The sequence below is a fragment of the Salvia hispanica genome, chromosome 2 (assembly GCF_029641045.1).
Source record: "Salvia hispanica isolate PSC_SH4W2 chromosome 2, Shi_PSC_v1, whole genome shotgun sequence".
Lineage (NCBI taxonomy): Eukaryota > Viridiplantae > Streptophyta > Magnoliopsida > Lamiales > Lamiaceae > Salvia > Salvia hispanica.
Genome location: NC_142693.1, coordinates 29,548,338 through 29,620,426, shown reverse-complemented (window position 1 = coordinate 29,620,426; position 72,089 = coordinate 29,548,338). Strand labels below are relative to the sequence as shown.

Below are 72,089 nucleotides of genomic sequence, written 5' to 3'. Positions count from 1 at the left end.
ACGGTTAAGAGACGGATAAGAGATAGCGTTGCGGATGGCCTTATACTCCATATAGTTACTTTTTCAAATGTTCATATTGTTCAGCTACTGAATGTTTGTCACGTAAAAGTAACAGTACAAGTAGTTTAGTACTATTTGAAAAATAAAATATACATCTAATCACACAAACAATAAAGAAAAAGTAAACATATTGCAAGATATCTGTTGACATTTTTACAATAGTTATATTTGAAATTTATTAATATGCATGTAATAGTACTCCATATTTTTAATATTATCATTCAAGGTATATGACTAATTGCTAATTAATTAGCAATGCAAAATTAAGATCAAATTTTAACCATTAGATTAGAAGATCTTGTGGTTGATATAATGTCAAGTGTAATATAATTTAAATTTAAATAATTATTAATTAAATTAAAAGGGTATTAATATCAAATCCTATATGTAATAATTATAACTAACTACTTTCTCTCTCCTCAAAATCATCTCAAATCTTTAAATTTACGTAACTCTCTCAATTTAAATTATTTTTTCGCAAAAATATATCAAATTAAAGATAATTTAATAAGGATTCTAACGAGATCTCAATTGCATATGTTCCGACGATGTTCGGGTGATGAAATTTGATAAATTATATTTCAATTTTCGTACATGTTGATAAGCAACTTTTATCAACAAATGCAACAAAAAATCTCAATATATTGTAGGCAAAATTTCAATATTATGCATGCCCAATCTCAATAAAAATGTGTTGATATTTTCTTGTCCTTGTGTTGATATTCTAATGTCATATTGTTGATATTTGTAATACACAATGTTGATATAAAAAAACACTCACAAAAATTATCATATAATAACATAATGACGATATTACCATTTTGTTGATATTTTGTCTACTATTTATTGAGATTTGTGAGCTTTAATCTCATCCACTTATTTTAAAATTCAAGAGTAGAAATTTAATCTTAATTTTGGATTAGGGTGCTATAAGCATTAGAATAGTTATCATTCAATATAGTATATATATGGGATAATACATATTAATTAAAAAGAAAAAATAAAAGTATAGAAAAGACCACACAATATCATTATTATTATTCATCAAAGTAAGAGTTTATTCTATTCTTCGAATAATAAAAGATCAATTGTTTAATTCAATCACTTGCTTTGGGAATAGATAAAATTGTGAATAATATAATGATAAATGTTTTAAATCTATTTAAACAACAAGAGATGATGGTCTATAGGACAATTCGTATTTTTAGCCCATCTCTTCATAACTTCATCTTCTACGTAGTACTTCTTAATTCACCTGCATGTATTTTGTAAGCATATATAAGAATTGCCCCTCTTTCTCCTTCGCCGTGGCCTTGTGGGGTCGGATCGGACTGCAATGGAGTCGGCGAAAGCCACTAAGCCAGATTCCAATGGCTCTCGTGGAGCTATAGTGAGGTCGGTTGACCCTGCTCAATCCATAACTTTGTGGCTATATGATGTAGTGAATATCAAAATAATGATGGAACTTTGGCAACAATTGACGTTTTCTAAACATAATTGATCTAATTTATTTAAATGAAATTAATGCGAATGAAACTTTTATCATTAATTATGCAAATTTTAAATTTTTTTATATAAGTAAGAAACAATGCTGAAACATTATGTAATACACTACAAAAAATTTCTTTCTTTACAAAAATTGAGACACAATTACTAGCGTTTGGAAATTTTTAAAAATAACAATAATTTAAAACGTAAGAGAAAGCATTCCTAGCAATAAAGAGACTTTATGAAGCATTTGATGGTATAATTGGACACACAAATTAGCGTTCTTAATAGTATTAAAAACCGTTCGTATCCGATTTTTTTGTTGTTGTGACATCAGTATAATTAATCTTCGGAAAATTTCACTTTTTAATGTCATTCGAAAATGTTCGTTTGAAAATTTATTAACAAATTAAGGAATTTTATCTGATCATATTTTTTTACAAATTAAGTCACTTGGTAGAGTTAATAATTTTTTTTAAATAGTTTATAAAATTAATAGTCCAAGACATGTACATCTTTATTTATTTATCACTCCGAAAACAAGCCGTGAGAATTTTTTTTATTTTTGAAACGTTAATTTAAAGCTTAATATTCAACAAAAGTGTTTCCAATTATTATGTCTATTATGTAGTAATGTTTATATGCACTGTATATATTTTTTCGAAATGAATGAAAAAAGAGTCACTCAACTTTCTTGGGATAGAAGGATTACTAGGATTATCCCAAAGTTCACGGCTTTTGTGATCATATCCCCATATTTATAGCGTATGGAAAGAGTATTTTTTAATATCGAACGACTGAAATATGCAAAACCATATTTTCCATAATTTTTTTTTTCCAATTTTTTCTAATTATTGAACAGCTGATTTAACAATGATTATTAACTATGATTTCATTTCGTATAATTCTAATCATGAAATGACTGCCAACGCATCAAATTATGAAATAACATAATTTTTATGTGCAAAGTCGCTATAAAGACAAACACTTAATACAATTAATAAAACAAAATAGGAATCTATCTGTCTTTGAATTTATCTTGTGAGTTGAAATTGTTTAGCTCAAAGTTACACTATATCTCTCCTGAGAATGAGATGGCACGAGATCACAGTTATAACTTTATAAGTATAAAAATTAGTCATGTAGTGTAAATTCCAAACTGTGGAATGAAGTCTACTAGTTTTTTAGTACTAACTTATTTTAACTTTTCGTTGCAGAATTTTCCAAATATGTTTAATTATATTCAACGAACATGAAGCCATTCAACGACAATAGCTTCATGGGTGATAGAGTTTGAGTTTTGTGACCTCAAAATCATCATAGCTCTACGTTATTAATTGTATTACAACTCATTAATACTATTCATTTTTATAGCAGTACTATGTAATTGCCTGGACAACTCAATGCTACATAGCGAAATAAATGCAATGTATTATATATGTGGCGATATAAAGTGACAGGTGTCTATAAGTTAGATAGGGAGCCAATATAAAGAGGAATGTGATTGGTTGAATACTTTATATATGTGCATGCATGTATACAATCCTCGAAACAACCAAATTAAAAGTCTTAATTTTGCTCAAATCAAAACTTCATTCACAACTAAAGTAATAGTACTACGTACGAAAAAATACAACAAAAATAGTATAAAGAAAACACAGTGAACGGTCCGATTTCGATTTTTTTTTTTAAATCGAAGAATAATCAAAATTTTATTAATTAATATTGAATTGAAGTTATTGAACATAATTAGAGCTACTCTCTTGTACACTCCCCGAGCTCCAGAATTTGATAGAAATAATTCATGTTGATTAAAACTTAATCATCCTTATTAACCTCTCTATTTAATCATCCTTATTAAGCACAAATTATATAAAAATCAAACCCGGAAAAATTGAAATTGAAAATCGAACCAAATTATCGGAATTGCATGATAAAATCTAAAAATGAGAAAAAATAAATGAAATAGGAGTAGTGTCTTAAGCATAAAATTAAAAAGGAGAATTTACGCAATCCTAAATTTAGAAACAAAATTTAAACTCTGTCAACTGAAATGGATTCCAACTTCTTGTCCATTCTTTGTTTTTCTCAACAGTCGCCTCACAAAAGTGACAAAAAAAAAAGTGACATAACTTTCGGTTTTATTTTCTTATCCATGTCTGTAACTTAGCCGACTTACTTAGTACTTACTTATATAATGAATACAGATCACCTATATAATGTCTCTTTTTGGGGTATGTTTTCATATCTCTTTTACAATATGGGTCATAATTTTGAAACATATTGTCTTCATAGTAGGGTTTAATTAGTAATTTGATAGTACTACTTATTTTCAATTTTTATTAATTTTTTAATTTGTTTAACGGGGTTTTATGTGTATATCTTGTTACTCTTTGATTGTTTAGTGCAATAAATTTTGAAATAACACATTTTACTCACATTGCCGTTACTTTTTCTTTATGTGGTATTTATTAATTTATTAAAAACTATCATAGGAAAAATACTTAAAGAGATAAAAATAAAAATAAAAAACTCAGGGAAACAATTGGAATTGATTATATTGGGCTAAGCCTAAATAATTTACAATCTCTAGAAAACTAAGTAATCTCTGCATGCATACGTACATTATGTTTTGATTCATAAGATCGTAATTATAAATTTGTTACGTACCCATGAAAATTAATTTTTGGACCCACATATTTAAGACTTCAACTAATTCCTAATTTATTCATATTGACAAATTTGTTGGATTTCCATTATTTTAGTATTGTTAGTTGATTTATCTATTCTAAAGAAGAAAAAAAAGATTATACTCCATAAGTCAAAATATATTATGAAACACAAATAAGACAATTAGGTGACATAAATTTATTTTGCTACAAATAAATAAAATTATTTCTACTCACCCCTCTTTTAAAGAAGATATATTTTGTGATTTTAGTTTGAGGTTCATTCACAAATATGACAAAATTAAAGTTAGTTAATTTGACTCACCCCTAGCTATTTTCTACCCCTACAAGACTACATCCAATAGACATCAAGTATATGTCCCTTTGGATGTGAATATTATACGATATTTTTGGCCTTTGTCTACATTGATCCTCGTCACTATATGTCATTTAAGGATTATTGATATTTAGTCATCATCAATAATTTTCTTTTGACTGATTACTTTTTTACCAATACATCACCTCCCAATTAGTACCGTGATTATCAAATCAATAAATTGCAATAAGTCCTCAATCATTACCACCCAAAATACCTATAATTAAAAGTTTAAAACCCTATCCGAACTCTACAAAATAACCAAAGTCACTCTCATTTCCATCACCAAATTCCAAGACAATGGCTTCCTCCTCCTCCTCCTCCTTCGCCATCCTCTTCGTCGTCCTCATCTTGTCCCTAGTCAACGAGGCGGTCGTAGCACGAGACGTCCCAGTGGACTCCAAGATGTTCGTAGATGGCCCCGGCCCCTTCGTGCGCTCCAAGTCATTGAACTACAATCCCATCGTTAGATCCCCAGGAGGGAATGTCGTCTCCATCACTGTCACTCGCAGCTATATCCGTGGTGGAGAAGACGTGTTGGTGGCCCATTTGTCATCATTGGCGCCGCCGTCAGTTGTATTAGAGTCAGAGCCCCACAAAAACCAAGTCCACCTACTTGTTTACCCAGATGTTAATTTTCTACTCCCTCCGCACTACTGCTAGTATAGTTGTATTTTTTTTTTGGTTTGTCGCATCGTAGTTGAGTAATTTTCCATATTTAAATTATCAACATATTTAATCACTCTTACTTTATTCTCTCTCAATTTATTGTCTATGCATTTAACTCATTAAACATCACTTTTTTAAATATTATGTCAAAAAAAGATACACATGAACTAGAGCGCCGAAGAAGTAGTACTACACTATAACTGAATACTCCCTCCGTCCCATAGAAATTGGCCCTTTAGGGTTGACACGGGTTTTAATGCGTAAATAAAGTAAGAGAAAAGGAGAAAAAAATTACCATAAATGAATATGTGACTATTTGTATGGGACGGACGAAAAAGGAAATATGGTCAATTTCTATGGGACGGATGGAGACGGATGGAGTATTTTGTACGGACATGGCAGATACGTATTTTGCATGATTTTAACTTTTTTTGTCTTTGGTTGAGGAAGAATAACTGTGATGTTATTGTTAACTAGTATCACCCACGTGCGATGCACGACCCATTTTCTTTTATTTAAACTTATTTTATAATGTAAAATGATTTTATAAATTCATAAAAATATCATTGTATGAAATCTGAAATCATAAATATATAAAATAAAAAACAGTTATTAAAAAATATAAAATCAAACAAAGAAAAAAAATAGCACATATACCGAATAAGAAACAATATTATTATTTCAAGTTCTAAACTCATATAACCAAATAAGTTTATAAACTAAAAATTACACACAAATTACATATCATTTAAATCACTTTTAGATCTATTCTATAAAAGATTAATCACGAACACATGTCAATAAAAATAATGTATAAATATATATTAGAAGATAGCCAAATCGATCAAATCATCAACAAAAATACAGCAAAATAGCATGGAATATATCATACCCCCAACCCTATCTGACGTAACTACTTATAGTAAATAAATTCAAATTTTAAAATAAGCAATCCACACGTCGAGTAAATAAAACACACATATTATATAATTTTTAAAAAAAACAACATTCATCAAGTACATATTTCAGAACATTATGATCAGTAATGTGACCCTCTTACCACTCTATATACTAATACTTTTATCTACATGCAAAAATGATGAGGAGGAGAAGGTTGCCAAAATGCGTCAGCCGCCGACCCTGATAACATGTGGAGTTCCAATGACTCACGTAACCCAAAAGGTTCACTGATATCTTATTCCTGAAAAATATTAGTGGTTTATATGAGCCACAACTCAGTGCATATATATTTTCACCTTTAATTCCACATCCCAAAAATCAAACATATTCTTTAACCAATATACATGAATGTATATGCCACTATGTTCAGTTTATTATTCTGTGACAAATCAAGCCTGATATCTGCCCGGGATTCCATTGTATCTGACCCGAAGGTCTCATTGCTATTGTACATATATATATGACCCGAAGGTCCATTGTCATTGTAAATATGACCCATAGGTCTCATTGCCATTGTATACATATATATGACCTAAAGGTCCATTGGCATTGTATATATGACCCGTAGGTCCATTGCCATTGTATATGACCCATAGGTCCATTGCCATTGATATCAGACTCAGGGCATGACTGTCACAGATCCTCTTTAATTCAATGATTCGAATAATTCCATGTGCAAACATATCAATAGCATTAATTACATATCCATATAGTCCATCTATTAACTCACATACTAGAGATAAATATATCTATTGCACAAATCACATATGCACATCATATTACACTATCAATATCAAATAACACATAGTTATTTCAAGCTCACCATATAATTCAAATATTCATTCAAATTTAACACATAGCAATCAATCACATAAAATATGTAAAATTAAAAGTGTAATTTATACACACCTGATTACGACAAATAATCTAACCGAGCACTTGTTCCTTCTTCTTGATCTTCAACACTTGATGCTGTGCAGTAAATACATGTTCAAATTAATTTCATATTTTTTTTCTACATGATTTGCGTGTTAGACTTAGCTATAATATAAGTACTGTATAACTATTTTCTCTACGTATATGTAAGTAATTATACCGTCCACTTGTGTACATATAGTTCTAATTATATACATCATATTATAAACAATTAAATATAGGAAACAATAGTTTGTAAAACAGACATATACATATGTATAACGCAGGAATCGAAATACTATACTATTACTTATATGTTTATATCTATATAGTTGCAAAAACCCTCACATACATCAAAATACTAAATTAGGTGTATAATTATTCCAAAATAACGTAATTAAATGCATTAGCATCTAAATTAATAATTATTGAAAATATTCATTAAAAAGGGGCGTATATATTATGTAGTTTCTACTAATCTCATCACTATGATTTTAAATAATTCAATATGCATATGACTAAATAACATATTAAATAAATATTTCAACCTTACCTTCATAATCTATTTTCCTTGAGGTGAGTTCTTCCCCTTTCTCTCTTTTTTCTTTTTGTTCTTTTCAAACACAAACCTTACAATAGAGAGTATTGTCATTTGAAAAATAATTCTTTTACCTCCTTATTTTATTGTACAGACCAACTTAATATGTTTATCATCTTCTTTAAAAATCATTAGTCATACTAGAAGAAATATAAACGAGACACGTCTTTTTACAAATAATAAAAAGAAATATTTCCTCCCCTCACATATTTTACAAGTTTAAAACTTCATGTATGATTGCATGCACTATATTTATATATTAGTATATATTTACATTATACAGCGTAGGGATATCCGGACATACTCACATGTTTATTATGCATGTACACACGTATATATATTTATTACTTTAACTAATCCATTGTAATAAATTTCTTTTTATTTTACCTTACTTAATATTTTTATTCCAATGACAATAAAATATGCCACTGCAAAGAAATATGTAGATATGTAAATGTATGTATATTTTGGGTCTGGGATATTACAGAATATACAACCTATATGCATGCATTTAGCCCGAAAAAAAAACTGGTTGCATACCCTAATAGTATTCCCGCATCGCCTACTTCCCGTGTAGCTGCTACCATCCATACCACGTCCAGGAAAGACAAATGAATAAGAGCAGCCATCAATCTAATATTCATATAAAGCACTACATGAAAAATAGTACTCCTCCGTCCCAAGGAAGATGACCCCTTCCTTGGGCGGCATGAGATTTTATGCAGTTACATTTTGTGTGTGAAGAGGAGAGAGTAAAGTAAGAGAGAGGGAATAAAGTAGAGATAAAAGTGTTTCCATTTTAAGTAATGAGTCATCTTGATTGGGACAAACCAAAAAGGAAAGTGAGTCATCTTCAATGGGACGGAGGGAGTACATGAAGAAAAGGAAAAAATATCACATAATTAAGCTTGACACTTCAAAACATAAATCACTTCCACCATAAAGACCTGCAAAGAGAAGAACATAAACAACACGAAGAAGAATTTGAAAAGGTCGTGTTCATGCACGGCCGTAGCAAAGAGGGCTACCCCGTCTGCTACAAAGTACGGAATTATTTGCTCTTTCTCTAGCATCTCTAGTACTCAAAACTGTATTTGGGAGTACGGCCGAAGAGTATAAATTGTTACCCTCCAATCTTGAACTCCTGCATCATTATAAAGCATGAAACATATTTAAGAGTTAGAAAACCAATAGATTTTGTTTTCAAGTCTTGCTTTTCTTTGGCTATATGATGTTGTGCAACATCACCACTAACTATACCACTAATCCACTAACTATGGAAATTAAATAACCAACTACTTAATCACACGTTTTATATATTTTTAGATCATTTAATATTTATTTTAAATGGCCATTTTCCTAAATACCTCTAAATTTCCTCTTATTTCCCTAAACACCTCCAAAACTCTCCTTTATATATTGTATAGATGGCTAATTTGGATTCCAGTAGCGGCAAATCCTGGTTTTTATTTTGGGGCCAACAATAATATGATTGTCAAATAAATGAGCTACGAAGTATGAATAACATATTTGGCTTTTAACATGAACTTTCACTTTGAATATTTGATGCTGTCAATGAGCTATGGAGTATATTTTAATTTTATTTTTTAAACATCACCCCATTATACATATTGACTATTAATTTGAAGGGTACATTTGTACCCATTTTTACGTGTAGATTCGTTGATGCGTTTAATGGCATATCTAATATTTTTGATTTGGAGGTGCAAAATGATTTAAGTTTCAAAATTAGGAAGATAATTTTTTCATAAAAAAACTTAATTTACCATTACAAGTTAAAAGTTTGTTTATTTTTTTTACCATACTTAAAATTTGTCGTAAAAGTTTGAATCGGTCAAAAGTTGGTGTAATATACTACGGATATTACTACCCCTTTTATATTTTAAGAAAGTGTGCGATTTCAGTATGATATCAATTGTGCAATGTTTAGCAAACTTATATAAACAAAATAAGGTGTTAAATTAAGTCAAATATTGGTAGTAGTTTATAATTTTTTAAATAGTGAATTGCATGAAAGGTCCTTAATTTTTGCACTTGTAATACCAGTGACCTCTAAAAAAAAAGAATAACATCGGAAGGATCTAAAGTTAAATATAATCACGAATCATGTTTTTTTAGCCACTTTTCGGGCGAAAAAGCCCAAATAGCTTGAAGGGCATTTTTGACAATCCCTAAATTCGCTGATATATGAATTCTGTCACATTTCTGTCAGCAGCTTCTTAAGTGATTTCTTAATAAGTTCTGGTACTTCATACGTGATTAAATTTTTATGAATATTTGTACTAAAAAAAATTCTTATGTCCCTCTATTTCTAGTTAGTGGTAACAATATAGTACTTATATCATGTAGGAAATTCATTGAGAAACAAAAATATGGAAAAGTGAAGTTATTTATGCAATAAAATCCGAATCAATCATACACGGAATAAAAAATATTTCACCATTAATTAAATGATACAATAATTATTTTATTGAAAATATTGATATTTAAAATATTATTTCGTTATATATCATGCATCGAACTAATTTGTTACTCTAAGCCTAACTTTAAGATGATTTTTATGATTGATATTTTATTGATGTAATTTTAATTTTAGCTCATATTGAATTTTTTAACATCATACGAACATTCAATCTTTAGATATAAATTTGCATAGTTTATTGTCATTCATGATAAAATTGAAACATGAGTAATATTTTGAAAAAATTCAAGCATGTGATATTAGCTATTTAATCCTTCAAGATTTTTTTTTATTAACAATAGTATTTGAAATAAGACAATGTAAATTTATAAATTAATACTGCAAAATTAGGATATTTTCATAATAAATAAAATTGATCCATAAATCAATGTAAATAAAATAAATTATGGGAAATAAAAACACGGAAAAGTACTAGAAAATGAGTTTTATAAGGAAGATATGGTCTCATTTTATTATGTTCATATTAATTAATGCAGATAATGATAAGAGTGAACTATAAAAATGGTCCTTGGACTATGAGTTTATCTCGCTCATAGTCCCTGCACTTTAAAAATATCGCCAGTAGTCCCTGGACTAAGGGTTTATCTCGAAATTGGTCCTTTTGGCTTTTTTTGGTACGAAAATACCCTTTGATATTATTTTGGGGGGTTTGGGCAATTTGGTCTTTTTACACTTTTAATATTTTAAATCTGATATTATTTTAGTTATGTACTAACTTTGATATTATTTCAAAATTATCATTCTTCTTTCATTTTGTTATCCTTCACTGAATTTGTTTTTTTTAATTTCAATATTAGATTTAATTTTATAAAATTAATTTTAATATTTAGATTTTTAAATATCAATAAATTTTTTTAATGAAAACTAATAATTCATGGAAACTATAAATATTGATTAAAACTATTAATTTTTGTTATTTAATATAATATTCAATTGAATTGAAGAAGTAAAGAAAAATAATATTAATCATGATGGAAAAATAAGAGTTATTCTATTTAGCCTCCGTTCGGTTGTTATAATTGTTTGTGATTAAATATTATGAAGTTGACTAAAAATTTGATCCTACTTAAAATTTTATATAGGAGTATTTTTGTTGAAATTTTCTAGTAAATTTTAATTGTTTTCAAATTAATAAACGGAAATTATATTAGTCTTACATTAGATGCATGTTTATTTCAGAATAAATTGTGTTATATAATCTATTTATGATTAAAGCTATTTAAATATTAATTAAAACTAAGGCGTTATCATACCTTATTGATTACTCCCTCCGTCCCAAGGAAGATGACCCCTTTCTTGGATGGCAGGGGATTTTATGCAACTTTATTTTGTGTGTTAAGTGGAGAGAGTAAAGTAAGAGAGAGAGAGAATAAAGTAGAGATAAAGGGGGTTTCCATTTTAAGCAATGGGTCATCTTGATTGGGACAAACCAAAAAGGAAAGTGAGTCATCTTCAATGGGACGGAGGGAGTACATAGTACTATACACTATCAAATATTGATTATAACTATTAATTTTTGCTATTTAATAATTTTTATAATTAAAAAAGTTTATTGATATTTAAAAATTAAAATTTAAAATTTTGTAAAATTAAATCTAATATTGAAATAAAAAAAAAACAAATTCAGTGAAGGATAACAAAATGGAAGAAGAATGATAATTTTGAAATAATATCAAAGTTAGTACATAATTAAAATAATATCAGATTTAAAATGTTAAAAGTGTAAAAAGACCAAATTGCCCAAACCCCCCAAAATAATATCAAAGGGTATTTTCGTACCAAAAAAAGCCAAAAGGACCAATTTCGAGATAAACCCTTAGTACAGGGACTACTGGCGATATTTTTAAAGTCCAGGGACTATGGGCGAGATAAACCCATAGTCGAGGGACCATTTTTGTAGTTCACTCTAATGATAAATATGTATATTATAAAAAATTTAGAAAGTGTAAATAATGACAAAATTTTAATTACGTACGAAATGCAAAAACTTATTAAAAAATTACATAAGAAGTTGCTGACAGAAATGTGGCAGAAATCACATGTCAGCAATATAATTGAGTGACAAAAATGCCCTTTTAGGGCCTGGGGTATTTTAGTCCGAAAAAACAACATGATTCGTGATTATATTTAAGATTAGGCTTCTCTGGTGCTATTTTTTTTAGGAATCATTGGTGTTACAAGTGCAAAAATTAGGACCTTTCATGCAGATAGCTTGCAAAATACTGTACTATCTAAAAGACAAGGACAACTTTATTTATTTGTCACTCTAAACAAAGATGTTAGGATTTTTTTAAAATGTTAATTTAGCTTATAAGATTCAATCAATGTGGATGACCTATGTTTTAATACGAAATTGGTAAAATTAAATATGAGAGAAGAAGAGATAAATAGGAAAGTAGAAAATAGAAAAGAAAAATGTGAATTAAGTAGAAGTAAGAAAGATAAAAGTTGAGTACTAATAAACGAGAGTAATTTTTCATTTTTAGTATGAGACTAATTTTAAAGGATTAACGAAAATGAAAATATATATGAAACTATTTTTCGCAGACGAATAGAGTATATGAAGAGTGAATAAGAACTAAACATGAATTTATAGCTCTTTGATTGGTAGTGGATGAGAAAGGTATATACCATGTGAGAGTGAATAAAACGAAAATGGAAATATATACTATTATACTATTTTTTATGGACGGATAGAGTATATCAAGAGTGAATAAGAACGATACATGAATTTATAGTTCTTTGATTGGTAGTGGATGAGAAAGGTATATACTCCCCCGTCTGTGAAATAGGAGTCTCATTTTTTTCTGACATGGGTTAACTTTTAAGAAATGTTTGAAAAGTGGGTGAAAGAAAGTTATGAAATATGAGTCACATCATGTAAATATTAGTTTTAAATGAATTGTGAGTGGATTGCGTTAGTGGAATGTGAGACCGCTTTATCATTTATAGTACTAGTAACTTTAAACTGTGACTTCTATTTGCGAATGGACTAAAATTAGAAAAACGGAACTGCTATTCATAGACGCCAAAATTTGTACTAGAATCGCAGCCCCTGCCGAAGCCAAGTCCGCCAACTTGCAAACCAAGATGTTAAGTTTCTACATTATGAAGAAATATATGGTACGGACATAATAGGACATAATAGGATATATTTCATGTTACCCGATTTCGTCTTCCATATATCTTTCTTTTTCTTTTCTTTTTTCGTTTGGAACTTGGAAGAATAAATGAAGTCATGTTTAATGGCTCATTTGGTGTCACGACCGCATTTTGCTAAGGATAGCAAATACGATTTATCGCGACTAGGAGGGGATTAAAGAAGCGGGAAAGAAAGGGGAATCTCGACAAAACTGAAATTTGAATGAAATCACTTAAGATAACATGGAAAATATATCAGAGTGCGTAATACAAAAGAACATAAGTTCAACTTTTACATTGCAGCGGAAGAGTCAAGAGAGAATGACACCGTGTATGGAGACACGATTCATCCAAGCATTTATCAACTGAAACACATTCGCCATCTCTGCTCAACACTGCCCCTCGTCGTCACCGCTTAACCTGCATATTTAGAAATATATGCAGGGCTGAGTACAAGAGTACTCAGTGAACACATTGCCAAAAAGTACACATATACATTTGAAAATATTGTCAAGCCATCATCAGAGTAACACTCAGGGGTTTTATTGAAAAGACCTGAGCTTACTAAAAATATTCACATTGTGCTGCAGGCCCTTTTTATCTGTACTTAGCCATATCTGATCATCTTGTGCCGCTGAGATGTTATTCTCATACGGTCACCTTCCCTGCCCAACAGGTCAGAGATATCCTTGTGCCGCTGAGATGGTGTTCTCATACGGTCACCTTCTCTGCCCAACAGGTCAGAGGTATCCTTGTGCCGGTAAGGTGGCCACCTTCCTCGGTCACCTTCTCTGCCGTCCGTTCACGGTAGAGGTATCCCGTGTACACTAGTCCGAGCGGGGACACCACCCTCGCTGGGACCCAAATTCGACTTATATATCATCATTCATAATTCACTTGGCCTTAGCCAACAGATAGGCATCATACACAAAACATTTATGGCAAGACAACATCATTAAAATCACGAACATGTGTTCGAGTTTTCACAAAATATAATTTGTATTTTTAGTATAAGAAAGCTCACCTCGTTCATTTAATTTTCTTAACTTGAAATTCTCGTCCCGACTTTAAATTGCAGAGATAACCTTTTTGGAAACATCAAAATATAATGTAATATACTAATCAGACTTCAAGAAATTCTTAAATTTTAATAGGAATGCATGCCTCCTAATTAAGTTCTTATCTTTTTCATTATTCTTTAAGAAATTTCTAAAACCCATATACTATTTTATTTGGAGCTTCTTCTTCGAATTCCATAATTAATTTTGGTTCATGCCAGATTACAGAAATTTAATATTATGTTAAAGCTTAATCGCATTGATAGAAGAAGGAACCATATAATTATCACATAACAATAAAGGTTTTAGGCTAAAACATTAAATGTTAACATTTCTTTCATTAAGAAATTAATTTCGAAAGTAGGCCAAGATTTCCCATACTTAAATTTTGGAGTTTGGGCTTACTTGAATTAATTCACTACTTCCTATATTATTGAAAGGAGTGGGCTGGGATTAATTCTTACTTTATTGGCCCAAGCAACTAATTAGGAAAAGAGTGGCCAAATTCTGAGATTAATTCAACACATATACTCTCTCCCACTTATCGTATCCTCTCTCTCAATCACTATTCATCCTCGTCCTCCCCAATTGCAAAAACTAGGGAATCCCTTTCCCATATCGGAATTTCCGTCGACCAGCCGCCACCGTCGCGCCGCTGCCGCCTCCGGCGGCTTCCCCTTCTCCCTTCTCTCTTTCTCTTCTCTCCCTTCCCTTTCTCTCTCTCGGCCCTACTCCACCGCCGCCGTGCACCACCGATCTCCCTTCTCTCTCGCTCGGTCCGCCACTGCCACGGAGTCCGCCGTCACTCCTCTCTTTTCGGATCTGTCGCCGCCACTGCTGTGCATGCACAGGCATCGGTTTCGCCGCCCTGCTCCCGCCCGGAGGTCGCCTTCACAGCAGCCCGGCCGTCCCGTCACCGGACAGCCGGAGAGCCCTCCGCCACTGCACCCTCTCGCCTCGCCGTTTTTCGTCAGGTAAGGTAGGGCAATTTATTTATTTATCATCTTTCCCCCTTTTATTTTATTTTCTAAAGACTTGTCCTTTGATTTTAAAGATTGGTGTTTTTAACTTGTACCTTTGTAATTGCTATGTTGCAGTGGTGGATCGGAGTGTGGGGCTGTCCAACGGAGAGCCGAAGCTCGCTGCCGGAAGTCCGGCAGATTCACACTTTTAAGATACGCTTTCCAACTAAGTGTGTATTATGGTTGTAGGATTTAGTGTATCTTATCTTACGAATTTGGTAATCTCGCTGTTTGGGATACTTAATGGTGATCTATATTGTTAAACTTGTTGTGGCAGATTCCGATTTCAAATGATATATATATATATATATATATATATATATATATATAGGGGAGCACTAGGGCGCATCCTTAATTAGAGTGCTAACGTACATCCAACCACGTGCTGCCACGTGGCACGAAAAATGCAATATTGTATATATAAAAATGCAATACACATTTGTGAAGTTGTTCATGCATTTCCGCAGATTGCATTTTAGTTATAGAACAATTGCATTTTTTATTGTTAAGTTTTGCATTTTCACATAATTGCATTTTATATTGTTAGGTTTTGCATTTTCACATATATAAATGCAATCCGTATAGATAAAAAATGCAAATTAAACAGTCAATATCGAAAATGCAAAACTCAACAACAAAAAATGCAATCTGCATATAACAAAAATGCAATCTGTCGAAATTCAATTATAACTTTTACAAATGCATATTGCATTTTTCTATATACAATATTGCATTTTTCGTGCCACGTGGCAGCACGTAATTGGATGTACGTTAGCACTTTAAAATTAGTTAGCATATTAGTACATCCCTATATATATATATATATATATATATATATATATATATATAGGGATATGATCATATTTGATAATCTTGTGGTTGAGATTCAAACTTAGATTTACTTATAAAAAAGGCGCGGAAGGGTAAAAATGTAATTTCCTCATTTAATTTCTGAATTCTACTCCAAACGCGCGAATCACGCTTTCATTCTTTTTGAACTCAATTCTCTCCTTCATCTTCATCTTCACAATTAAGATCGATTCTCTCATCTTCATCTTCCAAATTTCTCGCCTATTTTATTTCAACATCTCCAGATTTTCTTCGATTTGTTTCATTATTCCGTATTCTCCAGATTTTGTTTCCATAATTGTGATCGGGAAGATGTTTTCAATTTTGCGTTCTTATTTTCATTGATTACCTCTTCAATTGCTGTGAAAATTTGCTTCGATGGAATCTGTAGCAAATAACGAAGGTAACAATCATTATCTATTACTTAGCTTATTGATTGTGTTCATATTCATGTATTGAATTTGATTTTAGATTAATATTAGTTGTTGATTGGTTTATGTTTCTGATGTACTGAAATTCTTATTTGATTATATTATGTATTGTCGATTATGTGTTAAAATGATACTTTTGGCTTATAAATGTTAGGTTTACTGCATAATATGATAGTTTTGTCGGATAAAATGATATTATGATAAAATGATACTATAATAAAATGATACTATTACTGATTTGTAGGTATGTACATTCCTGTTTGTGATGATAGGTTTACTGCATAACATGATAGTTTTGTCGGATAAAATGATACTATGATAAAATGATACTATGATAAAATGATGCTATTACTGATTTGTAGGTATTTACATTCCTGTTTGTGATGATAGGTTTATTGCATAACATGATATTTTTACTGCATAAAATGATACTTTTACTGCATAAAATGATATTATGATAAAATGATACTATGATAAAATGATACTTTTACTGATTTGTAGGTATGTACATTCCTGTTTGTGATGATGCTTTGAAGCCAATGATTGGTATGAAATTCAATACATTAGTAGAAGCAGTTGGTTTCTATGAACATTATGCTCGTTCAGTTGGTTTTGGCATTCGTAAAATGGGTAACAAATCAGTTCAATGTATTACTAAGTGGCAGTATTTGGCTTGCAGCAGACAAGGCTCTAAGAATTTTATACCTGGTCATGCATCCCAATCAACTGAAGTGTCTTTTAAAAAGCGTAGGTATCGGTCATTTAGGTGTGAATGTCTTGCTAAGCTCAATTTGAGATATTATTCAGATGGCAAGAGCAGAGGATATGAGGTTTATCAGTTTGTTGAGTATCATAATCACTTAATGGTTGCGGATGAGCATATGCATTTTATGATGGCCAATCGCAATCTGGATCCTATCCATCGGAGGTTTATGGAGGATTGTGGCAGGTGTAATATTGGTTCCACTCTCACATTCAAACTTTTGAAGGAGATAATGGGTGGACCTGAAAATGTTGGATGTGATATTATTGATATTAGAAATGGTTATCGTGATATTATGTCCAATATTGATGGTTCAGATGCTCAAATGATTTTTGATTATATGCGTTCTCAAAAGGAATCATCTGATGCCTTCTATTATGAAATTGAGATAGGATCTCATGGAAAGTTAACTAGACTCTTCTGGGCTGATGCTATTTCAAGACGAAATTATCATATGTTTGGAGATGTAATTTCATTTGATTCAACATACAACACTAACAGGTATATTACTTTTGTTGCTAATAGACATAAAATGATACTTTTTGCTGATTAAATTATATTTCAGTTGATAAAATGATACTTTTTGCTGATAAAATGATAGTCATAGCTGATAAAATGATACTTCTGAATTATATAATGACAAAATGATACTTGCAGTAGATAAAATGATATTTCTTACTAATAAAATGATACTTTTGCTGATAAAATGATAGTTATAGCTGATAAAATGATACTTTTCTATATGCATGAAAATATAATTCATTTTTATGTTATAAAATGGTACTTCTGAATTATATAATGACAAAATGATACTTGCAGTAGATAAAATGATACTTCTTACTAATAAAATGATACTTTTGGCTGATAAAATGATACTCAGAATATACTCATTTTATTCACAGAACCTATCATTTTATTCCCCAAAACTATCATTTTATCATTTTATCATGCAAAAGTATCATTTTATCCGCTCAAACTATCATTTTATGATGCAAAAGTATCAGTTTTCAAATAAAACAGAACCACCAAAAAACATCATCAAACCTATATCATTTTAACCATTTTATGATAAATATAATTCATTTTTATGCTATATTCTGAAGGTATTGCATGATTTTTGCTCCATTCACTGGAAAAGATAATCATTCTAGACCAGTTACATTTGGAGCTGGCTTGTTATCAAGTGAAGGTAGAGAATCCTATTCTTGGTTGTTTGGCTGTTTTGTTCGATGCATGGGGGTAGCACCCAAATTGATTATCACTGATCAAGATTGGGGGATCAAACTTGCTGTTCAACAAGTACTTTTACAAACAAGGCACCGATGGTGTATGTGGCATATCATGGTTAAGGTGTCAGATAAGTTGCCCAAATCTTTACTTGGTAATGAAGATTTCAAAAAAGAGTTGAATGCATGTGTTTGGTCTGATTTGTTAGAGCCTGATGAGTTTGATATAATATGGAATGATATAATGGAACGGTATGGATTAGAAGACGTGCGCTGGTTTGGATCAATGTTTGAAGATAGAGAATTCTGGGTTCCTGCTTATTTTCGAGATTTTCCCATGGGGTCGCTTCTTAGGACTACATCGATGTCTGAATCGGAGAATAGCTTTTTTAAAAACTACACAAAGCCACGTGCAAATCTTGTACAGTTCATCAATTTCTTTAATTATGCTGTGGGAGATCAAAGGAATGCCAATTCACGATTGAACTACTTGGATTACTCAACCATTCCTGATTTGTCAACCCAATTGCCTATTGAGAAGCATGCATCTACAATCTACACTGATTCTATTTTCAAACATGTACAACAGGAAATAAGTATGGTATGTGAGATTGTTTCTATAACTACTGTAGAGGATAACATCAAGATGCATCAGGTCAAGGACCAATATGGTAGAACATTGGATGTTAAGTATGATTGTAAGAAAGACACATTCGACTGTAGTTGCAAGAAGTTTTCCAGAATTGGTTTGTTATGCTGTCATATATTTTGTTTGTTGAAGAATAAGTCTGCTAATCTCATTCCTGAGAAATATTTTGGTCGAAGGTGGTTGAAGAGCTCTTTACTAAAGGCAGCACATGGTCTACCATCTGAGGAACAACAACCATTTGAACGTGTGTTCCATTTTTAACCTTATTTGTAAAAATTCTATTTTTCAGTCAGAGAAATGATAGTACTTATTGTAATAATGTTATCTTTTATCTTGCAGATTTGGATGAAAAGCAGGAAGTTAAGAAAAAGTTGTTCTCCAACTTTTATCGATTAGTCCAAAAGTCTGAAGGAAGTATTGATCATTTGTCTTTGTTAAGTGCTGGTCTTGATGATTTGGAACAGCATATATTTGGAAATTGTGCAGCACCTTCAGTCATTGAAAAGAAGAAGATGGTTGAGGATTTTTATGGAATGGCAGTACCTGATGTAATTGATGTACATCCTCCAGACGTTGTTAGTACCAAAGGATCAGCTAGTGGCAAAGTAGCAAAGAGGCAGAGTGCAATAAGGAAAGCAAATAAGCCTCTACGACGGTGTGGTAAATGTCATGAGATGGGTCGTCATGATTCAAGAAATTGTGGTAGAGTCAATGAGAAGACAGATTGAAGCCATTTGATATAGTTTAGGTATTTTTGGTGTATAAAATGACATTTTGGCTGATAACATCATTCTTTTGTTTATAAACTGATAAAATGATACTTTAACCTGAAAAAATGATACTCGCAGCAAATAAAATGACAATAACCTTATAAAATCATGTATAAGCTGGAAAAAATGACATATAAGCTGATAAAATGATACTCTCAACAGATAAAATGATATTTTAATCTGACAAAATGATATATAAGCTGATAAAATGATACTTCTGACTTATAAAATTATAAAATGATACTCGCAGTTGATAAAATGATACTTTCAGCAGATAAAATGATAAAATGATACTTCTGACTGATAAAATGATACTTCTGATAAAATGACATTTTTGTTTAATAAAATGATACTTTGGGCTTATAAAATGATAAAATGATACTTGCAGTAGATAAAAATGATACTTTGGGCTTATAAAATGACATTTTGGCTTATAACATCATTCTTTTGTTTATAAACTGATAAAATGATACTTTAACCTGAAAAAATGACACTTGGAGCAGATAAAATGATAAAATGATACTTCTGACTGATAAAATGACATACTTGCAGCAGATAAAATGATAATTTTGGGTGATTATATTCGAAACCACTATTACAAAACGCTATTATCAAGTCATATAAGTTAGTATACAAGGGGTTCAAATTCTCTGATCATCTTTTCAACATCAATTTCTCCTTTTTTGCTGTCATTCTCAAACTTCTTCTTTATCATTGTAAGTGTCTCAAAAGCCTTCTTATTAGTATCTCCAATAAGCAATGCTTCAGTATATCTGGCACGGAGTTTTATGAAAGACTCTGTTCCCTTCTTCGTTAAACCTGAATTCCAGTTACGAACAGGACCACCCATGTAAGTCTCCAAATGGCGCATCACATAAATTCCACAGTCAACTTTATTTGTATCGTTTTGCCATGGCATATTCATGTATCTGGTTTTTGACAGTTTGACAGTTCTTCCCATTGATGGATTGACTCCATTTCCAAGATAAGTTCGGAAGAAATTTCTCTATTCAAATAACACAAAACATACATGAGGTTGATTAAAAATTATATTATGTTCCATACTGAATTATATTCAATGCATTTTAACTAATAAATATTGAATGCATTTAACTAAACATACCAGAGTACTTGGTGCATCTTCATATTTCTTCTCAAGTAAATCTTCACTAACCAGAGAATTGTCAATCACATCCATCATTTGCATTTTGAGATTGAAGCAGATGATATAATAATGTTCATACGCCCAGATCGGAAAGAATATCTAATTTTCAAAACATTATATATAAATGTCATTTTCAAAAATATAGGTATGTTGTTCTGTAAGGGATGTCATCATATCATAACGCATATTTATGATGATAACCTAATAACCCTCGTTTTATGGAAGAAAAGTATCATTTTATAGAACAGAATATCATTTTATGGACGAAAAATATCATTTTATCATGTATAAATATCATTTTTAGTAAAAATGATACTTTTGACCCATAAAATGATATGGTTATTAGCTTATCACATAAATATGGGTTATCATTATAACGCACCTCTGTTCTGTAATGTATATCTAATTATTACTTACCAGGTCATAATTTTCCCATTTGAAATTTTCAATCTTTGACACAAATTCATTCAAGTTTGAGCAAAATCTTTCTCGACTCTCTGCTTCAGTCCAACCAGATCTCCTTGCAGTAATGTTGTAAATCTGTCATGTTTACATTTTTGTAAATATATTTTAACTTTTAATGTAATACTATTATTTATTTAATCGTTTACTGTACCGTAGGTGTGGTGTTGATGAAAAGACGACTCGGTGATGCCTTTGATTTGAATTTTTCATTGTGGTTGAGGAACAAAACCCATGCATCTATGATGTTGATCCTGACGTATGTACGTGGAGCAAGGCTGTGGAAGTCAATCTTGAACAATGTGATCTTGTCGTTCTCATAAACTACCTCATAACTGATTTCAAATTCATATTTAATGTTAGTTAAAAGAACTGAATAAGAATATAATTATGTAATTCAAAACTTACTGTTCACTTTCTTCATCTGCCATCAACCAGTACATTATTTCTCTCTCTTCTTTATTCAGCTTTCCTTTCAGATTCACTGCTCTGACATTGTAGGGAGAAACCATCTTCTTCCCTTTGTCCTTATTCAAATTTTCTTCTCTTTGTTTTAAAACTTCATCATCTTCTTGAGAAACCACTTTCTCCTTATTCAAATTTTCTTCTCTCTGTTTTAAAACTTCATCATCTCTGTGGATATCCTCCATGACAGTGGTTATTATGGTATCAACTCTGTCATGCTTTCATTAAAAAAAAATATAAATTGTTATTGACAGAAGGTATACTATTTTATCCACAAGAACTATCACATTATCAGCCAAAAATCTAAAACTATCATTATGAAACAAAAGTATCATTTTATTCACAGAATCTATCATTTTATTCCCTGAAACTATCATTTTATCATTTTATAATGCAAAAGTATCATTTTATCCGCTTAAACTATCATTTTATGATGCAAAAGTATCAGTTTTCAAATAAAAGTATCAGTTCTGGGATGATGCTATTTCAAGATGAAATTATCATATGTTTGGAGATGTAATTTCATTTGATTCAACATACAACACTCACATGTATATTACTTTTGTTGCTAATATACATAAAATGATACTTTTTGCTGATTAAATTATATTTCAGTTGATAAAATGATACTTTTTGCTGATAAAATGATAGTCATAGCTGATAAAATGATACTTTTTATGTTATAAAATGATACTTCTGAATTATATAATGACAAAATGATACTTCTTACTAATAAAATGATACTTTTGGCTGATAAAATGATAGTTATAGCTGATAAAATGATACTTTTCTATATGCATGAAAATATAATTCATTGAAAATATAATGACAAAATGATACTTGCAGTAGATAAAATGATACTTTTGGCTGATAAAATGATACTCATAGCTGATAAAATAATACTCATAGCCAAAAATCTAAAACTATCATTATGAAACAAAACTATCATTTTATTCCCCGAACTATCATTTTATCATTTTATCATGCAAAAGTATCATTTTATCCGGTTAAACTATCATTTTATGATGCGAAAGTATCAGTTTTCAAATAAAACAGAACCACCAAAAAACATCATCAAACCTATATCATTTTAACCATATAAACAATCATTTTATATACTTAAACTATCATTTTTAAAAGTTACCTCATATTCTTCATTCTGAACTTCTTTCCCTGAAACTTTTTCCTCTTCTTTTCTAGCTGCTTTATTAACCATTTCCTTTTCGCTTTCATTCTGTTTCTCTTGCTCGTTTTCCACCTCATCATCTTTTTCCTTCTCTACATCCTTTTCCCGATTAAATTCTTGATTCTCATTAGGACTGTCGTCACATTCAGGTATCAGAGTGAAGGTAGGGAACTCATTCCTATTTTTCAATATATATGTCCTCTCAGCAGCTTTAGTTAACTCAATCATGATATCAATCCATTCAGGATCATCAGTTTCATCATTGTTTATAGCCTGTGTCATTGTATTCTGACTTTCTATAACATGTTGCACACCTTCCTCTCTCAATCCCACTGCATTTCTTGTTGTATCACAGATTATCTTAAAGCTATTTAGATTCCTGAGTTTTTCCGGCGCTGCTTCAAGGATATCAACAATCTTCTCCATTGACGCTTTAACATTTTTGGCAGCTTCCTTCCATTCATGTAAGAAATTCTCCCATTCATTAGTTGTCCCCACTTCTACATCTTGAGATTCTTCTTCTTCGTCATCTTCATCATTTTCTTCATGTGGCTGCTTTTTATATCTGTCATACATATGACCCATACCAAATGTTGAATTTTCCATTTCTGCTCTTTGTCTTTCTTTCAACAGTTCGGCAGTCCATCCTTTCACTGTTGGATAACATCTTGGCACCATTTTTTTTTCAAAAAGAATCCTGTCCACGTAACAAGCCTACATTAAACAAAAACTAAATATTAGTTTTTCTGTAAATAGATTCATAGACAATGGAAAACAAATATATTCTTACCACTACAAAGATAACTGGCCCGGTAAATATCTTTGCTGTGTTTTTTTTCCACCTCTTTTGTGTTTCATGCAATCTAGATATGACATAGCCACACCAATTGTATTTTTTGATCTTCTCAACATCAGCTATTAATCTAAAATTTTTGGCCTCAAATTTCCATCAGCAGGAGTGTTAATCAAGGCATACTCCATGAGAACCATAAAAGTCCATTTAAACAACTCACCACCTTCTTTGTCTCTCTCCATCTGCTCTACAACATACTTTGGCACCATTTTTTTCTCTCCACCTTTACAGAATTTAGCAATTTCAGTTTTGATGTGGGTATTTTTCTGAAATTTGCTCTTATTGATAGGTAAAGATCCAATCGGGAACCCAAGAGTTATGTGAACATCTTCATCGTCTAAAAACAGTGATTCCCCACTGTTCAACTCAATTGATGAACTTTTACGGTTAAAGTTGTAGATCAGATAATACGCTAATGCTCTTGGGAAACTTCTTATATTGAAGTTTAGGAGTGCGCCAAACCCAATCTCTCTAACAGCTCTTCTTTGATTCTCGTTTAGAGATTCAAGCATGTCAACGAAGAAGTCAGTATTCCTTCTTCCTGCCAAAGTTGCTATCTTAATGACTGTAATATCTTCAACAACTTTTTTCTTGCCCTTCTTTGATGTTGTCTTACCATCAGTTGCATCATCATTCTTTCTTTTCTTCTTATTTCTTATATGTTCTACTTCTTCTGCTAATGTTCTATGTTCATAATCATCATCATCACGAATGTTCTTTCCTAATAAACAAAAGATTTTAGTGTGTTAAACAGTTTATGTCATTATATAAAGTCAAAGTATCATTTTATCCCATGAAACTATCATTTTATCAAGGGCAATTATCATTTTATCTTCTAAAACTATCATTTTCTAAATTTCAATGAGTTCAAAAAAGCAGAGAGGGCATAACTTGTCACTTAAGTAGAACAAAACACTATTCACAAAGTATCATTTTATCATTTTCAGAAACTATCATTTTATCATTTTCAGAAACTATCATTTTATCCCATGAAACTATCATTTTATCCCATATCCCATGAAACTATCATTTTATCAAGTGCAATTATCATTTTATCTTCTGAAACTATCATTTTCTAAATTTCAATAAGTTCAAAAAAGTAGAGAGGGCATAACTTGTCACTTAAGTAGAACAAAACACTATCCACAAAGTATCATTTTATCATTTTCAGAAACTATCATTTTATGCACCCAAAGTATCATTTTATCAAGTAAAGGCACAATTTCTACATTTAAACAGATCAACCAAACACATAGCAACACACACACACATACAAAAACACAGAGACACACACAACAACACACACACAAACACAGCAGCATTAGCATCAGGACACACACACAAACAAACATAAAGCATCATTTTATCCCATGAAACTATCATTTTATATTGTAAACTATCATTTTATCCCATGAAACTATCATTTTATCCCATATCCCATGAAACTATCATTTTATAATCTGAAACTATCATTTTCTGAATTTCAATGAGTTCAAAAAAATAGAGAAGGCATAACTTGTCACTTAAGTAAAATAAAACACTATTCACAAAGTATCATTTTATCAAGCAAAATCACAATTTCTACATTTAAACAGATCAACCAAACACATAGCAACACACACACAACAAAAACACACGTAAACAAAGCAAAACACACACACAAACACAGAAAAACACACACCAGCAGCATGCACGGTAAAATGTAAATCTAAATATGTAGATTGTTCTCAATATTGTTATGCATGAACGATATTGTATAAATGTAAGAAATATCTACACTAAAAAACTACAGAATCTAAAAAAAATCGAGAAAATCTTCAGCAAAATGATAAATCGAGCAAAATCAAAAGTGAAACAAGTAATAAACTTCATCCAACCTTTCTTCGGTGAAGCTTCAGCGTTTTCCTTCGACATATTCCAGAATTGTGATGATTTTTCCTTCGATTCGTAGCGTTTGAAACGGGATTCGGAGGGTTTGATTGTGGGAGATATTGATGGAGGGTTTGAGTTGTGAGAAATCGAATGTTAACGTCTGAGTCAAGTTTCTTCTTTTCCACCAAATTCTAAAATGAAATGACAATTTTGCCCTTAATATATCCGAAAATGATAGTTTTATTTGATAAAATGATAGTTTTTGTTAGATTAAATCTAGACCATATATTTTTAAAATGTGTGGTGGAGATTTAGTTATAGGGTTATCACACAAATTGGGGTTATCATTATAATGCACCCCTATATATATATATATATATATATATATATATATATAGATGTGATCATATCATAACCCCCAAATCACATAATAACTCTATAACCAAATCTGGACCACACATATTTGATAATCTTGTGGTTGAGATTAAAACTTAGATTTACTTCATAAAAAAGGCGCAGAGGGGTAAAAATGTAATTTCCTCATTTAATTTCTGAATTTTACTCTAAACGCGCGATCCACACTTTCATTCTGTTTGAACTCAATTCTCTCACCTTCATCTTCATCTTCATCTTCACAATTAACAGATCGATTCTCTCATCTTCATCTTCCATATTTCTCGCCTATTTTATTTCAACATCTCCAGATTTTCTTCGATTTGTTCATTATTCCGTAGTCTCCAGATTTTGTTTCCATATTTCTCGCATAATTGTGATCGGGAAGATGTTTTGAATTTTGCGTTCTTATTTTCATTGATTACCTCTTCAATTGCTGTGAAAATTTGCTTCAATGGAATCTGTAGCAAATAACGAAGGAAACAATCATTATTGATTGTGTTCATATTCATGTATTGAATTTGATTTTAGATTAATATTAGTTGTCGATTGGTTTATGTTTCTGATGTACTGAAATTCTTATTTGATTATATTATGTATTGTCGATTATGTGTTAAAATGATACTTTTGGCTTATAAATATTAGGTTTACTGCATAACATGATAGTTTTGTCGGATAAAATGATACTATGATAAAATGATACTTTGGGCTGATAAAATGATAGTTATAGCTGATAAAATGAAACTTTTCAGACGTGTCATAATAGTCCTAGGTGATAAAATGATACTTTTGGCTAATAAAATGATAGTCATAGCTGATAAAATAATACTTTTGGCTGATAAAATGATAATTATATCTGATAAAATGATACTTTTGGCTGATAAAATGATACTTTTGGCTGATAAAAATGATAGTCATAGCTGATAAAATGATACTTTTGGCTGATAAAATGATACTTTTCAGGCGTGTCATAGCTGATAAAATGATAGTCATAGGTGATAAAATGATACTTTTGGCTGATAAAATGATAGTCATAGCTGATAAAATGATAGTCATAGTAGTTGAAAAAATGATACTTCTTACTAATAAAATGATACTTTTGGCTGATAACATGATACTTTTTGGCTGATAAAATGAGCAACCTTGGAACAGAGTTTCTACAACGGTTTACATCTACAAGGAAACTTCTATGACAAACTATCTTTGAAGAGGGCTTCCAAAATAATTTCAATTGAACAATACAGAAGAGTTCTCTTCACATTGCACAGACCTACAAATGAAAAGTCTAATCTAGTTCAAATTGAACCACAAACAATGGCAAAATAATGTTTAAAGCCTACATAAGTAAATGTCTACCAACAGAATCTATGCTGAAGTATGGTAATTAAAACAAGCGTTGAGTTTCAGTTAGAGATCCTATCATGCTCGCGCTTGGCTTCACCATCTACGCACTTCATGCCTGTTGGGCGGCATCTTCCTGGGCGCCATTAACAGGAGGCGCTGGCTGTTCACTGTCAGCGACAACAGCTTCTGTTTTCTTCCGCTTTGTGGCGGACATCTTTCTCGTTTGAGCCGCAGGACTCTTCGAAGGCTGCGGAAGCAATAAGCACCAAAATATTCAGGAAGCAGAAAAATCTAGAAAGAAGAATTCAACATCACGAATGTTCTTACCTAATAAACAAAAGATTTCAGTGTGTTAAACAGTTTATGTAATTATATAAAGTCAAAGTATCATTTTATCCCATGAAACTATCATTTTATCTTCTGAAACTATCATTTTATCAAGGGCAATTATCATTTTATCTTCTGAAACTATCATTTTCTAAATTTCAATGAGTTAAAAAAAGCAGAGAGGGCATAACTTGTCACTTAAGTAGAACAAAACACTATTCACAAAGTATCATTTTATCATTTTCAGAAACTATCATTTTATGCACCCAAAGTATCATTTTATCAAGCAAAAGCACAATTTCTACATTTAAACAGATCATCCAAACACATAGCAACACACACACACACACAAAAACACAGAGACACACACAACACACACAAACACAGCAGCAGTAGCCTCAGGACACACATACACACAAACATAAAGTATCATTTTATCCCATGAAACTATCATTTTATAATCTGAAACTATCATTTTATCCCATGAAACTATCATTTTATCTTCTGAAACTATCATCTTATCAAGGGCAATTATCATTTTATCAACTATCATTTTATAATCTGAAACTATCATTTTATCCCATAAAACCATCATTTTATCAAGGGCAATTATCATTTTATCTTCTGAAACTATCATTTTCTAAATCTCAATGAGTTCAAAAAAGCAGAGAGGGCATAACTTGTCACTTAAGTAGAACAAAACACTATTCACAAAGTATCATTTTATTATTTTCAGAAACTATCATTTTATGCACCCAAAGTATCATTTTATCAAGCAAAAACACAATTTCTACATTTAAATAGATCATCCAAACACATAGCAACACACACACAGCAAAACACACATAAACAAAGCAAAACACACACACAAACACAGAAAAACACACACCAGCAGCATATACAGCAAAATGTAAATCTAAATATATAGATTGGTCTCAATATTGTTATGCATGAACGATATTGTCCAAATATAAGAAATATCTACACTAAAAAACTACAGAATCTAAAAAAAATCGAGAAAATCTCCAGCAAAATGATAAATCGAGCAAAATCAAAAGTGAAATAAGTAATAAACTTCATCCAACCTTTCTTCGATGATGCTTGAGCGTTTTCCTTCGACATATTCCAGAATCGGATGATTTTTCTTTCGATTCGAAGGCTTTGAAACGCGATTCAGAGGGTTTGATTGTGAGAGAAATTGAATGCAGGGTTTGAGTGTGAGAGAAATTGAATGGAGCGTTTGAGTCTAGTTTCCTTCTTTCCCACCAAATTTTAGAACGAAATGACAATTTTGCCCTTAATATATCCGAAAATGATAGTTTTATTTGATAAAATGATAGTTTTGTTAGATTAAATCTAGACCACATATTTTAAAAATGTGTGGTGGAGATTTAGTTATAGGGTTATCACACAAATTGGGGTTATCATTATAATGCACCCCTATATATATATATATATATATATATATATATATATATATATATATATATAGGGGTGTATTCAAATTAATGTGTAAAAATCTGTTAAAAAGGAAAACTAATCTCATCCATTGATTAGGTGTGATCTGATGGTTGATATGGAAGCCACGTGGAATTTAAAAATTAATAAAATAATCAAAAAGGGTAAAAATGGTAAAGCACAATTATACATGATTTCGATACATGATGTAGTTATATTTGTACATTATGTTCTATTAGTACATGATGTTAATGTATGAAAATTGTATTTTAATGTACAAGTCTCAAGCTTTAATGTACAACATACCCATGATAATGTACCAGGGTATGAATTCGTGGATGGAAGCTATACTATATAGCATCTACGAAATTCAAAAATCCATACCCCGTCGGAGAGTGATGTACGAAATACCAGTGATAATGCACGATATAACCATGATAATGTACAATATACCCATGATAATGTACCGATGTATGAATTCGCGGATGGAAGCTATACTATATAGCATCCACAAATTCACAAATCCATATCCCATCGGCGAGTGATGTACGAAATACCAGTGATAATGCACGATATAACCATGATAATGTACGATATACCCATGATAATGTACCGATGTATGAATTCGCGGATGGAAGCTATACTATATAGCATCCACAAATTCATAAATTCTTACCCCGACGGAAAGTGATGTATGAAATGCCAGTGATAATGTACGATATATCAATGATAATGTACAATATACCCATGAAAATGTACCGGGGTATGAATTCCAGGGTATGAATTCGTGGATGGAAGCTATACTATATAGCATCTACGAAATTCACAAATCCATACCCCGTCGGAGAGTGATGTACGAAATACCAGTGATAATGCACGATATAACCATGATAATGTACGATATACCCATGATAATGTACCGATGTATGAATTCGCGGATGGAAGCTATACTATATAGCATCCACAATTTCATAAATTCTTAACCCGACGGAAAGTGATGTACAAAATTCCAATGATAATGTACGATATACCAATGACAATGTACAATATACCCATGATAATGTACCGGGGTATGAATTCCAGGGTATGAATTCGTGGATGGAAGCTATACTATATAGCATCTACGGAATTCACAAATCCATACCCCGTCGGAGAGTGATGTACGAAATACCAGTGATAATGCACAATATAACCATGATAATGTACGATATACCCATGATAATGTAGCATCGTATTACACATCGGGCCCAAAGTTAACATCATTCACCAAGGGTTTAGTAGTCCATGGGGCTAGGGTGTAGTACCATCATATTAACATAACGTTCACTAACCGATGGAAGTTAGATCCAGTCCCCTAGGGTTAACTCATCCATAGGGCTAGGGTATAGTATCCACAAGATTACCCTAGTGAACGTTGTGTTACTGAGTCGGTACTACACCCTAGCCTCATGGATTACTAAACCCTTGGGGAATGGATATAACTTTCGTCACTTAGTAAAAAAATTATAATCTACATTACGTAGAAGGAGCATATACATTAAAACACATTAATGTACATTATTAACACATTAATGTACAAATTAAGTTAATGTACTAATCCATATAAATGATGTAACAGTAATATACCCAAATTGCCCTTTAATGTACGAAAGTGGTATAATAATGTACGGCGATGCTTTTAATCAAAGCCATTAGATTAATAGATCCAATGGCTTATATTAGTCCTATGTTTTATACTAGGGGGTGATAAGGAGGGTAATGCACCCCTATATATATATATATATATAGGGTTGCGTTAGTGTGCTAACTAATTTACAATAATAACTAATAACTTTCAATATTGTGTATTAAAAATATCAAGAACCACTATAGAATCGGGACTTGATTTATCAAGAATTATCATTTCTAGTAAATCACCTAAGCCTCCAGAAGTAGGAGCAAGAGCGAATCCGTGCCAACAACTGGAAGCATTTTAAGTTCAACCCTAGATGAACCAGCAATAACTACCTCGTTGACGACATCGATAAAGAGTCATGTCACAAACAGGGACGTACGCACGAAGGCAAAGGCAGCCTGAAAAGAGACACGAAAGATTTGCAAATAACTTAGGACTCACTATAGGATACTTTGAGTCGAAAATAAGAGTAACTCCATCAGTAGGAATGAATCGTAAAGACCTCTTGCACACGCCAAAAGTTTAAGAATCACGTTAGGGGAAGAACGTATAGCCTTAACTCAAGACTTAGAATTTTGGACATTATGAATGGAGGAGATGACTGAAAATCACGTCACAATCCAAGGAATGACAAATTGCTTTCCTAGCCTTATGATAGAAAATAAGATCCAACGAGATTACCATGGATACCCATGCAAGTACCACGCTAGTGATGTTTTCTTTACCTCGTAACCAAACCGATAAGTCGAAGAAAGAAAGAAATATCGAAAATTGAAATGCCATGCGAATGTCCAGGCCTATTTCTCAACACTTTACCCAAATAACCATCAGGTTAACAATTAGAGTTCACCTTCGACCTCTAGAAAACCATACTAGACAAAGGAAAGTCAAATCACACAACGTATAACTCGGTAGACCCCTAAATTCAGGCTTTCTCAAACCTAACGTATTGCCCGGAAGATCATCCGTACTTACTCCAAGGAAAAGAGGGAACGTTGATAATGTTCATAGACAAAGTGGTTCGATCAACTAAAGAGAGCTGATGTATTTTGTAGATAAAGTCGAAATACAACTGTCGCCAACCATAAATACAACCAAATAACGTATCCTGGAGAGCCCTTTCCAATATTGATATGAAAGAGACCTTTTTATCTTGATATGATCATAAGGAATAAATGGTAATAACATGTATAACAGTATATGAGAAACTTAGGAAATGCGTATCCAACAAGTTTATCTTCGTCTCCATAGATGACGTACCTACCTATCCGGATGATAAGAAGGAAAACGTTAGCCAAATAAGTGCGAAAAGGCTCTGCGCTAAGCTTTACAAGTACGAATTGCGATTCAAACAAAGTGGAACCTAGAGCCACTGATAAAATCCCGATGGACCATCGAAAGGGGGAGTCGTGCCATTTTGGAGACCCCAATACCCGAATGAATTCAAGGTTTCTTAAGTATAGTTAGCCCCATCGAAAATACCAAAAATGCGAGGCCTATGAACTTACAATCCAAGGAGGAGCGCTAAAATTCTCACGGACCCTGTAAAAAGAAAAAGGCTTTCAAGAAGAACGGAACAACAGTACTAGTATTAATGATAATTGTACAAGAAACAAGCTAGGGTGCCAACACCGTACATCAAAGACTGGACTAAAATGTCCCTAATCATGTGAACTAGGTTTAACTTTTGAAGTAAACATGTTAAGGATCTAGAGGCATGAACTCTATAGAAATGCAATGTGAAATTCCGCAAATAACGAGAGTTTCCAATATTTTTTTTTTTTCTCTCTAGCAGAAGGTTTTAATAACAAACATGCCTTGTGCTCATCGCACGAAATTACCGTTTACTAAAGGAGACTAAGATTCCTACAAGTATCTCTTTTCCTCGAAAGAATAACTAAGATCGCCAAGGCGTTAAAATAGAAAAAAGGTAAAAGGGCTATCGAAGGAATGATCGTTTGATATTACTATCAAACTATGAAAAACGAACACGATTTTCCCACATGTACAACCTGAAAGGTTGTAAAGAGGAAATGATTAAATTTAAATATGAGTAATGATCTTTGACAGAGTTCTTTGCGAGAGTTGCAATAGTTAAAGAACGAAATCATATAACAAAGTGAAAACACTGTGAAAGTACAAGGTCCATAGTTGTTCATAATTAAATCGTGCAAATTTCGGGACGAAATTTCTTTTAAGAGGGGTAGAATGTAATACCCCGCTCAAATTAACGTCCTTGAACGTTTATCGAGTAAATAATTATATTAAAGCAAGTAGTATTTTAAACTCTATGTTTTGTGGTATTAAAATTCTTGATGAGTTTTAATTGATAGTTAAGAGCCAACGTGAAACTAATTTTGATCAAGGACTTTAATGTACAAGAGGATACATGAAACGATAAAATAATTGTCCATGTACATTTATAAAGCAGAGGGATATTAAATGTCTATTTACAGAATATAGTCATTTCTCTTCAAATGAGAAATGTATTAATTATATCTAATTTATGATGTTACAAAAATGAGCTAAAGCTTCTTCGCAAAGCTAGTATTCTATCTTCAGGAAACCCCAACTTCCTACAAATGATGGGACAAGTCAGAAACGACAGTGTAATAATAGTGTAGTAACAAAAATAACTTCTACCATCTTTAACCATAGTCAACATGTGAATAGTGCAACACTATTCACTGAAAATGACATGGAGTCATCACATAAGTATATGCATCACGTTTTATAATTCAAGTGTATATATATATGTGTGTATGTAAAGGCGAGTCATTATTTTCTGCAAAATCTGCAGACAAGAATTTAAATCAAGGGAGACATATCCCCAAAATCAGGAAGAGCGTTGAATTAAAAGCTTTCAATTATTATTTTTTTTGCATGCGAGTGTCGGCAGAAAGTAGTATAAGGAAGGAGAGTTGTGAAATTTCAAGTTTCATAACTTCTCTGAGGCATCACTTTGCTACACACACCAAAATCCAGTATCACACTTCTGCGACGCACTCTCAAACTTCTTTCTACCAAAATCATACGCACCTAAAATCTCTTTTCACCCAAAATTTTAAGCAAGCAGACAGAAAAGTTTTCCATCTTTCCTAGCAAGTTTCAAGCAAGCATTTTTTCAAGAAGGAGAATTTCAAGCAGAAGCACTTCTAAATAAACCTTTTATCGTTCTTTTGAGGTAATGATTTTCAAACCGCAAGTTAACTCTTTTCAAGTTTTATCAAGCACGTCATGTTAGCATGAATTCATATAGAACATAGAATCACAACCAAGCATGCTCTCCTTTTACCAAATACGTCATATTTGTTTTTATTCAAGAAACTAGAAAATCTCCTAACATGTTTCAAAATAAGCCTCTTGTTTTAGCAGCCACTTCGGAAATTTATAATAGAAAATCTAACCGTCCAAATGAAATTTCCTTTGGTCATAATGAAGTTAGATAAGTTGTTTACCTTCCTTTAAAATTTCAGAACGGTCGGACTACGTTTGAACCCCCGATCGTATAGAAAATCGACGCTGCTACTGTAGAAACCGACAGCCACTTCCGAAATTATTTCTGGAAAATCTAACCGTTAAAATTTGATCTCCTTCGGTAAGAATGATCCTTTATTAGTCTTCTACCTTTGGTTAAAATTTCGTGACAATCGGATGTTGTTTGAATTCCCGATCGTGAAGAAACTCGAGGCTGCACCTTGTGTGGCGAAAATTTAGAAAAGAAAAAGAAAGAAAGAGAGAGAGTTAGGAAGAGAATAGAGATAAATGATGATAAGAAAGAAGTTACGTATAGCAGATAGTTTGACTCAGTAGGTAATTGAAATAATGATTTTGCTCCCTTGACTTTTGGTCCTTTCAAATATCAAATGAGTGTTAGACTAAAATTAATTAGTCCTTATTTGGAATTCATTATTTATGATTGAATTAATCGCTCGAGATAAAATTCTCTTGAATTAATTTTGAGTAAGTGGGTTTGTATGTAAATCCTCAAGTTTATTAAATTAATTAATCTCTCGATTAATTAATACCAATAATTAAATCTACGGGTTTAATTAAAGTGAATGAGTTTATGAAAGAGAGAAGGAAAATAGGATGCATATCCTAAGAGCATATCATCCGCTATTGTTATTTCTTTGAAGCTAAATAGTTTATTATCTTTTATTGGACAAGGTCCATCACAAGGAATTTAACTCCAAGTGGGTTAATATTGTCATACGGAGTAAGAAGCATACGAGGTGCACTTTCTTATCCTACAATGGATAAAAGTATAAAGTGTTGTTTTATGATGATTAATTATGAAAATAATGTTGTCATGCCTTAAATGTTTTGTTTTATGTATGATGCCTATCTGTTTGGTTATACCGAATGTGCTATGCCAAATAAAGTAAGAAATCGAATTCGGGTCCCAGCAAGGGGAGAGTCCCTACTTGGATTAGTGTACACGTGGACCGTGTGTCATCGAGAGGGTTGGCCGGTCCGGTGCTCGTGGAAAGTGGCCACTTTCCCGGCACATGAAAGTTAAGGTGACCGTAGGAGAACACCATCTCTACGGCACAAGATGTACAGATATGGCAAAGAACAGAAAGAACTTAGACTATGCAGTCGAAAAATGGTATTTAGTAAACTCAGGTCTTTTTAATAAAACCCCTGAGTGTTACTGTGATAATGGCTTGACAATATTTTCAAATGTATTATTGTAGTTTTCGGCAATGTGTTCACTGAGTACTTTTGTACTCAGCCCTGCATGTACTTCTAAATGTGCAGGTTGAGCTGTGATGGAGGGAAGGGTGCTAATTAAACCAGGCCTACTTATAGTTCCATTCAATACTCTCGGAGGTTCGTGTCTTCATACATGGAACCGCGTTCAGTTCCTTCCGCTGTGCATTAAAGCAAGTGAAATTCTTTATTTCTCTAAAGACTCTGATAATTAACCAGTATATTGTATTGTCCCCGACTCGAGTCATTGTGATCGAGCCATTCTATTCATGTATTCAATGTTTATACTATACAGTCAGAAAGTTCAACCATGAAGTCCATTTTTTTTACCCAACCCGCATTCTTATTATCCACCACAGTCACGGTATATCGAACCTTGCTATAGTTAGCAAAGTTGGGTCGTGACAAAAATGCAATATATATTGGTGGAAGCTAAAAATGAATTTTGGCAAATTGCATTTTTGTTATATGCAGATTGCATTTTTTATTGTTGAGTTTTGCATTTTCACATAAATTGCATTTTATATAAAGACGAATTGCATTTATTTATGTGAAAATGCAAAACTTAACAATATAAAATGCAATTTATGTGAAAATGCAAAACTCAACACTATAAAATGCAATTTACCTACAACTAAAATGCAATCTGCGAAAATGCATATTCAACTAGATTGCATTTTTGTATTTAAAATATTGCATGTTTTGTGCCACATGGCAGCACCAGATTGGATGTACGTTGTGACTCTAAATAAGGGGGCACCCTAGTGCTCCCATATATATATAGGGTTGTGATCAATTGAGATTATTTAGGCTAATTGAGAAATGAGATGCAATATCAGCCACTCATTTTTATTAAATGAGTGGTCCAGATTTTGCCACACAATAAATATTTTTAGATTAATTTAATATGAAAGTACGTAATAGTAATTTTATGCTTATATGCCAATCTCTCACGCAAGGCGGCGGAGTTCTAAATCCAGATCCAATTCCGTCGGAGCTGGTCACGATTCGCCTTCGCCGCGGTGGTGAAATCGTCTCTATCGGTAAGTTTGCGCGGTCGCTGCTCGGTGCGTGCGGCAACGGCGGCGATAATCGCGGAATCGAGGTCGGGTGAGAGGTCTGCGAGGGATCGGCTGATTTTGTGCGGAAAATTCGACTGAATCCGGCGGGATCGTCGATTGCGGTGGTGAGGGAACTGCCTTTCTCTCTCTGTAAATTAATTTTCGCGGTGAGCATCTGGTGAGTGGAATGTAGCGGATTGGATAATACGAAACGATCTAACCTCTCGTTTCGTAGTTATAAAATTCTCACTTTTCCGAGTTCAAGTTTGAATCGTGATTGTTGAATTGCAGGTGCATTTTTGTAGCTGTTGAAGGAGAAGGCGTGGGAGCTCGATTTTGTTGAGAGAATCATGGAATTGTTTTTGTACTCTGATTGGATTTCTGATACGAATTTTTTGACTCTAGAGGTTTCGATTAGTTGTGCTCTTCTGTGTTGTTTTTTCTTCCGTTTCCGGAAATTAATCTGGATTTTTTGTTCGACAGGTAGTGCTGGAGATATATGATTATTATCCTGGTTCAGAAGATCTGAATTGGAAGTTGTGATTTATTGTTCTTTCATCGTCAATCGGGACGTGCATGGCGGAATTACTGTGTTTAGACATATAATTTCAGCAAATATGATTCTCTGTTCACCGCTTCTGAGACGATGATATGAATGCTTCGCTTCGAAATCCAGATTTCGTTAGGTAATTTGATTCTTCGTTATAAGATGACGAGCGCTGAATTTTCTCCTAACTGATGAAATTGTTTGCTCTCGCAATTGCAGATTTGGATGGTTCTGTTAGCTGATTTATCTAATTTCTAGAAGCAGAAGGAAAATCTGGATTGTATGAGGAAGAACAGAGTACAGTGAACAGAATTGAAGTTCGCCGGTAACACAAATATTGTTTTTCAAAAAATTGTTTTCTCATGATTTCTGTTTCGATCTTTACCACAAAGATCCCTAAAATATTATCGTTGACATAAATTATATAAGTTGTTGACATGAAAATGTTTATTTTTGACATGAATTATATAGCTCGTTGACATAATAACTTTTGTTATTGACATGAATTATATAAGTCGTTGGCATAAATTTTATGAAAATTGTTGTTGACATAAATTATATGTAAAACATTGTTGATGACATGAATTATATGTAAAACGTTATTGTTGACATAAATAATATACGTCGTTGACATGAAAATATTTGTCGTTGACATTAATTATTTGTGAAATGTTATTGTTGACATAATAGTTGACATAAATAAAGTTTGTTGTTGACATCGTAGTTCACATAAATAAAGTTTGTTGTTGACATCGTAGTTGACATAAATAATGTTTGTTATTGACATTTGTCGTTGACATTAATTATAAGTGTTATTTTTTAGTTGTTGACATTTTAATACGAGTTGTTGACATTCGATAATCTCGGTATTGATTAGTGAATTGTAAGTGTTATTTTTAGTTGTTGACATTTTAATACGAGTTGTTGACATTCGATATTCTCGGTATTGATATGTGAATTATAAGTATTACTTGTTGACATTTTAATACGAGTTGTTGACATTCGATATTCTCGGTATTGATATGTGAATTATAAGTATTATTTGTTAGTTGTTGACATTTTAATACGAGGTCTCGGTATTGATAAGTGAATTGTAAGTGTTATTTTTTAGTTGTTGACATTTTAATACGAGTTGTTAACATTTGATATTCTCGGTATTGATATGTAAATTATAAGTGTTATTTGTTAGTTGTTGACATTTTAATACGAGTTGTTGACATTCGATATTCTCGGTATTGATATGTGAATTGTAAAGTTTATTTGTTAGTTGTTGATATTTTAATACGAGTTGTTGACATTCGATATTCTCGGTATTGATATGTGAATTGTAAAGTTTATTTGTTAGTTGTTGACATTTTAATACGAGTTGTTGACATTCGATATTCTCGGTATTGATATGTGAATTATAAGTGTTATTTTTTAGTTGTTAAAATTTTAATAAGTGTTATTTTATTGAATGTTGAAGATTTGAAGATTTGAATGTTGAAGATTTAAAGATTTGAATGTTGAAGATTTGAAGGTTGAAGATTTGAAGATTTGAAGATTTGAAGATTTGGATGTTGAAGATTTGAAGATTTGAATAATTGAATGTTGAAGATTTGAAAACTTTGCAGCTAGAGTTTTAGAGAGGATTTTAGTAAATGATTTCAAATACAATTTAATGAAAAGACAATTATACCCCCGTGTTGACATAATGCGATAGTTGTTGACATTAAGTTAATCTTGTGAATTAGTGGCTGAGATTGCATCTCATTTCTCAATTATGCCAAAAAATCTCATCCTAACAAGACTATATATATATATATATATAGTTGTGATCAATGTCGAACCCTTTTTAAAGACCGAACTAGAGACCAAATCTGGGCCATTAGATCTAATTTTTTTGATGAGATGTGCTGCTGTGAAAATTTTTTCTGCTTCATTACTAGCCCATTTTACTTCATTGTATAGGTTTATTACTTCATTCTGTACGTAATATCTTGAAATTACAACATGTTTTTATTTGCTTCCAGTAGGTTTTGAAATGATTCAACATATGCTTCATTCAAATTCATTGACGTGGGTTTTTGCTTGATTAACATTTAAATATGCAATTTATTCAAGTAAATTTATTACTTCATTCAGAAACGTTATTACTTCATTGGAGAAGATTTTTACTTCATTCCAGTAGGACTTCAAATGCTTCTATGCATACTTCATTCCAATAATTTATTATATTATTCCATGTGTTTATTAAACCATATTAGCGTCATGGCGGTGGTGATAGATATTGTAGAGAGAAAGAACGGCACGCGACGGCGAAACCACATTTACGTACTGGAATGAAGTAAAAACCTACTGGAATGAAGTAAAAACCTACTAGAATGAAGTAATATATTCTGGACGAAGTTAAATCTTCGTAACATGTTAGTATGACTTATTTACCTTCGGATGAATTAAAATAGGCTCGTGATGAATGCGAAAATAATTTATAAATTTATGTATCTTATCCATAAAAAACTAGATCTAAAAGCCCTAATTTAGTAGGGTTCGGCGGTTCGGTCTTTAAGAGTGGATTTGTGAATAATGGGACTCTATATATTCTAATAGGTTTTTACTTCATTCCAGTAGGTTTTTACTTCATTCCAGTACGTAAATGTGGTTTCGCCGTCGCGTGTCGTTCTTTCTCTCTACAATATCTATCACCAACGCCATGGCGCTAATATGGTTTAATAAACACATGGAATAATGTAATAAATTGTTGGAATGAAGTATGTGTAGAAGCATTTGAAGTACAGAATGAAGTAATAAACCTATATAATGAAGTAAAATGGGCTTGTAATGAAGCCAAAAAAATTTTCATAGCAGCACATCTCATCAAAAAAACTAGATCTAATGGCCCAGATTTGGTCTCTTGTTCGGTCTTTAAAATTGGTTCGACATTGATCACAACTCTCTCTCTCTCTCTCTCTCTATATATATATATATATAGAGTAGTGATATATGGCAATTGCCCATTAAGTACATAACTAGAGAATAAATCACAGCCACAAGATCAAGAAAATCAAGGGCTAGTATTAAAACATGTGATTTTTGAATTTGAAGTTGAAATCAGTTCACTCTACCATAGATTTACTTCACTATAACAAGGGGGATATAATGGATATTTCACAAATAAAATTAGGGTTAACATTTGAATTAATTTCTCATTTACGGAATTCAATCTCTCTGCCATCACTCCTCTTCCCGTCTTCTCCTTCTCCTATTCTCGAAATTTCGTCGTTGCCGTCTTCCTGTGTCACGACCGCACTTTGCTAAGGATAGCAAAGCCGGGAAACCGTGACTAGGTGTGGGAAATAAGAGGAGGGGAATAGAAAGGGGATAATAATGACGAAATATTTACTTAGAAATAAAGTGAAGATAATATCAGATTTACTTTTAATCATAAGAACTTAAATGAAAATCTTACTTTTCAATAAATAATTATCAGAGTACAGGAGATTAATCGAGGTTAACGAAAATCTTAGTACGCAGCGGAATGAACACGGTCACATGTATGGAGACATGTACCGCCGAGAGCCTCTACTTAAAATAAAAAGAAAATCATAACTCTACTCAGCATTCTCCACCGTCACTGCTCAACCTGCACATTTAGAAATATATGCAGGGCTGAGTATAAAACACTCAGTGAACACATTGCCGAAATATACATACATAAAATGAAAATATTGTCATGCCATCACAGTAACACTCGAGGGTTTTCTCTTAAAAGGCCCGAGCTTACTAAATTCTTTGAGAGCTAAAGTTTGACTGATCAGTCTAAGTTCTTTCTTTCTTTTCGCCATATCTGAACACCAAGTGCCGTGGAGATGGTGCTCTCTCACGGTCACCTACCTTTTTCTCCAGCCGGGGAGGTGGCCACCTCCCACGGCCTCCATAACTTTATTTATGACCCGTGGAAGGTGGCCACCTTCCACGGCCACTTGTGTACACTAATCCGAGTAGGGACACCACCCTCACTTGGACCCGAATTCGATTCTTACGTTCCATCCAAACAGATAGGCATAAAACAAATCATTTATGGCAAGACAACATCATTTGCATAAACAACAAACATAGATTTACATTTTCATATTTTCATCCATATTAGTATGTAGGATAGAAAAGTTCACTTCATGTGTTTAAATTCCTTAATTTGAATTTCTTTACTCCTTCCATCACTTGCTCGTAGAGATAACGTGATTAAGATAGGTAATTTAATCGAATCCTCAATTCCTTCTCCTGATTTACAATTCTCGATCGTATATAAATGTTACGTTGGAGTAGTCCCTCTTTCACTCTCGTAACTTTTTCTTCACTTTCTCATTTCTCTCAAGTAATATGTCGGTTTTACCGACTCCTCTTGTGGCCAAATCTAATCTCCTCTGTAATATATGGCCAATACTTTTTCTTAAAAATCATGTTTACTATTTAGAGAATTAATTTATATATATGCATGTTACAAATGTACAAATTTTAGATGTACACGTGTAGTTCATGTGTTCTTTGAGGTTAATAAGTTGCCACACTTGCATATTTATATTTCTTTCCATGCACACGTATTGGCATAATTAGTTTAATACATTATACTATACGTATATATAATTCCACTATTATAATTTAAATTGCTAAGTAAAATATACTATGCATGGTTTATATATACACTCTTATTCTTATAATTAATAACTAGATGAATATGTCTACCATGCCAATAACAATTTAATATACGAATTAATTTCGGATCAGGAATGTTACATATATATTGGGCTGCCATAAATTAGAAAAAAAAAGAGAGAATATGATTTGGGCCTCTCCATGGTGACTCCAAAATTTAAGAAATGGGCTGGGATTTAATTGATAAACCCACACATGTACACTTTTAATTTCTTGAATTCCATTTCATAGTTTTAGAGATGTTTACCGGCAGTTAGACTTTATAAAATAAAAGGTTTGGTTCCATTAATGTGACCCTATGCTCACTTATGCATGACATTTCATTTATTAGAATTATAATAATTTATATTATTCTTTAGTTCTTTTGAAAATTTTCACTAAACTACTTGTAGTTTCGGAAATATAAAAAGAAATGAAAAAAACGTCGTCATGTTACACGCTACCCACCTTAACAAGACGATAAAAGTCGGGATGTTACATTCTACCCACCTTAACAAATTTCGTCCCGAAATTTGATGTACTCCTTATGTGAGTAACTCTGGGTAGCGCAAAGAGATAATGTTATTGTTATCGCTTCTTCGATGATTTTAGGAGCTCCAATAAATCGTGGCTTTGACGTACCCTGAAACAATTACCTTATCTTCTATTTTATTTTTCAACTCAAATCGGCACGCATCAGCTTAAGATTTGGTGTCAATTTGCGCTTCCTTGATCCTAACACATATTCTCTGTATGACATCAACATTTCATTTATCGCGTTTCTTCTTAACATTTATCTTTTACCAACTTCGCGTCAAGCCCTCGTTGGTAGATTGTACAAATAAGGTTTTTTTTTTTTTTTGTTTTCAAGAAGCGTGGAAACTATAATGGCCTCATCACCTCCACTCAAGATAAGAAGAGAAGAAAACTGCAAGGATCTTCTTAACCATAATCTTAGAGTTTGAAAATTTTCTTATTAGAAGGTTCCCGTAAATGGTACTAAAATATTCCTGAGGATTAGTCAGTTTGAAAAGCTCCAATTATCACTAGATGATAACTTCAATATGGTAGGGTCTGAAACGAAAGGGGATTTGAAAACAAGTAGCCTACCCTGACTTGCAATGACTTTCGGTTGACAATATCGTGATACGAGATCACGTTAATAATCTCAAGGTTTATGGATAATCTAAGGAAACGAGCTCAAAGCCAGGAGTTGCAGAAAATCCAAAGATGGAGACAATAAATATAGTGTAACTAAGAAAAAGGGATTGTTCGTGTATAAGAACATACTCATCAACAACCATGTTGGAAAACACAATTGGTTAATGAATTGTCTAGGAAGAATGTTCTTCTTGAACAGTAAAAAATTTCCTAAGAGAAGGCATAAGATTATTCAGAAATTTATAACTCAAGTAACTTTCGAGATCAGAATTGGTGATAGAAACTCAGAGTTAAAAATATTGATTTTTCCTCTAACGAATCAAGAGGATTGTAGTCAACCAAAAATGTCATAAAAAGGAGGATAAGAGTAAACTAGAGGTGAGTCACAACTTGACATATGAAGAGAAATGTGGCGACAACTTGCACACATGATTCATTTAAAGGCCCTAATCAAACAAGTGAGTATTATCAATGCATAACAACAAGATGATACCCTGAAGAGCGAACAACAAAGAAAGTTCAGGGCCAAGTGCAAATAACTGATCAATTGGTTTATAGCGGGTGGAAATGACCTCATTTTTGAAGGAAGTTTATGAGCACCGAACAACATGATCTTAGAAACAAAATCATGCCAACCTTCCCCAAAATTGTAGAAATCTTCTTCTTGTGCCAGCCGGTTGCAGGGATGTATTTATCATATATTTCTATTTTGAACTGCTCTCATGTAAAATGTCTATGTTATATTAGAGTCATTATCCATTTCCGTTTTTTTTTCACCAGAAGGCGGTTGGTCCAGCTAACTGGAAGGACACACAAGTTGTGCGTTCTTAGTATGTGCAGCGAATGGAGTTGAATATGTATTCTAAGGTATGCACCCATGCTTCAATATCTATTGGGTTTTCTATCCCATGGAATACCGGCGAGTTCTGTTGCAAAAATAGTTCCTCAATCCTCAACCCTGGTGGTTGATTCGTTCCTTGCAAACCCTTGTCACTTCTTTCCTCATTGTTGGATCCTCTTCCGCTTAAGCCTATTTATCCAATACTCTTTTGTGCCATCCTGTTATAAGACTAAAAGCTATTAGGATATTCAAACTTTTATTGTTCTTACTCCTTGTAATAAAGATCTTAATTACTTCACTTCTCTCGGGGATTACTTATTCTTATCCGGGTAGCGGATAACCGGCCACAAATACACGTATAGATCCTATGCTCTGCGAAGGGACTGATAGGGTCAGAAATTAGAGATTTAAACTAGTATTGTTACAACTATTTTTGTCATAACTGTGCTATCTTAGTATATAGCATTCGATTCGCTTGCAACTCGTAACAAGAAATGCTTAGTTACAGAATATTTTACAACTCGTTTTTATAATAATATTAACTTTTCGATTGCCTAATAACATGGTTTCCTTACAACTCTCATGGATAGGTTACAACAATAAGTCTTCAATAAGCACGCGAACTGATTGGACTCATCAAGCCTACTCAAGGAAGTACTAGGTTTCAAAAGTCTTAGCTATACTCTCTAATCTTGAGAAATTCCTTATTTGTGAGGGTTTTCCAGATGGAGGCATAAATGAAATGAATGAAAATTCTCATAAGAGTGTCAATAATGGAATCTAAAGAATTAGTCAACCTGAAAAAGTTCTAGGTATTATTGATGATAACATTAATGTGGTAAGGTCTGATAGTTTGAAACAATTAGTCGCCAGGGAATTTGAAAGCAAGCCAAAATGTCCTAATCTTTGGTTTAAAAGATCATGACACAAGATCATGCCAATAAATCCTCAAATGAGTCAAGAGAAAACTGCAGTCAATCAAGGATGTCTAAAATATGAGGATAAGTTCATTTGATGTAAACTGAAGATGAGTCTCAACTTAACGTGATAGGGAGAATATGGTGGTACATTACTTATCAAGAATAAGTCATATCAAGGTCTTAATCAAACGAGCAAGTATTATAATTGCTCAAAGACAATGAGATTTCTTGTAAAAAGTTTGAACGAAAGTACTTGCATGTCATCAAAGACTTTAGGAAGGAAGCAGATAACACTTGCCCTTGAAATAAATTTATGTGTGCCGGACAGGACGGGCCTGGAACAAAATCATGAGTGAGGCATACTATACTTCTTACACCATCCACCACGAAAGCACCAAGATGTACCAATAATATGAAAGAGAAATCTGGTGGGTAGTACGAAAATAAACATCCCGCACACATGGAAAAGGTATAACAAAGGACTTATGTGATATGTTTGCCCAAAATCAAATGACGAATGGTTATTATTTGGATAATCGCTGACCAACACATCGAATTGAGAACCGAGGATCACATCGAGACTTTTTAAAGCTTTCAGAATGAACTAGGCACTAAACTATCTTTTAACACAACATTTCACTTAGAAACAAACAAACAATTAGAAGGAACACTTCCCTGGAGGCTTGCTAAGAGCAATCGTGTATGATAGAGGAAACAATTGAGAATCTATCTTCCCCATGAGATTTTTTTTTTATTTTTTTATTATTATTTTTTTTTTCACAGGTCTAATTCTTTTTGTTTTTTTGTTTTTTTTACTATGTTGAAATTACATTCCTCTACCATGTACGGATACAACGAGTGTAATATCTTTTGTTATGACTGGATTGTCACCAAGGGTAGTGGTCAACCCAGATTGTTCACTTTTGTTTGGACATATAAGAGGGATATCTAGTTCATGGAAATATCGTTCATTCCCAGCTCAAACGGTTTTCTCATGCTTAACTTTCTTTTAGATCGCATACTTTTCTCATTACCGCTCGGGAACGCGAAAAATGATAGCAGCTGCCCTTCTATGTTCAAGTTCATACTGTTCTAAAGGAATGCACAACTTAAAAATATTCTAAGTTCTTAGAAACTTTAATTTCCCTTTACTTGCAACATGATTCATACGCTAACTCGAAAAGACATATTATTACAATAAACTTTTCAACTTTTCTCGATAGAGAACAACATTCTGTTTTGTAACTTTTTTTTTTCCTTCCTTTTTTTTTAAAGAACTAATATCCCCTTACATTTTCTCATTTCACTATTTTTACTAAAAACCCAAGTTACTTCATCCTTCATCATATAAAGTCTTTACTCGATAAAGACACATCAACTCTTCCTTTAAAACTTTTACCAGATAAAAACACATCATTTTCTTTCTAAAATATTTCCAGCTCTTTCTCGAATGGAACAAACTACCATTTTCTTTATAACTCTCACTTCCAACTCTTTCTCCGAGTCTCTACTTGATAAAACTTATCTTTCTCAAAAGTCTCATTTTTTTTTTCATTCGCTTTAAACAACATTCTGATAAGACTCATCATTCCTTTCTCTAGAATCTCATATTTCATAACGGACCCGTTCATTTAACCATCGGTCCATGCAACTTTATCTTTTTAAACCTTTTGAACATCTCTACTTGCTTTTAAAAGAAAGAACAAATTACCTTTTTCTCATTGAGCGTGATTGGTGGGAATGCTGAGAGTTCATTGACTAATTAACTAGTCTAGTGGAACAAATCTAGACTAGTAACTGAAAGACACTCTTTGGTTCAGAGCGAAAAAGAAACTGCTCTGATACCACTCTGTCACGACCGCACTTTGCTAAGGATAGCAAAGCCGGGAAACCGTGACTAGGTGTGGGAAATAAGAGGAGGGGAATAGAAAGGGGATAATAATGACGAAATATTTACTTAGAAATAAAGTGAAGATAATATCAGATTTACTTTTAATCATAAGAACTTAAATGAAAATCTTACTTTTCAATAAATAATTATCAGAGTACAGGAGATTAATCGAGGTTAACGAAAATCTTAGTACGCAGCGGAATGAACACGGTCACATGTATGGAGACATGTACCGCCGAGAGCCTCTACTTAAAATAAAAAGAAAATCATAACTCTACTCAGCATTCTCCACCGTCACTGCTCAACCTGCACATTTAGAAATATATGCAGGGCTGAGTATAAAACACTCAGTGAACACATTGCCGAAATATACATACATAAAATGAAAATATTGTCATGCCATCACAGTAACACTCGAGGGTTTTCTCTTAAAAGGCCCGAGCTTACTAAATTCTTTGTGAGCTAAAGTTTGACTGATCAGTCTAAGTTCTTTCTTTCATTTCGCCATATCTGAACACCAAGTGCCGTGGAGATGGTGCTCTCTCACGGTCACCTACCTTTTTCTCCAGCCGGGGAGGTGGCCACCTCCCACGGCCTCCATAACTTTATTTGTGACCCGTGGAAGGTGGCCACCTTCCACGGCCACTTGTGTACACTAATCCGAGTAGGGACACCACCCTCACTTGGACCCGAATTCGATTCTTACGTTCCATCCAAACAGATAGGCATAAAACAAATCATTTATAGCAAGACAACATCATTTGCATAAACAACAAACATAGATTTACATTTTCATATTTTCATCCATATTAGTATATAGGATAGAAAAGTTCACCTCGTGTGTTTAAATTCCTTAATTTGAATTTCTTTACTCCTTCCATCACTTGCTCGTAGAGATAACGTGATTAAGATAGGTAATTTAATCGAATCCTCAATTCCTTCTCCTGATTTACAATTCTCGATCGTATATAAATGTTACGTTGGAGTAGTTCCTCCTCTCAAATTTATTTTATCTATTTCTACTAAATAGCCAAACTCTCAAGGCTAGTTCCCTCTTTCACTCTCATAACTTTTTCTTCACTTTCTCATTTCTCTCAAGTAATATGTCGGTTTTACCGACTCCTCTTGTGGCCAAATCTAATCTCCTCTGTAATATACGGCCAATACTTTTTCTTAAAAATCATGTTTACTATTTAGAGAATTAATTTATATATATGCATGTTACAAATGTACAAATTTTAGATGTACACGTGTAGTTCATGTGTTCTTTGAGGTTAATAAGTTGTCACACTTGCATATTTATATTTCTTTCCATGCACACGTATTGGCATAATTAGTTTAATACATTATACTATACGTATATATAATTCCACTATTATAATTTAAATTGCTAAGTAAAATATACTATGCATGGTTTATATATACACTCTTATTCTTATAATTAATAACTAGATGAATATGTCTACCATGCCAATAACAATTTAATATACGAATTAATTTCGGATCAGGAATGTTACATATATATTGGGCTGCCATAAATTAGAAAAAAAAAAAAGAGAGAATATGATTTGGGCCTCTCCATGGTGACTCCAAAATTTAAGAAATGGGCTGGGATTTAATTGATAGACCCACACATGTACACTTTTAATTTCTTGAATTCCATTTCATAGTTTTAGAGATGTTTACCGGCAGTTAGACTTTATAAAATAAAAGGTTTGGTTCCATTAATGTGACCCTATGCTCACTTATGCATGACATTTCATTTATTAGAATTATAATAATTTATATTATTCTTTAGTTCTTTTGAAAATTTTCACTAAACTACTTGTAGTTTCGGAAATATAAAAAGAAATGAAAAAAACGTCAACATGTTACACGCTACCCACCTTAACAAGACGATAAAAGTCGGGATGTTACATCCTGTCGCTGGAATCGTTCTCGTCTTCCCGTTGTTGTCAACATTCCTTCGCCTCCATCCGTCGTCGAACAATGGATTCAACTCAGAAAGATTTTTCAAATTTATGTAAGTTGTTCTACAGGTTTGTTCAACTGATTTAGATTTCTCATTCCGATTTCTCTCATTTCGTCGTCAAACTCATTTTTTATTAACATTTCTTCAACGGATTTAGATTTGAACATTTAATTAGTGTTAGAATCAACAGTTAATTAGTTTTAACAATTCTGCAAATTCAAACATCGACAATTTTTAATAAGTGAGATCTGCAATAGTTTATTATGCAATCCAAATTGAACATAAGAACATCTGCTTACAGTTAATTACTACAGTTAAACTACTTCTCTTTTTTTATGTAGGTTTTGATCGATAGAAAAAAAAAGTGCAACCAAAGACTCTAATCGTGAGTAACTCCTACCTGCTCTGTTTTTCATTTAGTGAAGTATTCCATGATTAGAGTGAAGTGTTTGTGATCTACGCTTATTGTGCTCTGTTTTTTTTATTGGAGTGAAGTAAAACATGCTTAGAGTGAAGTATTCTTGTGTTAGAGTGAAGTGTTTGTCATCCATGCTTATAGTGTTTTATTTTTCCATTTCAGTGAAGTAAAACAAGCTTAGAGTGAAGTATTCTAGTGTTAGAGTGAAGTGTTTGTCATCCATGCTTATAGTGCTTTGTTTTTTCCATCTCAGTGAAGTAAAACATGATTAAAGTGAAGTATTCCAGTATTAGAGTGAAGTGTTTATAATCCATGCTTACAGTGCTTTGTTTTTCCATTCAGTGAAGTAAAACATGCTTAGATAGAAGTATTCTAGTGTTAGAGTGAAGTGTTTGTCATCCATGCTTATAGTGCTTTGTTTTTCCATTTCAGTGAAGTAAAACATGATTAAAGTGAAGTATTCTAGTATTAGAGTGAAGTGTTTGTCATCTATGCTTAAAGTGCTTTGTTTTTCCATTTCAGTGAAGTAAAAATGCTTAGAGTGAAGTATTCTAGTGTTAGAGTGAAGTGTTTGTCATTCATGCTTATAGTGCTTTGTTTTTCTATTTCAGTGAAGTAAAACATGAATAAAGTGAAGTATTCCAGTATTAGAGTGAAATGTTTGTCATCCATGCTTAAAGTGTTTTGTTTTTCCATTTCAGTGAAGTAAAACATGCTTAGAGTGAAGTATTAAAGTGTTAGAGTGAAGTGTTTGTCATCCATGCTTAAAGTGCTTTGTTTTTCCATTTCAGTGAAGTAAAATATGGTTAGAGTGAAGTATTCCAGTGTTAGAGTGAAGTGTTTGTCATCCATGCTTATAGTACACTATTTTTTCATCTCAGTGAAGTAAAACGTGCTTAGAGTGAAGTATTTCATGCTTAGAGTGAAGTGTTTATGATCTTTGCTTATAGTGCACTATTTTTTCATCTCAGTGAAGTAAAATGTGCATAGAGTGAAGTATTCCATGCTTAGAGTAAAGTGTTTGTGATACTTGCTTACAGTGCATTATTTTTTTCATCTCAGTGAAGTAAAACGTGCATAGAGTGAAGTATTTCATGCTCAGAGTGAAGTGTTTGTGATCCCCACTGTTTTTTCCTCTCGGTGAAGTAAAACGTGCATAGAGTGAAGTATTCCATGGTTAGAGTGTATAGAGAGCTTAAAGTGAACTAATAAATGTTAAGAGTGTAGTGTTTTACCTTTACAGTGATTCAGTTTATGCTTAGAGTGAAGTATACGATGTATGTCTTATAGTGTTATGTGTTTTCTGATTTCAGTGAAGTTATAGACCTTGGAGTGAAGTATATGATGATTGTTACTACATTGAGCAGGAAAAAAATTGGAAATGTATTGAAGCAGCAGGGGAATACTCCAAAGACTAAGAGCAAAGAATTGCAGCGCATTAATGTTGTCTGAAACAAACCATTAGTCATTGAATAACTTGGCGACAACATCAAAACATTATCAAGAATGCAGCAACAACATGGAGATAGATGTGGAAAAATGATTGCAAACTTCAAGCATTCATGATCATTTGTATTAAACTGATATGGTTCATAATATGTGTCATTTAGTTCAATATAAAGCTCATCCGTTTCAATTAAATTCAATATTATGTTAGACTATTTACTTCACTGCAGAGCATATTTGCTTCACTATAGAACATATTTACTTCACTGTAATTCACTGTAAAGTTATTATACTTCACTATAAGCATATAATAGTTCACTATATGCACAATATACTTCACTATATGTTCAATATACTTCACTAAAATGAAAAAAATAGTTCATTATGACTAATATTCTTTACTGAATTATCAAACATTAGTATAAAAGACCATATAGTATTTCAACTTCACTATAAAGTGAACCAAAATATCTAATAAGTGAACTAAAGATTTGTAGGCAGTGAAATAAACACATGTAAAAGTGAACTTATTCGCACTTGAGTAGAACACAATAAACAAGTTCGCAACAAGATAAAAATCACTCAAAAGTGAACTAAAAACGAGTCATTAGTGCACTAAATATGCTGCTACAAAGTGAACTATTTCTGGCCAAATTCTCAGTGCATCTGTTTTGTCTTCTCTTTCACCTTTCTGCAGTTCTTCAAATCATGATGTCCAATCTCTTGGCAGTTTCCACATTTTCGACCTAGTTTCATTGATAACCTCAATGCCTCTGTTTTTGTCTTCTTTTTCACCTTTTTTTTATCCCTTTTTACGGGTATCAAACCCAACATGTCGAGCGTGATTGTTATAAAAGTCCAATGCACGATCAAGAGTGATAAACTCTGTCCAATTCTTGCTTCAAATCTTTGGGACATTTTGGCACGTAAATCACTATTGTATAAACAAAACAATGTTATATTTCACTATTAGTTACATATACTTCACTACATGAAATATTCACATCACTGTTAGCAATAAATCATTGTTGAATAAAAAACAATTTATACTTCACTGTTCGTTACATATACATCACTATATGCTCAATATAGTTCACTATATCCTCAATATACTTCACTGTAATGTAAAAACAAAACACTATAAGGCATGCATCATATACTTCACTATAACCATAATTTGAGGTGAAATACTTCACTATAAGCACGATATAGTTCACTATATCATCACTATACTTCACTGGAGTGAAAAAACAAAACACTATAAGACATGCATCATATACTTCACTATAACTGTAATTTGATTCACTGTAAATGTAAAATACTTCACTATCCTCAATATACTTCACTGGAATGAAAACACAAAACACTATAAGACATGCATCATATACTTACTGGAAGCGATAAATACTTCACTCCAAAGTATGATAATTACCTTTAGAAGTCTTAGTTTCCTCTCCCGATGATGATGAATCGAAATAATCTTCGTCCCCGCATCAGAATTGAATCCATTGATTTCTCTTTTGTGTGATTGATGAATTGGAGAAGAATGGAATCACGATGAACTGCAATGAATTGGAGAGGTATCGCAATGAATTGGACAAAATTCGCGTCGAGATGAATTGAAGAACGAATAATGTGAACTGGAGAAGAATCACGTTGGATGAATTGAATGGAAAAACCGAATTTGAATGAATCTAATTTGGAAGGAAATCGATCATGAGATTTTAGTTCCAGATCTGATTTGGAATGGAATGAATATGATATGGAACACACGCCTCATATGAATTTCATAATGTGATTCCAAAAATACCCTTGGCATATTTTACATCATTAAAATAAACAATATTTGTTGCCTTTATTTGTGTGGCTAAGAATTGTTCTCTAGTTATATACTTAAAATTAGTTAGACCTTGATCACTCCTCTATATATATATATATATATATATATATATGGGACGCACTATATAGGGGCGCACTATGGTCCATAAGGCAAATTCTGTCAAAAATCAAAGCAAATCTCAGCCCTTGGATCCTCAGATTAGATGGTTGTGATCATAATACCTGAGATACATTATTACCCTAAAAGCGTTACATTATTAACTAGGCTACATTATTAGACTGCACAATCTACATTATTAGACTACAACTGTTACATTATTAGCCAAGCTATATTATTAGACTACGCAATCTATATTATTAGGTGACACGTGGCATTAATCTAACAATTACATTACAGGATCCAATGGCTGAGATTTGCTTTGATTTTTGACAGAATTTCACTTATGGAACTGATCACATCCCTATATATATATATATAGGGATGTATTCAGATCAGAACGCTAAATATTGTCAGAACGTCAAACCATGTACATTTTATGCACATATAATGTACCACCCCCATATGTAATAATGTACCACCCCAAAATAATGTACATCCTCATATAATGTACATTATTTTGGAGTGGTACATTATTACATATGGGTGTGGTACATTATATGTGTATAAAATGTACATGATTTGACGTTCTGACCGTAACACTGTTCTGACCGTAACACACCCCTATATTATATATATATATATATATATATATAGGGGTGTATTCAGATTAAAACCATAATGTATATTAAAACATCAAACCATGTAAAATAATGTACATTATACACACTAATAATCTACATTTTATTCATGTATAATGTACTGTCAGCATAATGTACAGAATTCATATAATGTAAATGTACATTATTAGTGTGTACAATATTTAGAACAGTACATTATACATGAATAAAATGTACATTATTAGTGTGTATAATATACATTATTTACATGGTTTGATGTTTTAATATACATTATGGTTTTCATCTAAATACACCCCTATATATATATATATATATATATATAAACTAGAGAAAAGAAAGGCTTGGGATTTACCCTTTTTTTCGTGGGAATAAAGTGTTGTTGGATTGGAGACTTGATCCTAAAATTATCTACAACTCTCCCTCTTTTGTTTATTCACAAAGATTATATTTTTGATGTCCAAGCTTTGTAAATTCAGAATTTCAGGTTATAAGGAATGAAATCAGTGACGGATTGTTGGAGCTTGGGCTGTCATCGTTGGCGACGGAGTGCCGAGCTTGCTGCCGGAAGTTTCTCCGGCAGATTTCTATGTCATTTCAAGCTAAGTTCCTATAATTATTTGAGGATCTGCCATTTCTATGTTCTTGAGAGGTTATAGAAACAATGTCCTTGAGGTGCTAAATTTGCAATATGTGGAAGTATTTTAGGCAGAGGCTAATATGCAATATGTTGCAATATGTTGAAAAAGTGAGGTGTTGATGGTACTCACCTTTGTGTGATTGTGTAAAGGACTTGCTGAATTTGTCTCGTTTATGATATGAAAAAGGTCTTGTTGGATTGCTTCCTCCTCCTACTTCTTCGTTGGGAGAATATTGTTGGAGTTACTTATTGTTTATGTGGGGTTTGGCCGTTTGGGCATGAAAAGAATGGTGGTGTACATATATATATGAGAAGATAGCAACTTGGCTGACAAATCCTTCAAATATTCTGTTTGTCAGAAGATGATGATCTCCTGTCAGCTGCATTTAATGCTTGGCAGGCACCTGATCCTTCTATGATACGCACAACCCATTTTTTTTTATATGCATTTTACTATTTAATTAGTTTAGTTATTTGGGAATTTATTCATCTAGTATTTGTTTAATTTGGTATAGGAAAAATCCGGTTCAAGCACGTGGCTTTGGTGTAGGAAAACAAATAACATTCACGGTCATTCCTGATGATGTTCCAGACTTTCTTGGAGTAGAGCACGAATGTTGAACGGGCTGTCTGGGATGTGCACATCTTTCTCTAATTGTAATAGATTAGGAATTCGATAAATTTGTATAACAGTAGTACTTTAGCGGACTTCGAAAGGATGTGCCAGACATTATAAACTTTATTTGGTGTTACTCTTTTAGTTGTACTTGAAAAGTTCGTTTGAGAACGAATCAACTACTATTTATAATCCCAAGATCGATTATTATAAACGAAAGGGCAGGTTTCGAATTCTACAACGATCACTTATTTATTATATTTTTTTTTGGCTAATAATAATAATAATAATAAGGTTCAAAAATTCGGGACGTTACATTTGGGTCCAGGCTCAGCCCGTTTATTAGACAACCCGGTGGAGACCATCGCTGCTGCCGCCGCCGCCGCCGCTGTCACTAGTTGTAATTAATTAACGGACCGATATAAGTTATAACCATGTCCACAATTTTTGTACGGACATGGCTTATGACGAATATGGCGTTATGTACTTATCTTTTGCTTTCATGGAAGAATGATTGTTTATAGTTGATGCTTATTTTTGATGAATTGCTCTCCTTTTTATCGTAATATAACTAAAATCAACTAGCCTGCTTTACGTATTGTTCTAGTAATTCATAATGTTGACTAATGTATATATAGCTTGATAAAGATGTGAAATTGTGAATCAATAATTAAAATAAAAAATGAAAATGGAGTGCATATAAATCACAAACTTATGAGAACGATTTTGTTACTGATGGGTAAAAACACAAAATCATGAAGTTACAAAAACGTAGTTCTCTTTTCCAGTGGCATTTGTTTAAGTAAGCAATGTCCAAATATTTGTACAGTCATCTCAATATCAAGTATGCAATGTTTGATCGCAAACTAAAATCAGCAAATCAAGGAATCGTAAATATTGATCATAATGTTTTAATGAGATTAAATTGTGTCACTTGGTAGAGTTTATAATAATTGATTTAGAAAGTATCCAAAACACAGGGACATATTTATTAATTTGTCTGGATTTATGTATGAAAGTCTCTTTGAAACATTAGTTAAAAGATACGATTCAGTCAAAGTGTATATATAACAAGTTGATAAGTGGCAAGTTGACATATAAAGTGGATCATTCTATTCACTCCTAGGAATTTCATATAGACACAAATTGTCACGACCGCACTTTGCTAAGGATAGCAAACACGGTTTATCGTGACTAGGGGAGGATTAAAGAAGCGGGGAAGAAATGGGAATCTCTACAAAACTGGAATGAACGAAATTAAATTGGAATAACTGGAAAAATATATCAGAGTGCGTAAAGCAAAAGAATATAAGCTCGTTATTTTCATTGCAGCGGAAGAGTCAAGAGAGAATGACACCGTGTGTGGAGACACGATGCATCCAAGCATTTATCACACTGAAACACATTTGCCATCCCTGCTCAACATCGCCCCTCGTCGCCACCGCTTAACCTGCATATTTAGAAATATATGCAGGGCTGAGTACAAAAGTACTCAGTGAACACATTGCCGAAAATTACACATATACATTTGAAAATATTGTCAAGCCATCATCATAGTAACACTCAGGGGTTTTATTGAAAAGACCTGAGCTTACTAAAAATATTCACATTGGGCCCCTTTTTCCTGTACTTAGCCATATCTGATCATCTTGTGCCGCTGAGATGGTGTTCTCATACGGTCACCTTCCCTGCCCAACATGACAGAGGTATCCTTGTGTACACTAGTCCGAGCGGGGACACCACCCTCACTGGGACCCGAATTCGACTTATATATCATCATTCATAATTCACTTGGCCTTAGCCAACAGATAGGCATCATACACAAAACATTTATGGCAAGACAATATCAATTCACGAACATGTGTTCGAATTTTCACAAAATATAATTTGTATTTTTAGTATAAGAAAGCTCACCTCGTTCATTTAATTTCCTTAACTTGAAATTTTCGTCCCGACTTTAACTTGCAGAGATAACCTTTTTGGAAACATCAAAATATAATGTAATATACTAATTAGACTTCAAGAAATTATTAATCTTTAATAGGAATGCATGCCTCATAATTAATTATCTTTTCTTATTTTTCACTTATCCTATAAAACTTCTAAAACTCATATATTATTTGATGCGTCTTCATCCACTATTCTCGGGGTTCGACTAAATTGGATCTATGTATCTTTTACTTTGAAGATTACTCTTAAGCAAAACTCTTAAAATAAATTGAAAGATCATATATTTAAGCTTAGTTACAAAGGAACCTTAATTAAACTTAGGCTAGGATTCAATATTATATTTTTCTCCCAAACGATACCATTATCGAAACTGGGCTAGGAGTCGCTCGCATTTTCAGCCCACAATAACTAGATATCAGAATCGGGCCTTTCTCAAATTATTTGCTACAACACCTTACTAAAATTGGGCTTAGATTAAATTCTCTTTTCCTAGGCCCAAAATCAATTATTCCAGCCTAACTGCAGTTTCCCCACACCCAGCCCACTTTCCTTCACCAAAAAAAGAAATGGACACAACTCTAATTAAATTATTAGCCCAACAACTAATTAGGAAAAAGAGAGGCCCAATTCTAAGATTAATTCAACACATGTACTCTTCCCCCACCCACCTATCGTCTCTCTCCCTCTCAGTCACTATTCACCCCCTTTCTCCCCAAATCACAACTAGAGAAATTCTCCCCCGAATCGGAGTTTCCGTCGGCCAGCCGATCCGCCGGCGCCTACGGCGGTGTTCCCTCCTCGTCTCTCTCTCTCTCTCTTCTCTCCCTCTTTCCTCTCTTTCCCCTCTCTCTTTCTCTCTACTGGTCTCCGTCTCCCTCTTCTCTCTCTCCCCCTCTCTCTCCTCCGGCTCACGCCGCCGCCGCTGCTGTGTGCGCGGCGGTTCGCCGTCGCGGCCCTCCACCTCTCTCCCTCGGGATCCGCCGCCATCACCGATCACCGCTGCTACGCACCGCCACAGCCCCCTCTCTCTCCCGATCTTCCGCCGCCGCTGCTGTGCATGCACAGGCAGCGGCTTCGCCGCTTCTTCTCCGCGCCTCGCGCTGCCGGAGCAGCTCCACGAAGCCACCACAGTCGCCGCCTCCTAGCCGAACTCCCGAAAGGTAAGGAATGCCCAATTTTATCATTTCCCCGTTTTGTTTTATTTCTAAAGATTAAATCTTGAATTCAAAGTTTGGTATTTTTAACTTGTAGATTTGTAAAGGTCTTGAAATCATTGCATCTGTGACATATCGGGGTTGTGGGGCTGTCCTCGTGTCGATGGGGAGCCTAAGTCCATTCGCCGGAATCCGGCAGATTCATCTCCTCAAGATAAGTTTTCCAATTGGCTTAGTCATTAAAGTGTCTACCTACTTCTGCTACTTCATGAATTTAGTGATTTTGGAGCATTTGTCTTACTGTTATGGATGGCTTAGTGGTGGAAGATGATGTTAGACTTGCTGTGTATTTGTTGATGTTACTTGGGCAGATTCTACTATCAAATTATATATGCATATGCTTGTAAATATATGAAAGAAAAGAAAGGTTTGGGGGTTTACCTTAGGATGTGGAACAAAGTGTTGTTGGATTGGGGATTTGATCCTACAATTATCTGCAATACTCCCTCCTCGTACTCCTGTATTATATGTGGGTGTAGAGAGAATGTTTGATAGTGATGGATGGCTATTTCAGGAAACTTTGTGGGTTTATATACTTGCTTCCTTGCAAGTTGAGGAAAGTGGAAGGAGGTTTATCTTGGGGAGGCTTAACTTCATTGTCATATTTGTCAGAGATATTTTCTCTTTGAGGACGTGATCTATGGCCAAAAAGTGTTTTGAGTAATGAGGGATTATACTAGGCGTTGATCTCTCTTCATTAGCGTTTAAATGCCCACTTGCAATAAAAAAATACTTCTTTTATATGGTATGTGAATCTTAAAAAAAAAACATTTCGTCAGCAAATCTTGTTAGGTAGGTCTCCTCAAAGATTAGCTCATACTTTTCAATTTCATATATTTTGCTCTTCTTGGCATTAAGAGCACTCCCAATGGAGTTCCCTTATTTCTCCCTTATTTCTCCCTAACTCCTGCCACATCAGCGCCACATCAGCATCACATTTTATCCCCAGTTTTTAGCCAACCCCTACAATGGTTTCTCCCTTATTTCTCCCTTATTTCTCCCTAACTCAACATTTCATTTTTACATCATCACTAATTTAATTGTTTTATTTTTATATATAATAAAGCTAGCTTATTTAATTTATAAAGATAAATCAAATAAATAGTAATAAAGTTCGTTGTATTAAACACGGGTACACATTACAACGAAGAAAATTAAAAAAAAAAAAAGTACACGAATGGAAATAAAAAATCAAAAAAAAAATTCAAAGAAAAAAAAATTCAAGGGCGGTGGGCGCGGTTTCTATTTGCCCACAATTCTTCGATGATATCGTGTTGTAGTGCTTGATGGGCCTCCTTCTGGTGTATGTCCATGAACGCCTGGAACCGTTCATGTTCGTTGTGCGGTACACCCTGGCGGGCGGACTCGGTTGAGACACCGTGACTCGATGATGCAACACTTGGGTCGTTGGTGACGTCGAGGACGCCTTCGTGTTCATCTTCGATGATCATGTTATGCATGATGATGCACGCATACATGATATCGGCAATATCCCCCTGGTAGAAAAAGCGCGTCGGACCCTTTACCAGTGCAAATCGCGATTGGAGCACCCCAAATGCCCTCTCCACATCCTTGCGCGCAGACTCTTGCGCTCGGGCAAAATACCTTCTTCTATCTCCGAGTGGGCATCTGATCGTCTTCAGAAACACGGGCCATTGCGGATAGATGCCGTCAGCCAGGTAGTACCCCATGTTATGCACATTGCCATTGGCCGTGAATTCGATGGAGGGGCCTAATCCGTTGATCCGCTCGTTGAAAAGGGGCGAGGAATTGAGAACATTTAGGTCGTTGTTCGACCCGGCTATACCAAAATAAGCATGCCAAATCCAAAGCCGTTGGTCGGCAACGGCTTCAAGAATGATGGTGGGATGCGTACCTTTGTAGCCGGTAGTAAACTGGCCTCGCCACGCGGTTGGGCAGTTCTTCCACTGCCAGTGCATACAGTCGATGCTGCCGAGCATCCCCGGAAAGCCGTGGGTCCTCCAGTGCCAATCCAGTAGGAACTGGCAGTCAGCTGCGTCCGGCGAGCGAAGGTAGTGCTCCCCAAATATCTCTCGCACGCCCTGACAGAAATTCTTCAGGCACTCGTTGCCAGTCGTCTCGCCGCATTGCAGATACTCATCGAACATGTCGGCGGACCCTCCATATGCCAACTGCCGGATGGCAACAGTGCATTTCTGTAGGGGCGATAGTCCGGGCTTCCCTGCTGCGTCTCGCTGGAGCCGGAACTCGGGGTAACGCGCGGACAACGCATTAACAATGCGCAGGAAGAGGGAGCGGCGCATTCTGAACCGGCGACGAAATACATCTGCCGGATAACGTGGTTCCTCCGCGAAATAATCGGCGAACAGCCGATCGTGCGCACCAGTGTGGTTGCGAGGGATGTATCGGCGCCGCCGGCGGATTGGCCGTTGGGGGGGTGGCTGCTGCATTCGAGCGATCTCGCTTTGTATGCAGCGGGAGATATAGTTGTTGATTGGGTTGTTGGCGAAACCCGCTACATCCCATCCGGTGGGAGCGGGAGGTACCTCTTCTTCGGAAGAAGAATGTGATATTTCCTCGTCGGACTGAGCACGAGACGATGAATCAGAACTCATTTAATAAAGATGGAGAGAAAAAAGATTGAAAATTTGTGTGAATGAAGTTTGTGGGTGATGAATGGAGGAAGAGGATGAAATATTTATAGGGGTGGGATAAAATAGCCGTTCGGCCAAAAAAAAAAAAAAAAATTTTAAAAATCGCCGATTATCGCCGAGCGTCGCCCACAGTGGCCGGCGATCGCTCGGCGATAATCCGGCGATAAATCGCCACTCGGCGAAGCAACGGTAACATTATCGCCGAATTATCGCCGACTTCGCCACAATGGCCGGCGATAATTCGGCGATAATCGGCGATTTATCGCCGAGAATTCGCCACCTCCATTGGGAGTGCTCTAAGTGCATGATTTTATATTGTTATTGCAAATTTTCCTTTTTATGTAGGAGCACTCATTTGGGAAGTCGGTGATGCTCAAAGGTGTGTCGGACTTAGTTGGGACGCGAGCATTTGTAGTCAAGTGGAATGTTTGAGACTTGCACACCTCTCTCACTTCCGATTGGATACGAGCACGACCGTTTTAAGGGCTGTCCGGACTTGCACATTTCTCTAATTGTAATAGATTAGGAATTCGATAAATTTGTATAATAGTACATTAGCGGACTTCGGAGATGTGTCGGACATTATACACTTTTATTTGGTGTTACTCTTTTAGTTTTACTTGAAATGTTCTTTTGAGAACGAAACAATTATTATCTAAAATTCCAAGATCGATTATTATAAACGATAAGGGCAGGTTTCGAATACTACAACGTTCACTTATTTTATTTGTCTATTTATTTATATATTTCTTTATTTATCTTTGGGCTAATAATAATAATAAGGTACGAAAGTTCGGGTTGTTACACAAATACAACTAAATTACAATTGCACACGAGAATTGAGAGGTATGGAGAGTAAGATTTTAAACATGAAGTATTATAAATTTCATAATTGATAAACATAATACTTCACCCGTCCCTTAAATTTTATCATGTTTTGAAAGAGTACGAGTTTTAAGAAATATATATAGAAAGTTGAGTAGGTTGAAAAAGTTAGTGGAATGTGCGTCATACTTTTATAATAAAATTTGAGTGAGAATGAGTTAGTGGAGTGTTGGGTCAACTACTAGAAATGATAAAAGTGAAAGATGTTAAGTTTTTGGGGACGGGCAAAAATAGAAATAGATGACAAATTTTTAGGAACTGAGGGAAGAGTAGAAAATTACATATTAATGTCTATTATGGCCAAAAATAAATGTCTCTGCATAATGTTTAATTTTACTGTTAAGCACAGTACAATTATAAAAATGATTTACATATAGCAACGTCGAAAAAAATAGCTAAAAATTAAAAGCAACCACACCTGATGAAATTAACGGGTGAAGATAAAACACCCAATATAGAATACTAGTAGTATGATTTTCTCATAAAAGCATTTCATTTATTTGAAAAAAAAAAACAGTCTAAATTAGTTACGAGAATATATAGATAGCCATATAGGTGCATAATCCTCTAATAAATCCATTTTTTCAAAATTCATCTTTATTCAATTTTTATAAATTAGTATTATAAAAAATCACTATAAATATTTGAATAAAAAATAGAATATTCTCGAATATAAGGAATGGCCCCTATCAAAAAAAAATCATGCATCCGTACTAGGAGTTTGAGTATGTGTTACTCTCTCATCGTCATTAAATGAAATTTTTTTAATCATTAAATATTTTATTCTATTTCTCTATTTTTGGTAATAGGATGTCTTCCTACTCAAAAGTCAAAACCCACTCCTCCCTTTGCATTAATTATATCAGTCAAATAAAATGGAATCCATTTTTTTCAATACCGTCGCCTAAAAAAACCATTAAATATCTTATCTATCTTACAAAAGGAAGGGTCCTCAATGTCGTTAAATTAAGCTGATTTATTTTAGGATTACAAATGTTTATTTAAGTCGTGTCTTTTTAATTATGTGATATTTATTTTTGTATATATCAATTTCGATATCTTTATAAAACAAGTAAAAGTTATTTTGACTCAGCCCTACTCTAAATAAGTTACTCGATATATTTTATGATTTGAGTTTTAAGATTCATTGATAAATATGAAAAAATTAAATAAATACTCGAGTTAAATAATTCGACTCAACCCCTATAGCTAATTTATGGAATATATAACTTTTCAATACAAATTAAATAAATACTCGAGTTAATTAATCTGACTCACCCCCTATAGCTAATTTATATACTCCATGTAACTTCACAATACTGGGAACCATATATGATACATCGACATTGATCCTCGTCACTATTATATTTGAGGTATATTGATATTGATATTGATATTGATATTGATATTGAGCCGTTGTCTTCATTACCTCAAATTTAGTATCGTGATCATCAAATAAATTGATAATTGCAACATTCGTTCCATTAATCATCAAATCAATCATCAGTATATAAGATCAAACTAGCTTAACCAAGCGAAATCCAAAAATTCGTCTTTCCACCTTGGTTCTAGCTAGTAACTTTAGATTTCAAGTCTAAGCATCCATTTTCATCTAAACCAACTCATTTTCATTTTCTTATAACAATGGTATAACCAACAAATTATAAGTAAAACTAAGCTGTAAAGTGAACTCATGTGAGATCCATTTTTTATATGTTAGTTTAATAATGATTGAGTGTACAAAAATTAGTGTAATGTGAATTTCATATATCAAAATTGAAAAAATAAAATAATTATTTAAATTGTGGATAATCTAAAATTATAAAATAGTCATTCAAATAGTGGATAGAAAGAGTATCAATCTGGTGAGTGATTAGTTTATTTCATGGAAGAGAGGATGCATACCCAATATCTCATCTCAATGCATTTTACGAGCTGATTGCGAATGGCGATCAGGTCACGAGGATCAGGAAAATTGTACAATCCAAAGAGGACTTTACATTTGAAGAAAATTGGTTAAATTGGAGTCTACTTTTGAAGCTAGCTGAGACTAAAAGAAATTGGTTACATTGGAGTCTACTGTTTGAAAGCTAGACTATTTGAAGCTAGCTGAGACCTAAAGAAATTGGTTATATTTAGAGTTTGTAAATTTCAGTCAAGACAGTGAGATATATATTATTTTGCTACTCCACTTTTGTTTCAATAGTTATTTCACCAGATCCGCACTCACAAAAGATAAGGACGGTTTACAAAATCAGCACAAGCTGCTGTCGACAAAATGCAGCTAATTTACTCTTGAAACGCATGGAGTTCATACTGTCCTATCAATGTCGGGTGCTATTTAATTAAAAGGGATGATTGATGCTCTATGATTTATGGGTATATACGAAAATGTAGATGTCTAATCACAACTTTTCTATTTTCCGCTATTATTTTATGATTGTTAAAACGAAAATAATATGATACTATTATATACTGACGTTATACGTCATTTATAATTATGACCCTTATGATTATATATTGATAATTTTATATTCCAATTTTAAAAATTATAGTAAAATATATCAGAATTTAGAAGTGAAGTGATTTATAGGGCTGGGGAAAAATACCGAAATATCGAAATACCGGCCTTATCGTACCGAAAAAATACCGAAAATACCGAATTTTCGGTATACCGTGACTTACGGTACGGTATGATACCTTACCGAAAAATTCCGGTAAGGTAACGGTATGAATTTTCAAATATCGCGGTATACCGCTGCATACCGAAATTCGGTATATACCGTAAATTAAGGTATATACCACAAAAATATAAACACAATTATATATAAAATATATTTTATATATTTTTAAATTATAAAATCTATTGTGAAATATAAATATAATTATGAATAAATTATATTTAATTTATTTTTAAAATTATAAAATATAAATAATATTCTAAAAACTCTAATTTTCTATTTTAATTGATGTTGAAAGTGAGGTATACCGCAAAAGTAAGGTATACTGAACTTCAGTACGGTATATCGAAAATGAGGTACGGTATCGGTATGAAAATTCGTTATATCGAAAATAAGGTATACCGAAGTTTGGTATGCCGAAAACTTTGGTAAGGTAAAGGTATGACTTTTACGCATACCGTATTTACGATAAGGTATACGGTATGATGATTTCGGTAAGGTATACCGTACCTACCCACCCCTAGTGATTTACATTGTTTAAAAGTTTGCCTAGCCTACAAACTTTGACTTTGTAAAGTACCTCAAAATTTTCTTTTCCATTTAAATATATAAGTGGGCTATGCAGAGGGTGTCGGAGACTCAGGCAATTTGGCCGAACTCCGTTATCAAAGTTTCGGGTGTGTTCTTTCTTTATTATTTATTTTCTTTCGTATTATATTTATTGTTGGATTGGTGTTTTAATATTGTCATTAATACACTGACTGATCATTTCTGTTAGGAATTTGGTATTTAATAGGGACAGTATCCCCTTGTCCAGCAAATTTATTTGGAATAGTAATTTTACCGAGTAGACTCCATTGAGTTAACTCTAAAACTACTGAATCGGTTCATTTCACTATTTAAGAGAAAATTACTCGGTTTTCTCCACATAATTCATGCACTATTATTGGCAAGACCGATACAAATACAATTCGTCGAAAATGTAAGATGTATTACCAGTTCTAGTGTTGATGGAGTTATACAAAGAGCAAAGATGAAGCGGAAAGGCAGATACTAAATTACCAAAATGGAGTATCTTAAGGATCACCAAAAAAGGCCAAAACACCTTTTCTAAGAGTGGGAAAAAGTGGACTCCACACAGATTAAGAGATTCCATAAATCACTAAACTGTGAGGTTCCACAAATCTCCACCGCCCAAACTTTGACGAGATATACATTTAAAACCGTCACAAAGGCCGATTAATTTACAGTCATTCCAAACTCTATAAAACAAGCCCATTGATCGGTTACTCTCATTTCCATCACCAAAACTCAAGAAATGGCAACCTTCTTCTCCACCGCCTTCCTCCTCCTCCTCCTCCTCCTCCTCACCGGGGCAGCTGCAGCGCGGGTCGTCCCCCAAGATGTCCGCGGCCATTTCATGCACCGCAGCTCACCACCGCCACCGCCACCGCCATCGGTTGTAATACCCAACAAATTGGAGCCCCGACAAAAACCACGTCCGCCGACTTGTTTGCCCAGATGCTAATTGGGTATTTAATCCTTCTTTTTCTCAGTGCCTAATTTGTGTCCCAATCGTCAGGCCGTTTCTACGCTCCACGTTGAATCATGGATGCCCGCTCGTCTCCATCGCCGCTGTCGTACCTGCATTGTTACTTTGATTCAGTTAATTGTTTATTCCCTCGGATTTTATAGTACTAGTTTATTGTTGATTTTAATGAATATCTCTCTGTTTTTGACTACTCAGTTTTCTCCATATTTAACTACTCTCTGTTACCTCATTTCAGTTGTAAATCTTGGCATGTATTGCTTGATACAAGATCTGAATATATATTAAAAATAGAAGTAACGAATGTTTTGATCCCTAAATATCATGCACAAACTTAACAAACTAATGGCCAAATTCATATACTCACGTGGTATGAGACACTATGCGCCCCCACGTTGGTGGTAGAAGAGGCTCTGAAATCATCGTCACTAGTTTTCTTTTTAGTCCGCTCATCATTATTACTAGAGTTTTCTTTTTAGTCCATCTGCCATTACTAATCACAAGTATTCTTTTTAGTCCGTCCCTCATCATTAATGGTGTTTTCTTTTTAGTTCATCTGCTATTAATGGTCGCTAGTTACTTTTTTTCGTCTATCAATATTTATCACACTTTACATTTCACTGCTTTTAGTAATGAATCTCATATTCCACTAATTCATCTCACTCATATTGATAAATTATTACGTAAAAATAGGACTTATATTCACCTAAGTTTTTAAATCCACTTTACACTATATTTCTTGAATTAATTTAGGACAACTAATGGCATCAGAGAGTAACATTCATTGCAGTTATAATTTATACTCTATATCAATATTTTTTAATCGAATTTTTTTACTGCACAAGTTCCAATTTTAGTGTAATTAGTTGTGATAATTACCTATTGTCTGTTTTCAAAAAGATTAGCAAAAATCAAATAACTCAACTAATAAAATAAAATTTTATTCTCTGACTAAATATGAATTTAATAAATTATATTAATTCCAAATTAATGTATAAAACAAACATTTAATATTACTGTATTATTCAAAATAGTAATACTAAATTAAAATTTATTAATTTAATTAATAAATTAGTTTTGTTATTGATATTTATATAATTAATTCAAAATTAATGTATAATGTTTTTTTATTGCCAACAATGGGCTGTTATAAACAGATGAATGAAGTAAATAAAGCTGCAGCCCATGAAAAACAATTAACAGTCTAGCTGCTACCCCTAAGAAGAGAAAGGAAAATGGCCCATTTGTATGTATTCAGAATAGAAATGGCCCACTGGTTTTGCATTTCAATTTCTTGCACATATTTGGGTGTCCAATTTCCAAAGTTCCCAATAGCATGACTTTAAAGATTAGATAGTACTACAGTACATTTTAACCTATATATAGACTTTATTCTACTTAATAGTGTCAATTTCGAGTCAACAATAATATAGGTAGGCAACTCATTTTTCTGGAATCAAATTAAGCATAACATGATCGTTAAGGGTATTCACATCATATAGATAATCTCTTAAATCTTAAACATTTAATATTTTTCCGAGAGCTTATCTTTATTTTTGCATCCAAGTACACCCAAAAATCACTTCAATATTTCGAGCACTTAAGTTATTGGCACTTATTATTTACAATTTTCATTTTCAATATAACATTATCAAAGTATGTAGATTTCAGTAATTAAACTAAATAACATAATTTTTAAAATAAAAATTACTGTACATAAATTTTTTAAAAACACGAAACATGATTTTAAAGAATAAAAAACCAACACTTTGGTAATTGGGCCTTTAGGGTAGCAATAAACATCTTTTATTCTTCGATAAGCACTTGAAAATCCTTTGATATATATCTGAGATTTGGATGGAGTTGGACTCTAGTGCTTTGGGGAGTTGGCAATGAACCAATTTCTCAAGAATAGCAGTAGTTGTGCTTCGATTAAGAAGCAATTGGAAAATAAGTTAGACCGAATGGTGTGGTCGAAATACAATTTATGTGAATAGATTCCAAGACTTCGAAAAAATCGAAACCATGTGATTAAATTTCAAAGTCAAGGTAGTATGAGACTGAAGAAATAACTGACTGAAATACAATTTTATGGCATTGTGCTGAAATTTTAATTTTATGATTGTCTAGTAGAGTGTTCTTAATTTAAGCTAGGTTTTATATTAAATATAATCAAAATAGTGAAATATAAAATTCGCTTCGAATTTTTCTCATTATTGATAATGTGAAATCTATATATGCAAAATATAATATGCTGTGTATTGCATAATGATACACTAGTTTTATTATAGTCCTTTCTCGTCTTCATTAAAAATAATCCATTTTCTTTTTATATATGTCTCTATCAAGATTATTATTACTAAAAATAGAAACACATTTATCTCTACTTTATTCTGTATTATTTTATTCTCTATACTAAGGAATGAGATCCGCTGCTGTGAAGGGGTGTACAGCAGGGGTGTTGTCCCTCATACCCCAATATTTTATTCATCAAATAATGTTTTAAAAAAGTTTTAAAAAAGTTATAAAATAATGGGGTGTGAGAGATAACACCCTCGTGTTGTGCACCCCTCCCTAGCAGGGGATCCCAGCCTCTTCACTTAACAATTAACACACAAACTAAAGATGCATAAAATCCAGTGCCGACCAAGAAATGGATTATCTTCCTTGGGACAAAAGTAGTAATAAAATGTGGGTGAAATAAGGATACTGAAGCTCACTTACTATTTATAGTAAAAGTGAACTGAAATTCTAATTACGTATGGACCGAAATGGTAAATCGAGATTCTGATAGCCTTAAATCTATAATAAAGTTCATTTTCTTAACACGCCTTAACTGGTATTGATAGACATTTCTTGAACCGTAGCTCATTTATTTTCACTCTATACCCATTTCTTCTGCAATTTTCAACTCCTTATGGAAAAATCATTCTATGGAAATATTAATTAGCATTTCGTCAGTAATTTGTTTGGATTGAATTTTATATTTAGAAATAAAATTTAAAAAGAAAGTGCTCTCTCAATGATGGGACTTTATCGCTGTTTTGGAAGTCATTTTTGTAACCTGTCGTGTGAAAGCATTTCAGATTTTATACCTAAAGTTGAATATACAAGTATATTTAATGGTTTTAGAAGAAAAGTAATTTATCAAAGAAATGTATTTAATGTTTTTCAGAAGATAGTATAGTAATTTATATTCAATTGTTTTATTTCTTCTTATTTTATTATAATTCATAGTAGCAGTATTAAATAATTTTAAATCAATACAAGAAATTTTAAAAAGGGAATAGATGATTAATTTCATGGGATTCGAATTATAATCTCACAGTACAAACTGTAATACTCCACGAGAAAATGACAAACCAGAAATAATCTAATCTACGATTATGATAACGTCATATTCACAACTTACACATTTCAAAGTTTTTTTTTTTTTTTTTTTTTTTTTTTTTTCATATCTCAAAGATAGTGACTTGATAAAATGTAAATGTGGGCCAAAAAGTGTGGAATTAGAAAATGACAGAAAGGAAGAAAATTAAAATATGGACCAAATCACCTCTGCAATATACACTCCTATTGAATCCTCCCAATCATATACTCATACGAATGTCTCCCTTTTTTTTCCCTCTTCTTTCCTCCTCCTCGTCTCGTTCCAGGCCAACAAGGTGGATGATTTATGACGACGATTTCATAGTCATCAATCAGGTATCCACGGATACCTGATTTGACGAGCCTATAAAGTCCTATTTGTACAATTAATTTTACGAGAGAGAAAAGCACTCTCCGAAAATGTGGGTCCAAAACTCCTTTCATTACACATAATGTAGCAAAAATGCATTGCTACCACTCTCTTTTTCACCCTTTTCTTATCATCAAACCAAAATTATATACATTTCCTACAAAAGATTAGAATCTTGCCCAAATTTTCTTTTATAAAATCCGCTTTCGGCCTTCCCATCCATCCAACTCTCACATCTCCTCGTAAAAATGCCACCCAAGCAAATGCTTTCGCCCTCATTCCTCTTCCTCTTCCTCTTCTTGATCTTCACCTCGTCCATGGCCAACGAGGCAGCCAGAGTCCCAATGGAGTCCAACATGGCACCTGAGAATGGCGCCATCCGCAACTACATCCCGGATTCAGACAACATGTTGGTGTCCCGCCCTCCACCACTGCCTAAGCATGGTACGCAGAAGACAAAACTGATCACTCTTCAATTTCTACATATTTTGTACGGATGAGTTTTACGTAATTGAATATATATTATCTTCTCCTTTTACAGCGATCGTGACATACGGCGGCCCAAAATCGCCGTCGCTGGTAACAGTGCAAGAATTGGACACCCCAGCGAAGCCACATCCCCCGACTTGCTTTCCCCAGTGTTAGATTTGAGCTGTGTTTTCGAAATATTTGCTGGTTTTGATGTTGCACGACTGTTTTTACTTTTCAAGTTAGTTTGCTGTTTTGGTATACGTATTATGTTATGAATACTGTTTAATTAAGGCAAATTCTTGATGTTGACATATAAAAGTACTACCACTTCTACAGTTCTACTTCTATCTATGAAAACAGAGATTTAAGAGCATCCGCAATGGTGCATAGGCCAGCCATAGGCCAGCCATTCTCTCCTCTGCCACGTCAGCAACACTAAAAAAACCACCTGCCACGTCAGATTTAGGCCAGCCATAGGCCAGCCATAGGCCAGCCGCAATAAAAACAATTCAAAATATACTACATTTACGGAATTAAAATTACGATTAAAATACGGAATTAAATTTAGACACGTGTACGGGAAAATTCATTAATTGCATTTTAAAAAGTTACATAGATAAAAAAAAAAAGTACATGCATAATAAAGAAAAAAAACTATCGTCGTGCAGTCCTCCGTGCCCACAACTCTTCAATTATATCCTTTTGGAGTTGAATATGAGCATCCACTTGGCGCATGCTGGCAAATTCCTTGAGTCGGTCGGCTTCATCGAGGGGTACCCCCTGTCGTACACTAGGGGTGGCCGTTCCGTGGCTTGGACCGGCTTCATCGTCACTGACCCAACTAGTCAGTTGTACGCCTTCGTCTTCGACGATCATGTTGTGCAGGATAATGCAGGCGTACATTATCTCGGAAACGCATCCGACATCCCACAAACGCGTTGGGCCCTTGATTGCCGCCCATCGAGACTGGAGCACACCAAATGCGCGCTCCACGTCCTTGCGCGCCGACTCCTGTCGTTGCGCAAAGTAGGCCTTCTTTTCATCACTTGTTTGTCGGATCGTCTTCACAAAGACCGGCCACCGAGGGTATATCCCATCCGCCAAGTAGTAGCTCATATCATGCCGGTTGCCGTTGGCCACGAATGAGACGGCTGGACCGACGCCCTGGCACTTCTCGTTGAAGAGGGGAGACGAGTTCAGGACGTTGAGGTCGTTGTTCGACCCGGCTACCCCAAAATACGCATGCCAGATCCACAGCCGGTAATCAGCTACGGCCTCGAGGATTATCGTGGGGTTCTTTGACTTGTAGCCGGTCGTGTAGGTCCCCTTCCAGGCAGTCGGACAGTTCTTCCACTCCCAATGCATACAGTCTATGTTGCCTAACATCCCGGGGAACCCATGCTTCTCCCCGTGCATCTGCATCAAATTCTGACAATCTTCGGGAGTAGGGCTTCGAAGGTACTGCTCACCGAAAATGCTGATCACGCCCCCACAGAACTCCTTCAGACATTTCAGGGCTGACGACTCACCGATGTGGAGGTACTCATCCCACATGTCTGCCGCGCCTCCGTAGGCCAACTGCCTGATTGCCGCCGTGCACTTTTGGATAGGGGTGTGGCCGGGTCTGCCAGCCGCATCGTGCCTGAAGCGGAAACACATATATTGACGCTCCAATGCCCTAACGATGCGCATAAACAACTCCCTGCGCATTCTGAAACGCCGCCGGAACATGTTGGCGGGAAACCGCGGGTACTCTGCAAAGTAGTCCTCGTACAGCCGCTGATGTGCAGCTACGTGATCCCGATCAATCACTGCTCGGTGGTGGACAACTGGTGGAGGAGGGCGAGGTATCGCCTGCTGTTCCACCATACGCATGTACCGCTCCATCCCGCGGTTCATGTAGGCCTCCATAGCCTCGTTCATCCTCCGTTCGTACTCCTCAGGATCCCCACCACTACCGCTACCGCTACCACCCGCGTGATCCATCGCTCGATGATGCTCTTGAACAGAAAGTTAGAGAGAGAGAAAACTCGTTAAAACAAGTGGTGCAAATGAAAATGAAACGAAAATCGCGTTTATATATGATTTTAAAAAAAAAAAAAAAAAAATCGGAAATCGGCGCTGGCCGATCGGGCCTCCACAA

At 33.6% G+C, this 72,089-nt stretch overlaps 2 protein-coding genes and 4 long non-coding RNA genes across 10 annotated transcripts; 3 read left to right on the top strand and 3 right to left on the bottom strand.

Annotated features, from left to right (window-relative positions):
* The first annotated feature begins 16,297 nt into the window (after positions 1 to 16,297).
* LOC148932094 (protein FAR1-RELATED SEQUENCE 5-like) lies at positions 16,298 to 20,207 on the top strand. Of its 4 annotated transcripts, XM_089064186.1 has the most exons (5): positions 16,298 to 16,711; positions 17,241 to 17,285; positions 17,419 to 18,003; positions 18,606 to 19,621; positions 19,717 to 20,207. In XM_089064186.1, the coding sequence occupies exons 3-5, from the start codon at positions 17,603 to 17,605 to the stop codon at positions 20,103 to 20,105; spliced, it is 1,806 nt and encodes a 601-aa protein (XP_088920312.1). In that variant the 5' UTR covers positions 16,298 to 16,711; positions 17,241 to 17,285; positions 17,419 to 17,602; the 3' UTR covers positions 20,106 to 20,207. The 4 variants fall into 4 exon arrangements, with proteins under 4 accessions (XP_088920312.1, XP_088920309.1, XP_088920311.1 ...); XM_089064183.1 differs by having other exon boundaries at positions 17,241 to 18,003; XM_089064185.1 differs by having other exon boundaries at positions 16,298 to 17,285; positions 17,422 to 18,003.
* A 535-nt stretch (positions 20,208 to 20,742) lies between these two features.
* Positions 20,743 to 24,031, bottom strand: LOC125186277 (uncharacterized). The gene is made up of 3 exons (XM_089064995.1): positions 23,384 to 24,031; positions 21,059 to 21,153; positions 20,743 to 20,752 (listed from the first exon to the last, which is right to left on the bottom strand). Exons 1-3 carry the CDS (start codon positions 24,029 to 24,031, stop codon positions 20,743 to 20,745), a joined length of 753 nt encoding a protein of 250 aa, XP_088921121.1.
* A 9,708-nt stretch (positions 24,032 to 33,739) lies between these two features.
* On the bottom strand, positions 33,740 to 34,968 carry LOC148932093 (uncharacterized). Its single transcript, XR_016135304.1, has 2 exons — positions 34,806 to 34,968; positions 33,740 to 33,923 (listed from the first exon to the last, which is right to left on the bottom strand). It is a non-coding gene; the product is annotated as an uncharacterized LOC148932093 (long non-coding RNA).
* A 215-nt stretch (positions 34,969 to 35,183) lies between these two features.
* Positions 35,184 to 36,397, top strand: LOC148932092 (uncharacterized). The gene is made up of 2 exons (XR_016135305.1): positions 35,184 to 35,582; positions 36,112 to 36,397. It is a non-coding gene; the product is annotated as an uncharacterized LOC148932092 (long non-coding RNA).
* A 19,514-nt stretch (positions 36,398 to 55,911) lies between these two features.
* On the bottom strand, positions 55,912 to 58,504 carry LOC125206837 (uncharacterized). Its single transcript, XR_016135164.1, has 3 exons — positions 58,367 to 58,504; positions 56,736 to 56,796; positions 55,912 to 56,271 (listed from the first exon to the last, which is right to left on the bottom strand). It is a non-coding gene; the product is annotated as an uncharacterized LOC125206837 (long non-coding RNA).
* On the top strand, positions 57,429 to 61,240 carry LOC125197810 (uncharacterized). Of its 2 annotated transcripts, XR_016135163.1 has the most exons (3): positions 57,447 to 57,931; positions 58,023 to 58,777; positions 60,967 to 61,240. It is a non-coding gene; the product is annotated as an uncharacterized LOC125197810 (long non-coding RNA). The 2 variants fall into 2 exon arrangements; XR_016135162.1 differs by lacking the exon at positions 60,967 to 61,240 and having other exon boundaries at positions 57,429 to 57,931; positions 58,023 to 58,878.
* Positions 61,241 to 72,089: the final 10,849 nt, after the last annotated feature.

Coding starts and splice junctions, on each gene's coding strand:
- LOC125186277 (XM_089064995.1), bottom strand. CDS start 24,031: ATGGAAAATTCAACATTTGGTATGGGTCATATGTATGACAGATATAAA. Junction 21,154..23,383: donor TTCAGAATGAAGAATATGAG/GTAACTTTTAAA, acceptor TTATTTGAATAG/AGAAATTTCTTCCGAACTTA.
- LOC148932094 (XM_089064183.1), top strand. CDS start 16,687: ATGGAATCTGTAGCAAATAACGAAG. Junction 16,712..17,240: donor ATCTGTAGCAAATAACGAAG/GTAACAATCATT, acceptor ACTGATTTGTAG/GTATGTACATTCCTGTTTGT. Junction 18,004..18,605: donor TCAACATACAACACTAACAG/GTATATTACTTT, acceptor TATATTCTGAAG/GTATTGCATGATTTTTGCTC.